We start from the raw sequence: 72,089 nt of genomic DNA on the forward strand, positions 1-72,089 counted from the left end.
TACGCATCCACGGCACCACAGCCTGCCGGCGCTCCATGGTTGCTCCCGACCGCAGGGCCTCGAGTCGACAAAACCGGACGGCAGGTGCATATGCTTAACAACAGGCCTGTATGCAATAATTTCAACCTCAGTGTTTGTACATTCCCAAATTGCCATTTCCTCCACGCCTGCAGTGCATGCGGAGAGGCGCATCCCAAGTCTGTTTGTCCCCGTATGCCATCCCGCCCTCGTCCGCCTCGGAAAAAGGACTAAGATGGTTCCAAGATCTGCTGCGGGTCCACCCCTCAACCCCAATAAAAGCGCGCTGGCCGGCAAACTGGCTGAGCATCAAGACCATGTTTTTGTTGATCATTTGATTTCTGATTTGTCTCGGGGCTTTAGAGTAGGCGTACTTTCAGACGTGAGTGAATCGTATGTTTGTAGTAACATGCAATCGGCCTTTAAAGAGCCCAAAATCGTTTCTCAACTGCTCGAGAAAGAGTTAAAAAAACGGGTATCTAATCTTTTCGCGATTCTCCTGTTTCTGTTTCACACTAGCCCCGTCGGCATCGCTACTAGAAAATACTCAGGAAAGAAAAGGCTGATTTTTCGATCTGTCGGCTCCCCGTTCAGGCCCAGTGGCAAGCATAAACAGTTTGATCCCACTAGAACCCTTTTCCTTGCACAATGCAACGGTGGATAATACCATCAGGCTAATAAAATCTTCCGGCCATGGCGCATGGCTTTCAAAAGCAGATATAACGGACACTTTTAAAATAGTGCCCATCCACCCTTCCCAGTGGCATCTTTTCGGCATCAAATGGGAGTCAAAATTCTACTTCACAGTAAGACTGACGTTCGGTTGCAGAAGTAGCCCAGCCTTATTTAACTTGGTCTCAGAAGCACTCTGCTGGATCATGGTGAATAGAATTCGCTATTGAAGCTAGGAGATAATAAGGCCTGTGGGCTGGATGAGATAACAGCTGAACATCTAAAACTAGCCAGTAAGAAACTGTGCCCTTTGGTTGCTATGTGTTTTACAGGTTTTTTTGTTCATGGGTTTTTACCTGTTTCCATGCTCTCTGTCGTATTAGTGCCGGTCATTAAAGACAAAGTGGGTAAACTAAACAGCTCTGATAACTATAGGCCAATAGCATTGGCCAGCGTTTTATCCAAAGTGCTAGAGACAATTCTACTGAGTAGACTTGAGAGGTTGATCCTGTCAGCGGATAACCAATTTGGATTCAAACGAAAACACGGCACTGATTTGTGTATTTTTGCACTCAAAGAGCTTTTAGATAAATATAGTAGGCAGAATTCTACTATGTTTGTTTCTTTTATTGATGCCTCTAGGGCCTTCGACCGCATTAATCATGAAAAGTTATTCTTAAAACTGACACAGAGAGGGGTCCCTAGTTTCCTAGTCAGAATCTTGGTGTTCTGGTATGCTCACCAGACAATGAGGGTAAAATGGGGGAAGTCAATATCTGCTCCTTTTCATGTGACCAATGGTGTCCGTCAAGGAGGAATAATTTCTCCATTCCTTTTTAATGTTTATATGAATGATTTATCATTGATGTTAAATGCATGTGGGACAGGGTGTAGAGTTGGTGACTCGTTAATTAATCACCTGATGTATGCAGATGATTTGGTCATCTTTAGTCCATATAGTGCTGGGCTACAACAGCTACTGAGGATATGCTCACAGTATGGCTTTGATTTTAATATAAAATACAACGCTAAAAAGAGTAAGGTCATGATTGTTCGAAGTAGGGAAGACAGACTATCTACCTTTCCTGACTTCTACCTGGCTGGCACTGCCCTTAGTGTGTGCAGTGAGATTACTTATTTGGGACATATTATCTCCAATGACCTAACAGATGACAAAGACATCTATAGGCAGCGGCGTAAGCTGTATGCCCAAGCAAACATGCTGTGCCGCAAATTTAGCATGTGCTCAGTACCTGTGAAGATCTCACTGTTTAGATCCTTCTGTACACCACTGTATACTGCCCACCTTTGGAGTCGCTTCAGGCAAGGCAGCTTCAGGCGCCTTACAGTGGCCTATAATGACTGCATGAGGCTGCTGCTGAGAGCTCCAAGAAGCTCCAGTGCAAGCCAGATGTTTGTTAGTGTTGGGGTACCCACCTGTGCTGCTGTGCTACGCAACCTTATGTATAGGTTTATGTGTAGAGCTTCGGAGTCAGTAAATGACATAATCGCTGTCATAACAGACCCCACACGAAGCTCTGTCAGGTTCACCTCTAGATTGTGGAACCATTGGCGCACATGTCTGTATGTCAGAAACTGAACAATGTGAGCTATTTGCATTATTTTTATTTATTTTATTTTATTTTCTGTTTTTATTGTGTGGTGTTGTTTTCTTGTGATATGGATCCTCCTGGGTCTGAAATAAAGATTGAATTGAATTGAATTAGGCAATCTGCTCGAGTCTGCTAGGTTCTACATGAGGAAAGGTTTAGCTGATAGCACGATCGCCTCCTATGATTTTGCCTGGAGAACTTTTTTCAACTGTTTGTACTTTCATTTGTTTCTGTAAGGATGTGAACAAATGAAGCCCTCCTTACATTCGTAGCTTGGTCGCTGGGGTTCAATTTAACGCTAGGCGCAATGATCCCTCCTTCCCTAGCTTGTTTGCACATCCTTCAATAAAGTCAATATTGACAGGCATTGCCAAATCGTCCCCTCCTGTCTCTGACAATAGACGCCCTATTACACTTTCCATTTTTCATGCTATGATAAATGCTTTAAGGTCCGGCATCTTTACTCCTTACTAGAGAGCGTCTTTCTCCTCGCCTTTCATGGGCTCTTAAGAAGCGGGGAATTTACCACTCAGAACCTTTCCTTTAATTCCGATAAAGACGTATCTCTTTCCGATTTAGTCTTTCATCTTGATTATTACATGCTAAGTCTTAACCATTCTAAGTCAAAAGGCGCTTGCTCTGTAATTATAGCTCGCCTCAACTCTCCATTCTGTCCACATGCTTCCATGCTTAAGTATCTTAATCTCAGGGTTCCATCCCTTCAGTCAGGCCCCCTCTTTCTAACGCCCGAGAATAAGCCCTTATCTAAAGCATGGTTTATTACCCATTTAAGGCTGGTGCTTCTCAAATGTAGGCTCTCTCCTCAGCTTTATTCAGGCCATTTGTTTAGAATAGGTGCTGCCACTTCTGCTACCAGTCAAGGGATCTCTACAGCTTCTCTCCAGCAACTGGGGCAATGGTCCTCATCTGCATATGCGTCTTATATCCGACCAGACGCTGCTGCCATTCTTTCTGCTCAAAAAGCATTCAAGCCTTGATCTCCATCGGTAAGTGCAATTTTTTACATATAGCTGGTGGTGGTTCATGTCATTGCTAATCACGCTGGTCGCGTGCCTTCTACTAGTTCCTCTTTTTATCTGTCTCTCTGCTGGCCCAGCTGGCCACTATACAAGCATTCCACGGCTCCCGCATCTAGCCTCCTATTGCAGGCTAAATTTCTGCTGACCTACACTGGTCATTCTATGCTATTTCTAGTAGCTTTGGCCTTCCATTGCTGGCTAAAGTTCTGCTGACCTACGCTGGTCATTCTATGCTATTTCTAGTAGCCTTAGCCTTCCATTGCTGGCTAAATTTCATCTGACTCAAAGGGTCAGTCTGTGAGCCTTCGATGGCCTCGCTCCACCTAGCCTGCCATTGCTGGCTAGGGCGTTCTATGCTATTTGTAGTAGCTTTAGCCTTCCATTGCTGGCTAAATTTCTACTGACTCAAAGGGTCATTCTACGAGCCTTCGATGGCCTTGCATCTCCTAGCCTTCCATTGCTGGCTAATTTTCTGCTGGCCGATGGCCATTCTACGCAATCCACTCCATTTCTCATTCATCACTAATTGCCATTTCTATGCTCTTGCATTTCTGTAGCCTTCCATTGCTGGCTACATTTCTACTGACTTAACTTGTCATTCTATGAGCCTTCGATGGCCTTGCCTCTCCTTAGCCTTCCATTGCTGGCTACATTTCCGCTGGCCTAATCGGCCATTCCATGCTATCTATCATATATCTCTTTCTCGCTAATTGTCATCTCATGTCTCGGGCTCCTCTAGCCCCATCATTCGCTTATACATTTTCTGGCTCCACAGTGTTTTCTCTTAACTGTCTTCATTTTGGGTCTCTCTCTCCTATTCCTAATCCTGCTCGATTAAATGCTAATGGAGTCTAATCGCCAAAACTTGTACACTTTTTGGGCGGTGTAACCGCCCCTATATGTGAGGTTTGGACATCGACATTCGCTGCACTGTGATTGGCCACCATTGTACCCCCCTAACCCTTCACCGTGATTGGCCACCCATTGTACACCCCTAACCCCTACACATTCAATGCAAATCTATCCACCTGTTTCCTAGGCTTTTCACTGTGATCCAATGAAATCCAATGAAACCGGTCAGATGACTAATGATATCCAATGAAATACGACAGGAAGTGGAAAACACACAGCCAAGAAACAGGTGGATACCTTTCTTTAAGTGAGCTTCCATCACTGTGATGACCACTAGCTGCAATGTGATTGGCTGACTCTATTGGCTGACTCTATAAGGATAATTCCTTTTAACAGGTCATTCATGAAAGTCCTTGCGGTCTTGTTTCCAATGAGAACCTGTGAGCAATTAGGGGTTAAGAGTCTTGCTCAGGGACAAATTTCATTTCATCGACGCATATGCTGGGATGGCCTGGAATCGAACCTGGGGCAACCAGGGCCTCTGGCTCCCTAGGCGGGCTCACTAACCACTCATTATACTATTCAGGACTGTGATTGGCTAGCGAAACACATGACACTTGTGCATAGCCCTATGAATAGGACTATGCACTTAAAAAAAAACACATTTTTTTTTTTTTAGTGAGTCACCCATTGTGGGTGGAAGGGGTATTAAAAAAACACATTATTTTTTTAAGTGAGCTTACATCACCGTGATGACCACTGTTAAATAACAACAGTGACATAGTGCTCCAATTCCACATGCTGTGATTGGCTAGTGAGACACATGATGAAATTAATCTAAAACCACTTTGATGACACTAGTATATTTAACTTAGATGCTGTCCATTTCGTGAGAGCGGTAAAAAAGAACCCAAAGATCACTATGGCTGAAATGAGAAAAGGAAAAACCAATATTGAGAAGAAAATAGAAAGTCTTCCTAGAACTGTCCCTTTGAGATCAAAGGATATGTCAGAAAAGCTTAAAGACAGAATTGTGACAAAGCACAGATCTGGCCAAGACAGACAATTATATATATGCCCAGTACTGTGATTAGCTAGCAAGACGCATGATGAAATTAATAACTATAGCACCACACACTTCAGAAATATTACTTTTCTTTAAGTGAACTTCCATCACTGTGATGACCACACACCACCCACTTCACACTGGGTGTGATTTTTATAATAAATGTTGCATTGTATCAAAGTAACGTGATCTCTCTCTAATTGAAATGTAGCTCTAAGTGCAAATTCAATAAAGAAGATCTAACGATCCACGTTCATAGCGCCTCCCATAATCTACGTCACTCCCGTTCCCACGCTGTCAAAAATCTTTCCATTCACAATTCTAAGTGAGCGCTAGCATCCAATAGGGTGCTACTTCCTATCTGCAGCCAGCCAATCGGCGATCGGGCTCCGATTATCAAATACCACTCTTCTTCGTCTCTTACATGTCACTCTCTTCCCAGTCAGCGACCAAGCAACCCACCTCCATCCCCAGCTCCACCCGTGCTGTGCTGTCCAAGAGCCGAAGGGAGGACGATTCTTCTGCACTGCCACCACCAGCGTCTAGACCCCATGGGGGCTTTCTCTCCTATTCCTAATCCTGCTTGATTAAATGCTAATGGAGTCTAATCGCCAAAACTTGTACACTTTTAATAATAAATGTTGCATTATATCAAAGTAGCGTGATCTCTCTCTTATTGAAATTATTACATAAATTATAATTAAGAGTGCTGGCAGCTTTATAAAGGGTGAGTTTTCAGAAGGGATTAAAAACGGGGCAGAGATTCAGTGAGCCTTATCCCCTCGGGCAAGGCATTTCAGAGTGGCGGGGCTCTGAACCAAGGGTACATTCACCTTTTGTTTTGTTGTGGCACTTTGGAACGTTAAGCAGTGCCTTGTCCGAAGATCTGAGTTTGCGGGGTGGAACATAAGGGTCGAGTAAGTGTTGTACAATCCACATGATGCCCTAGCCTGGAAACCAGACGAAACTGCCAATACAAAAGAAAATTGCCCTCGGCAGATTTGGTCTGGCCCCGCTCGGTTGAGATTGGATTTCCCTGCCCCCGACGTTGTGGGGCACCAATCAGGGCCCAGTATGCAAATATGGGGCGGGTTTATCACCTGAGGTATTTTTATTTCTTCGTCCCTTGGAAATGCAGGTTCTGCACAGAGATTCCGGACTAATATCTACACAGTGATATTAGGCTGGCCATGCCAGGGCTAAAACCATCTTATGGAGAAGCACGTGGGTGACCATTTCCATACCTCTCAGAAGACTGAGTTTCAAGAAAACACCCAGGATTTGGCATTGCGGCTGTACATACGACACCGAGTCAGGCTCTAAAGAACAAGGCCCCGCGAGGATGTATGGATCGTAGGACTATGATATACATCTGTTTACTACTTTCGGGAGATGTACACCCATGCACCGGCGCAGTTACCAGGAAAATCACCACTTTACCAACAGTGAGCCAGACCAGTCCACAGAGCATCCAAGCTAACGAGGCTATCACAAAAACTGTTATGCTACAAACACTAGCACCCCAGACAGCAGATACATACACCACTGCAAGTGAGAACAACAGTGCGTTAGTCAACAGCTCTCCATAATTTTATGTACCCGTAAAATTCCAGCCGGCTGAACAATCAGATTCAGACCACTGAAAAAGTACTGAAGTGCGGCCTTAAATCACGATCTGGAGGAGCTGGACAGGTCCAATGAACTAAGTTGTACATTGGTCAAGGAGAAATGGTCCCGCTTTAAAACTAAATTCCTGAAAGTGGTAGATAGTTTGGCACCCATGAAAACTGCCATGGTTAAAGCCCGCTCGAAGCCGTGGATGAACGTGGACATCCTGAATACTATAAGGGTCAGAGACAACAGTTACTCTGAGTATCTCAAAAACCGTACTGCTGAGCTTCGTGAAAAGAGCAACAAGCTACGTAATAAGGTAAAGAGCATGATTGACACTACCAGAGAAGATTTCCTCATTGACTAAATTGACGCACCACGAGAACTCTGGACGGTATTTACAGTTAGAAACCAAAATCCAGATCTACAAACATAAACATTAATTTGGATGGCACGCTCATTACAGAAAAGCTGGATGTGGCTAATCGTTTTAACGACTTCTTTACAACCGTAGCGTCCACACTGGTTAACATTCTGCCCTCTCATTCTGGGCTTTATGGTGCAAAGCACATCCAAGCATTCTGCGGAAATCTAGGTGTACGCAAAGATGATTTTAAACTCACCATGGCGACAACTGATGATTTAAAAATAACTGATGCCCTACAACCAAACAAGGCCACAGGCCACGACAATATCCCCTCCAAATTTCTCAGAGACACATGCCTCCATTGCTCCAGTCATTGCCCATAACAAACCTCTCCATCCAGCTCTGCGCTCTGTAAAATCTGCACATGGCTGTATTTTAAGGGCGGATTCACACTGCGGCCTTGGAACCAGCCTTGAGGCTGGTAGGAAGGAATACCTGGGAAGGAATTGGTAAAGCGTGTGCACTTTGTGAGAAGTTTTATAAGGTTTTCAATAGGGGGCGAGCCTAACTTGTTTGCAATGTTTTTTAAAAAGCTATACCCTTACCTAATACCATTCCAAAAATCTAAAACTTCTCACAAAGTACACTTATAATAGATGCTAGCTTTACCAATTCCTTCCCAGGTATTCCTTCCAACCAGCCTCAAGGCTGGTTCAAGGCCGCAGTGTGAATCCGCCCTTAGAGAACAATCTTTCCAATCAACCAGTCAACCAAAGAACAATATTTTTAGGCAGGATCTTGGTCAGTAGGAATGCACTGAGGACTATGCATGCACCTCATGGTACCTAAAAGCATTACAAGCTAGACTTCAGACCCCTCAAAACAAACTGATCAGGTTACTACTAAACCTCACACCTAGGACTCACCTAATCCCTGCTCAGTATGCTAAGGTGGGATGGCTCAGGGAAGAGGACAGAGTATTGCAACTTGCAATGGGCCCGCTCTTCAAGATACCCAAGGGACACAACACCAGAGGGAGCTCCACTGATCTCATTCCCCCAAGATTTGGCACAAACGTGGGGATGAATTCATTTTACGTATGCTAGTATGCCACCAAAATGTACCCTCCAAAACCGCCATAAACGAGCACCTGTCTGCAATTGCAACTGGACCTAGACAAAACGTATAGCTTACCAAAAGAAATAACCCCCCAATGTTTTTTTTTTCTTTCTGTATATATACTTTTACTGCCCCTAGTATTGATGAGCTCTTGTATAGTGTTGTATGTCTTTATGTCTTGATGAATTGAATACACATGACCGCAATGGAAACAAGCCCTCAGGGCTTTTTGTGTTGTCCTTTAAACATCATTGTATAATTGTACCTCTGTACCTTTTGCAAACTTAATGAAGCAATCAATCAATCAAGCAGCGTACAGGTCAGTGTGATCTTGTCAAATTTCAAACCTATAATAATGATATGACATTTATTTTGCCAGAAAGTGAAGATATAATTTAAATCCACACCACCCCAGCCTTAACCGTTTCCTGCAGAAATGTAAAAATATAATAATCTTATCTCAAAATAAAAAGAGAAAATCTAACAAGCAGTATTTGTTTTATTACAAATCTGAAACGGGGTCCCATACCTGCCAGCCTTGGGAAGACCACAGCCATTTCCCCACTCGGCTCCATATCAAGTTATTCAACATAAATCAGCTTTTTGTTTTGACTTACAGAAATACTGTGATTGATATCACTGTCAATCAGGCTTAAACATACCTATCCTGTACAACTTTACTACAGGTTGCATCCTTGCATCAAACAGTCCACGTCTCTCGTCCATCTCTCGCTGTTCCTCTGGGAATGTTGAATATCTTTCGGAAGCCATCCCTCTAAATACTGTAGACCTCTCCCTGTGGTGCTCTGTGGAAATCACCAGTAGAAATAACTTGTAGTTACCATTCAGCAACCTTACATATTGTGTACAGAAAACATTAACATTCGACCACCATTGGTGTTTAGATTTCCTCTTTGGCTGGGAAATAGGCTCTATGCACAGCAGCCATATTGTGAAGACATTCACAAGTGTTACCAATGATACTAACGAAGGCTCTGTTCCATTCTTGGTCAAACAGAGTCAGGGTGCTGATATTGTGCATATTGGCTCACTGGAAACACTGTGCTACACCAGTGGGTCTACAGTTGGGGTCCAGGGACCCTCATGGGCTTGAGGGTACAAATGGAACCAAATGGACCCGTAAGGGTCCATTTGGTTCCATTTGTACACTCTCAGAGTTATGGGGGTCGCGTAAACCACTGTGCCACTGTGTGGAACAGAGCCTTCATTAGTATCATTGGTAAAAACTGTTAAGGAAGTAAAAATATGGCTGCTTTCAGAGCCGTCTGGGAGAAATGCGGGGCCCGGTGCGGAGTTTTTTGCGTTTTTTTGCGGTTTCTGTCGGATATATCCGAGTTTTGAGTGGTTATTTGCGGTTATTTTTGCCCTCAAAACATTAAGTTGGGTGTCATGTTGGGTGTCATGTTAAAAAAAAAAAAATCCCGTTTTTTTGCGAGGCCCCCCCCAGCGCGGGGCCCGGTGCGACCGCACCGTTCGCACCACCCTTCCTGCGGCTCTGGCTGCTTTGAATAGAGCCTATTAGGGAGACTAAAGGCCTAAAAAACGTACCACTGCACAACTTTTTTTTTTCGTTCTCTTTCACAACGATGCCATGTACCATGCGATTAAAGGGGAATAACTCCTTGCCATTTTATTGTCGGAAAACTGGCCACACTACAAGATCAATCACCATTTGCCGTTCCCCATGGCGTCCAGCGAGATCGGAGAAGCGGTCAGAAATATTATACATCATAGTGCAAATGCATATCATTGAATCATTCAGAAGTGCACTGCCAGGGCCATTGGATGATTTATTTGGCAATTTTTTTCTACCCAATTGGGTTTCCATCGCTTTTATGCACCCTTTGGATTTAGCACATGTTTTGGAAACACTGGAAAAAGTTTTACGCTTTAAGGAGGTGGATTCTTGCTGCTGAAATAAACAACATTTGGATTGTTGGCAAGGGGGGGAAACAAGGACAAAGCAACAAAAGATATGTACATTTACACATAACATATCCATCCAGTACAGAACACGAGGTTAGACATAAGGTGCATCAACAAAGCAGGTCCATTTCACGCGCCCGCCCGCTCGCGCGCGCGCGCACACCCACAGTCAAATCTTTAATCTACTAGAATGGAGACATATAAACATGATGTGGTGTCAAATCTTCAGAGTAATATAAAAATTGGCCAATAGTCCAATATTTGACTAATTGAGGTTAATAGGAGACAAATCTTAACAAGAGCAAAACCATAATTTCAAACATTTTAAACATCACTTCAGGACAGTAGACCTTTCAGTGATTACACTGTGAGAGTTATTTTGGAGTTTATACATTATTTTTAATATAGTTTTGCCTTCTCTCCAAATATTGAATTTTGACTAAGGAATGTGACCTATTTTTGTTTTGGGTTGAACTGTTCCTTTAATCCACTATAATGGAGACGTATAAAGCATAGACATATAAAGGCAGACGCCTCCTTCGGCTCGGAGGCGTGCGTATCTCGGCCGTGCTTCCGCTTCAGCAGGGCAAGCTGGAAACTTCCGTGTGCGTCACAGAAGGGGACGTTCGGTAGGCCAATCAGAGGCAGGTGGGGTACGTCTTTTCTTAAGAGGCAGCCGCGCAGCAACTAGCCAGTTAGACGTGCTGTGATTGGCCAGTAGTCAACGCGCTGTGATTGGCCAGTAGTCAAGTAGCCCTGCGGAAGAGCCTTTTATTGCGATACTGGTCGCTCCAATGAACTGCAGAGGCCAATGAGGTATCTAGGTTTCTATATCTATGGTATAAAGCTCTAGTCTGCAGAATGAATGTACAGGAAGTTGAACATTCGAATATCATTCTAGAAAACACTCTCATCAAATCTAGTGTGTGACCTAGCAGCGTCTAGGGGCTTTTAGACTCTTAGTCTTGTTAGATTAGTACTAAATAATAATAATTATTATGTATTTGTTTTACCTGAGAGTGTGTCACACCTGGTCTTCGTACGTAATGTCAATGTTGACACATCAGCCTCCTCTTCCTGTTCCCCCTGTGTTCCCCCTAAGGCCGAGTAAGTAAATCCCCTGAACATTTTTTACATATTGTGAATATATTTTTATTTTTAGCGGTGCCAACCGCTCTACTCTTGACTTTGTCTTGGTGTCTGTTTGAGCGCGACCTCACCATGACCTCAACAGCTGCGCCTGATTGCACGCACACACACACACACACACACACACACACACACACACACACACACACACACACACACACACACACACACACACACACACACACAGCACGACCTCAGCATGACCTCAACAGCTGCGGCTGATTGCACACACACACACACACACACACACACACACACACACACACACACACACACACACACACACACACACACACACACACACACACACACACACACACAGTCACACTCATCAAACAGAGTAGGCACCGCTTACTCACACTGGGTGTGATTTTTATTTACCAGGGTAGATCATCAAGCCAAGATGCCCCAGAACCCCCAACAGGGGTTTCATTTCACAGCTTGTCACCTTTTTCAGCCCTCATGAGTTTGCAGATCTGCCTTCAGCACACTCAAAATTATTCATTATTTGTTTATGATCGTCACTGAGCTTGTAGATTGGCTGTTTTCTTATGTATAAAAGTGGTTAATGTATGTTTCGAATTAATTATCTAAATGACATAGTGACTACAATTACAATTTACAAATGAAGCTTTAGCAGACGTTCTAATCCAGAGTGATTATAATAAGGTAATCACATACAAAGAATGCAGAGAGACTGTGTAGTACAGTACCTCAGTAAACTAGGATCACAGGTAAACCAAGAACCAAGCATCTGTCTAAAACAATATACTATTAAAAGGGGGTGGGGGGGCTATTCGCCAAAAATGGTCAATCTACAGGCTCACAATGTGTCAAACAGCGACACATTGTGAGCTTGTAGATCGGCTATTTTCGGCGACGAGGTATGGTGTAGAGGGGGGAAAAGAGTGAGCCAATTACAGTATTGAGGGTTTAAGTGGTTAAATGTCTGAAAATACACATTAACATGAATCCATTTATGGACCACAATGGAAACAAGCCCCCCTTTTGTGCTATGCTTTTTGCATAACATGTTAAAAAAAAATAAAGTATTCAATCAATCAATCCAACATATAATAGAAAATATGAGTAAACAAACAAACACTGATGATAGTTGCCGTCAAATAACTCTATGACGCTATGCGATCTATGAACATTTTACACAATTGTACCAGCTAATGGAGGGTCCCTGCTTCATGTCTCTCTCAGCTTAGGGGTCCTTGGCCTTAAAAACGTTGAAGACCCCTGATCTAGCTGGTGAAAACGATGCCAAACCAGTGGAAAAGCAAGCATGCAGTGAAACACATGCACACACACGCAGTGGTACGCTACTGGTAAATGTAGGCGCTATACAGAGTGAGAGGTTCGTAATTGGCTACTAGTCTTATAACTCTATGCTACTGTTTAAGCTTACGTAACTGCTGCATGTAGCTTAGCTACATGTAGCTACGGTTAGTTAGGCTGGTGTTGACATGTGTTTACCAATCTGCAGTGTAAGGATGGATGTCCATATCAAAATCAATGTCCAGCAGTTTGTTTTGTTTCTCCAGCAGAGTTTCTAGAGTCTCTAGCTCTCTCTGGAAGAGGTTGTGTTGTATGTGTACAGTAGACTGCAGTGTGTAGTTCGGTGTTGTGTAGTGTCTCTACTCTCTCTGGAAGAGGTTGCACATGAACTCTGCAGCCGCACTGAGGCGATCCAACACACTCTGACATGAAGCTTCAGCTGCTGTTTCTCCAAAACACGCAACATCTCCTCTCCCACTGACGCCATGTGTTCATTTATCGACCGCCGTACAGACTCCATTTGACGACCTCGTTTTAGGAGACATTTTTCACCGCCACCTTTGCTCGACAATACCGTGAAAAAAAATCTGTGTTCCGTGAGCAGCTATAACAAGCTGTTTGCGTCAGCAACGATAAGGTGGCAACGATAAGACTTCCGGTGGACGATCTCTTCAGAATAAGAGTACCCTCTAGAGCAAAAAGGAGCCATTGAAAAACGGTTAATTTGCACATTAAAACTATAAATTAAGCATTTAAACGACATATTATGTTTCTATACAACACATATTATGTTTCTGTGTAACAAAAAGGGATTTAAAACATTAATAATTTATATAAATGGATAAATGCTGTTCAAAGGTATGCATAGCCTATACAAATTGGACACTGGACAGGAGACGGCTCCGCGAGGCAACACTTTGAACATATGCACGCGTTCAGGGAGACCTCCTCTACAACACCACGCTCTCCGCTAAGCCAGGCGGGGCTCAAACAAAAAGTGGCGGGCCGTCCAGTGAGGTCAGAGGTCAGAAAAGTGCCGCTTTCAGACAATAGTGGGCGCTGCACAGGAGACGGCTCTGCGAGGCAACACTTTGAACACATGCACGCGTTCAGGGAGACCTCCTCTACAACACCACACTCTCCGCTAAGCCAGGCGGGGCTCAAACAAAAAGTGGCGGGCCATCCAGCAAGGTAAAAAAAATAACGGAGCAGAAATAACACTTCCGGTCGACGATCTCTTCAGAATAAGAGTACCCGCTAGAGTAAAAAGAGGTCATTGAGAAACGAATCATTTGCACATTAAAACTATACATTAAGCATTTAAACGAAGCTAGACAACAGAGATTATGTTTATTTGTAATAAAAACAGTTTTTAACTGTTTTAATAACATTAAAAAAAATGTATCTAAATGGATAAATGCTGTCTGGAGTGCATTAGCCTGGGCAGCATTCCTTTTCGGGTATATGATCCGGTCGGGAGCGGAAGTAAAAAAAAGAAAAGTGGCCGGATGGGCAGAACCGGAAAGACGTCTCACCCCAAAATAGGTCCGTCCAATAAAATCCTTGATGCGGCATAGTTTAGCTTAATTTTTAAATGTAAATGTTCGTGCACTATCCGGAGACTATTTAACGTCGGTATTATCCCACGGGGAAATTCTATTCCATTTAAATAGGGATTGGGGAACCAAAACAAAGCGGCACCGCAAAACCGGATGGGCAGAATCCGGAAAGAGGATTCTTTTTTCTTTTTTTTTCAGTAGTCGTGGCCTAGACCGGATCATATGGGTCTTTAGTAACGCAGACCAGGCTTTCCTCCGAGGTGGAAAGAATGGTGATGCGAGGTTAGGAGTGCATAGACTAAACAAATGAATGTTTGTTTCCGTTTTCGGTTGGGGGTCAACGTGCTTCACGCATGCGCACTAAACCACCCAGGCACCGTTCCCTTAAAGGGATATAGCTCACCCCCAAAATGACTTTTTTTCTATCGATTAGTCAATCGAATTTCATGTATTTCATTGAATTCATGTATTTTTTTTTTTTTTTGTCGCATTTCGAAGCCAATAATTAGATGACCGGCAGCCAGTGGCGTAGCGGAGGGGTAGCAAGCGATGCGGTGCGGGGGGGCCACCAGCAGGGGGGGCCCCGCCTGCGCTGATACAAATATTTTTAGAGCAAAAAAAAAGAAAAAGTTGATTTATATTGGTCAAATAGAACCGAATTAGACCCGACTTTTTTTCAGGTTGTGCACGCGCTGCGCGTGCGTGCATGTGCGTGGGCCTCACGTGAAACTCCCGCGGGGAGGCCCCGCGATTTTGCGCTACGCCACTGCCGGCAGCGGCTCCGGTAGGAGACACAAAGAGTCTCCTTTGTCTCAAGTAAAAGTCTGTAATTCAAAATAATGTACGCCTAAAAAGTACAAAAGTAATGGTATCAAAATGTACTTAAAGTACTCATTATAAGAACGTCTCATTTCACAAGTTTTCAAAGGTATACACATTTTTGAAAATAGCAGATCTACAAGCTCACAGCGTGTCACAACGCATTGTGAGCTTGTAGATCGGCTATTTTCAAATGGCCGATATGCATATAGGGCTGAAGTGGTTAATGTATGTTTTGTAAAAATAATCAAAATCTACAAATTAACTAGTAACCAAAGTTTTCAAATAATTGCAGTGGAGTAAAAGTACAATATTTGCCTTCGAGATGTAGTGGAGTAGAAGTAAAAGTATTAGAAATTGTAAATGCAAAGTATAAATACCTCAACATTGTACTTAATAAGTACAGTACTTGAGTAAATGTACTTAGTTACTTTACAACACTGGACAGCAGTCGGTTCAATACAAAACCTTTCATATAGCTGGTTTTACATTACCTTCATTCAGAGTTGTAGGGAAAGGTGCTTCGGTTTCTTTTCTCTTGTTTTCTTTTGGATGTAGCCACAGTCTAAATGGTCACAACATACATGCATGCATATATACTGCTAGCTAAATACTTTGGACGTCCGTAGACAGCAGAAGCCAGTTTTGGAAGTCAAGAAAGTAATCCATGCAAGTTTAACGTCTGCAAACTATATTGCGGGTTTCTGTTACTACAGGATATTGCTCTTTTCTTTATCTCAGTATAAAAAAATAAAGGCAATGCGTGTCGTAGGCTACTCTTTCTCTGTTCTAGTTGAGCAAACAGAGATTGAACCCCTCAAGCCACTCAGTGCCATACTAAGATACAGCCTGAATTAATTAAAAATAAAAATAAAAAGTTTGAATTCCACCCAGTAGGCTTACATGCACTACAATAATTCACCATAATTGCAACAACCACCGATCTTGTGAAAAATGAAAACGGGACCACCAAATTTTTAAACTTTCCGCTATTCTGCCAATAATCATATTATTTGAGACACATCCGAGTTTTTGCCGGGTCAAACAAGGAATCACGTGACGTTGATCCCCTTCCCCTATTCGCTCAATCTAGGACCTGACGTATGTGTAGGCAGAAGAATAGTCCGGATGGGCCATAGTCCTATAGGTGCTTGGTTTCACGTGGGGGAGTAGGCTTGTCTCTGGAGTTTTTAATGTAAACGTTTGCTGTGCCTGCATGCTTAAAGGGTCTACACCATGAATTTTAACTTTTTCTTCATTTGTGTGTGTTTTTGGTCTCCCCCACCTCTCTTCTGTTCCAAAAAATACCCGACTTCGAGCATGCAGGCTTTCATAGGCTATCTGTGTTTTTTATGTAAATTGGTCTGAAAACAGTCCGTCAGATGTGTTCCCCCTGCCTACGTCACGTCAGGGAACAATTCCTCCCGTTTTTCAGTTCCAACCAAAAAAAAAAAAAAAAAAAATCTTAAAAAAAAGAAAAAGTTTTTCTTATTTTTTTTTTTTTACTTTTTCCACACAGAACCAGGAGATAACATGCATACAAACTGGCTCAATAGCGCCCCGTGCCAAACAGGACAATGTGGTATTGCAGGTGAAAGTGCTTTAATAAGCCAGAGAGAAGTTAGTTGGAATGAGTATATCTGAGACTTGATTTAGGCTCAAACCTTTAGAAAAACGTTTGAGGGACATAAACAATATGCTATTAAATATTGTTGTTTTTTTTAATTCATGGTGTAGACCAGCGGTGTCAAACTCGCGGCCCGCGGGCGTTTTGCGGCCCACGGAAAGGTTCCTGGCGGCCCAGGAAATACTTTTAAAAATAGTAAATTGATACTACATCTAACAGACATAGATTCGGAGTTTACATTGCCTTGCTCTCCCCCACTCGCTGCTGCAGCCAAGTAGCAGCGAGTGGGGGAGAGCTTTGATGGCCCGCTTTGTCTCTCCCCAGCTGTGGAATGTTGTGGCTGATTGGCTCGTTAAGAGTCTATTCAACTACTAGTCGAGTAGTAATGGCTATACTCTTTGATCCTCACACAGGAGTCAGACTCTCTCTCTCTCTCTCTCTCTCTCTCTCTCTCTCTCTCTCTCTCTCTCTCTCTCTCTCTCTCTCTCTCTCTCTCTCTCTCTCTCTCTCTCTGTCTGAAGCAGCAATTGACTTAGATGTGTTAAAAATAAATCTATCAAAGCTGCTTCTTTTATTTCTCAGGAGCTTGCCCAGTGAAATCCTCAGTGTTAATTGAACTCAGAGTGGATTTAACATTCTATCTGGGGAAAGCATCTGTGTCATTTTAAGATTTATTTGGCTATTCAAAAATAGCAGATCTACAAGCTCATAGTGCTGCACTGAGAGCTTGTAGATCTGCTATTTTTGAAAAATCATGGAAATCTTTACAAATGTCTCCTAAATGCTAACAGTTTTCTGAAACACTTATGTTGCTATAATGTGGTTCTCTAACTTTATATATATATATATATATATATATATATATATATATATATATATATATATATATATATATATAATAGGTAGTTCGAAGCATTAATCATATATGTGTTAAAAAATAAATGTATCAAAGCTGCTTCTTTTATTTCTCAGGAGCTTGCCCAGTGAAATCCTCAGTGTTATTTGAACTCAGAGTGTATTTAACATTCTATCTGGGGAAAGCATCTCTGTAATTTTAAGATTTATTTGGCTATTCAAAAATAGCAGATATAAAGTAGATCTGCTATTGTGGATCTGCTTGTAGATCTGCTATTTTTGAAAAATCATGGAAATCTTTACAAATGTCTCCTAAATGCTAACAGTTTTCTGAAACACTTATGTTGCTATAATGTGGTTCTCTAACTTTTTTATGTCTATATATTATATATATATATATATATATATATATATATATATATATATATATATATATATATATATATATATATATATATATATATATATATATATATATATATATGAGACATGAGAACGCTCCCCCCTCCCCACTTGCTGCAGTGAAACTCCTTCTGTAAAGAACAATAGGCAAGCAATTGAAGCCATAGTTCTATTTCAAATGGATGGGCTCCTTACAAATTGCATTGTTTGATTTTAATGTAAGTAATTAAAGTAGCTAATCTTCATAAAACATTTTTTAAATGATATACTGTAGTTATAGCAGTGACTGAGATGTAGTGGAGTAGAAGTAAAAGTTCTGGAAATTGGAAATACTCTAATAAAGTAAAACTACTTCAAATCTTTACTTAGGTACAGTACTTGAGTAAATGTAATTAGTTACTTTACACCACTGTTCTATAAATGTAATTATTTAACAACCCACACAAATTACCAGGTATTGTTTAACTTCAAATTGAATTATTCTACTTAAAATGGTTTATAATAATAATTATAATTATTATAATTATTATTATTGTTACAAATTGCATTGTTTGTTTTCTGAGACAAGTTCAGACAACAGATTGAAAAACAATGCTGCATAACTGAATGCGTGAGCGCGCATGTGTGTCCGCAACTGGTTCCTGCCCACCTCAAGTCACAATTTGACCAATCTTGCCCGGACACCAAATTGAGTTTGACACCCCTGGTGTAGACCCTTTAAGGCTGTTGGAGTGAATAATATGGTCTTGTGTGCATTTTAACAGTTACAGTGTGTTGTGCTAGAGTGTGTGTGTGCACTCTTTTGGTGGCAGTGAAACCCTTTTAGATTTCCCCTCACATCCCGCACTGTAATTAGAACGATAACTATAACTATATCTTCACTATTGTATTTTTTTATAGTTATTGTGATCTCTGCCATCCACTTGCCTAAGAACGAATTTTAAAACTCATTCTTATAGCTATAGTGCTCAGTGGGAACGGCCCACAACATGGGTCGCTGACCAGCTTTTCCTGATCTTTTTGACTGAGTTAAAGGCCAACTTGCAGGTTGTATTTTTGTTCAATGCACAATGTTGACTAGGACAAAGGTGACTTTTAAGAAGAGGAAAAAAAAATAGCGAAATTGACCCAGTTTTAGCGTTTTTATCGAACATTTTGTCCGCCAAACCACAACCCTCATGCACGCGCATGTTTTGGTCCACGTTTCATAGCGTGCGTGTGTCAGCGTAATGATGACGTCACAGCCGGTATCAGGGCCGCAGGGGGCGCTGAGATTCACACGCAGGTAGTGGCGGAAACAAAGAGCCCTCTTCTTTCTAAAACATCCGGTTGGTTGCACTTGTTGACTAACGAGGCAACACGTTGTGAGCTGGTAGATCTGCTATTTTTCTTCTGTAGCCTGACTTTAGTTGCAAAAAGAATGGTAAATATTTGTGCGTGTGGTGGGTGTACCAATTCCACCCTTCCTGGACATAAAGTGCACACTTTTCCAAAGAAAGGCACACCAGCCTTTAGATCATGGGTGAGGTTCGTGCAGGTGAAGAGGGCTGATTTTACTGCGTCGTCGTGAAAGACCGACACTCAGTCATCTGTGGGGCCCATTTTAGAGAGGAGGATTACATTCAAGGGGATCTCATCTCTCATAGACTGGGATTCCGGACTTTGGACCGGGTGAGACTTATGGAAGGTGCTGTACCTTCTATACAGTCGCCTGGACAAGCTTCTGTGGGTGCAAGATCCGCTGCTGCAGTTCACAAACTTGGTTTGTCTCGGGTAAGTGGATCTAACTATCTTTTTGACGCTAACATGTGTTAGGATTTGCAGGACTATCAAAAGTAGCAGTGGTGGAAAAAGTACTCAAATGTAAAAGTAAAAGTACTCTTGTTACAAATAAAAGTCCGGAATTAAAAATGTACTTGAGTACAAGTACAAAAGCATTGGTATCAAAATGAACCTCTAGATTTAGACACCTACGTGCCACTGCCGAAGTGGGGTTCGGGGGACTACCGGGGAGGCCGGGCGAAGGGCTCATTACGGGGACAGAGCTCTGCTCTGTACACGTATTGTTATTGGCAGTATTCTGTCACTTCTTCTTCTTCTTCTTCTTCTTCTTCTTCTTCTGCCACTTTTCGCAGTTCTGGCTGAACCGCGCTGTCGCTTTTTACGAAACTCGGCCATATGGTAGATGGTCATGAAAAACGATAAAAAAATAATTCTCACAATCTTTCGTCCAAAGGTGGCGCTATAGCACTCAATTGAAAATGCCAACTTTGAACAGGTACAACTCATGCCCTGTTTGACCTACAACCATGAAACTTCGATACACACATGCGTCTCTTCATGCCCGACAACTTTCGTGGTCTGACTTTTGACCTCTGACCTTTAGATCTCCCACCATTTTCAATTATATGAAAAACAGTCATTGGCTCCTAACTTCTGCATTTTTTCACTTATGGAAAATCCGTTGGAAATTTTTGTAGGCAGTGGTCCAAGGTTCAAGTGCTAAACGTTTCGTGCAGATTGCTCAAAAATCCCAGGAGGAGATAGATTTTAACTATTACAGTTTAAAGAAAATTATTCATCTGTGCCTAAAACATACATGCAGACTCACATTTCTTTGAAACTTTGCAGAAATGTACAGGGTCATTCCAAATATCACTGAAACCAATCTTACTCCAATTGGCCAAAAGGGGGCGCTATAGCAATTTTTTGAAAAGGCAGACTTTAAAAGGGCATAAGTCATGCCTCGTTTGGCCGAAAGTCGTGAAACTTGCTTACACATGTGCCTTGACTCATGAGGAACACACGTATCGATTTGACTATTAAGCTCCGCCCTTAGATTTTCCGCAATTTTGAGCAGTTTGAAAAATACTTGTTTTTGCCAGTTCTGGCGTAACCGTGCATACGCTTTTTCCAAACCTCGGCCATATGGTAGATGCTCATGAAAAACTACCAAGAAATAATTCTCACACTCATTCGTCAAAGGGTGGCGCTATAGCACTCAATTGAAAGTGCCAACTTTGAACAGGTACAACTCATGCCCTGTTTGACCTACAACCATGAAACTTCGATACACACATGCGTCTCTTCATGCCCGACAACTTTCGTGGTCTGACTTTTGACCTCTGACCTTTAGATCTCCCACCATTTTGAATTATATGAAAAACAGTCATTGGCTCCTAACTTCTGCATTTTTTCACTTATGGAAAATCCGTTGGAAATTTTTGTAGGCAGAGGTCCAAAGTTCAAGTGGTAAACGTTTCGTGCAGATTGCTCAAAAATCCCAGGAGGAGATAGATTTTAACTATTACAGTTTTATGAAAATTATTCATCTGTGCCTAAAACATACATGCAGACTCACATTTCTTTGAAACTTTGCAGAAATGTACAGGGTCATTCCAAATATCACTGAAACCAATCTTACTCCAATTGGCCAAAAGGGGGCGCTATAGCAATTTTTTGAAAATGCAGACTTTAAACAGGCATAAGTCATGCCTCGTTTGGCCGAAAGTCGTGAAACTTGCTTACACATGTGCCTTGACTCATGAGGAACACACGTATCGATTTGACCATTAAGCTCCGCCCTTAGATTGTCCGCAATTTTGAGCAGTTTGAAAAACACTTAAACCCAGGATTTTTCAGCTATTTGCGTGAAACTGTATCATCTGTGTGATCTCCTTTTTCACAGTTACTTGTCTGTTGGGCCAATGGCGTCTCCCTTAAATGAATGCCTCACAATCTCAAGGTCGCCAGTTCAAGCCTCACTTGATGTAGATTTAATTTAAGTTGAATTGCGAACAACATGACTGTATCAATGAATACATGTGCAAATGGTAAAGATAACCTGAAATGCTTATTTGAGAGTATGTTTTTTACGTATGACATACTTCATTCTGAAAATAGCTGATCTACAATCTCACAACTTTTCATGGTTTGTGAGCTTGTAGATCGGCTACTTTCATTAGTTTTGGTTCTGAGGAGATGTACAATTTCTTCATTGGTAAATGGCTTGTGAACGAGTGATCTTAGTGTTAGTGAAACAGGGGCTTGGTTCATGAAAGAAGGCAAGAGTTTATGATCTTCAACAGACAATATCAGCCTGGACAAAGCTATAGCACTATAGGTAGTGTTGCAGCCTATTAGTCTGAAGGTTGAGAGTTCGAATCCTGTTAATGGCAGTAGGTTGAGATGTCCAATCAAACCATTATGTTTCCATCTCTCTCTCTCATCAATCTATTGTTTCCATGTCACTCTCTCTCTCTTCAATCTATTCCGTTTCCATGTCTCTCTCTCTCTCTATTCACTGGCCCCGTATTATCGCTGCTTGCAGCTATAATTTTGTGCTTGTTTTCATAAACCTGGTTGCTTTTTTTTCTCTCGCCAAACTTGGCAACACAGACCGCATGGGGCCGCACGCAGAACTGTTGTTTATGACCTTGTTTGTAATGTTTTCGCGGGGTTCCCGGGACCCCCTGGTGGTGCCCGGACCCCCTGGTGGTCCCAGGACCCCCGCGATGTGTGTGTCCCCGTCCTGCTCGTGTTTTGGACCCGATAATGGTTAGTTGTTTTGCTCGATGTGGTAACACCAGCGCTTGTTTCACGCACATGACAGGCAACATGGGAGATGGCAACACGAGAGAGCCGTACGCACATGTTTGAAAATAGCCGATCTACAAGCTCACAACGCGTACAGTACTTGAGTAAATGTACTTAGTTACTTTACACCACTGGTAAGCAGTCTGTAGCGATGCCAAAACAGAAGGGGAGGGGGTAGCCTTGTATACAAGCGTCATGGTTCCGAGTCCCTTTGTAGCGGTGTTCGATTTTTCTCTCACATGTACATACACGCTCAGATTTCAAATATAAAGTGCTTACCCCCGAGCCACGGATGTTACAAGGCGACCCGGACCGCGATAAGTACCCGTATCTCCCGTATTGTTCAATTAAAAGCATTTTAATCCGATCGCCGGCCATTTTCTCCAAATTGTCTCCGATACTTTCAACCATGCGGCACTAATGGTTGGGAGGTGTATTGCACTCTGATACATTACCAAAAAAATAAAATAATGACCGGCGATGGGATTAAAACGCTTTTTATTGAACAATACGGGAGATACAGGTACTTATCGCGGTCCGGATCGCCTTGTAACATCCGTGGCTCGGGGGTAAGCACTTTATATTTGAAATCTGAACGTTTATGTTTGTGAGTTGGCAATGTAAAAAAAAAGAACACCGCTACAAACCGGGGGGACTCGGCACCATGACTGTCATGGTATGACACTGTCATGGTATGACAGTGACAGTGTCATGGTATGATAGTGACAGTGTCATGGTATGACAGTCATGTTTCAGGGCTAGGGAGGATAGAAGCTACCAGCATTTCCGTGAACACTATAAGTATAAATGTTGGTGATGTGAGCCCTCAGCTAGGCGAAACTGAGCAGTTATAATGCTATTCAATAGTGGTGGGAAAAGTACTCAAGTTTTGTACCTAAGTAAAAGTATCAATACTGCAATGTAGAATGTGTGTGTGTGTGTGTGTATATATATATATATATATATATATATATATAGAAAATAGCAGATCTAATCAATCAACCTTTGATTGATTGATTGAATACTTTGTTACAGTTTGCAAAGACAAGCACAGGGAAGTACAGTTCAATACAAGGTCACAAGTTGTGAGCTTGTAGATCGGCTATTTTCAGATAATCAAAGTTTAAATAGGGGTGAAGTGGCGTATGTTTCGTAATAATAATAATCTAAATCTATGAAGGAAGTAAAGTTTTCAAATAATTGTAGTGGAGTAAAAGTACAATATTTGCCTCTGAGGTGTAGTGGAGTTGAAGTAAAAATACCTTGTACAGTACTTTAGTAAATGTACTGAGTTACTTTACACCACTGCTATTCAATGTCTGATATCCTATGTACATTTAGTATCATGTGTAGTATGTGATCTATTTGCAGGCTCATGTGCAAATTAAAATGTTACAAATTGTTATCCACATGCAAATGATTGAGGTACAAGAATATCATTGTCTAATGCAAGCTGTTTCCTAAGTCAGTGGCTCTCATTGTAATGTCAATGACACGTTGGGCTGCAGACCCCATTTGAAAATATTTTGTACTGTAGACTATCTTGTCATGTACAATCAGGGTTCCTACACAAGTATGGAAAGGATATATATGGATATACAATTATTTCCAATATTTGAAAAGGTTGAGAACCACTGAGCTAGGTCCACAGTCCGTGCCCTGCCTGCGGTCTAGGTGTTGGAAGTGTAATTAATAATAATGGTGAAATTAAACTTTTTCTCATTTTAATGGGTTGCTCCTGGAACCCACTATGAGAACCACGAGTGACACACTGTAAACACGGAATTCTCCTTTTTTTAACAACAGACGCTTCAAAGCCACTCTGCGACTCCTGATGTGACAGAGGAGCCTATGATGGTGGAGGAGGAGGAAGCTGGTCCATCCTCTGAACCCTCTCTTCCACCCTCTGAGCCACACAGGGAACACAAGGCAACTCAGTATAGCTACCGGAGACCACCACACCGTTCTTTGGGTAGGTTTGCTTTGCACGTTTTAGCCAACAGTCTTTTTATAGAGAACGGTTACCCTTAAATTATATCAATTGTTGTTTTTTACAGGCATCCAGGTTATCCCCCAGATGTTGTCCTTAGGGACACAGGCAGTCCCCCAAATGGTGTCTGTGGAAACACAGACAGACATTTCAAGCTTTGAGGCCAGTCCGATGCAAAGCCAATGCACCATCTCTCAGAGTGATAGCGAGCAGTCAGGTGAGGGGCCGTGCAACCAATTATAATCGTTATTGATTTGATTAAGCTATCATTTTTTCCCCTACCGAATGAATGATATTAATTGCTTCTAAAATCAGAATGTGTTAATTATGTTGATGAACTAATCGATGTACCGGCTAATCATTTCAGCACCAAAGAAAGGTGATGACAATTGGGTTCCAGAGGCTGATGATGAGCTCTTCTCTGAGAACTCTGACGACTCGCCACACCTTGAAGCATCCTCTGCCCCTTGGTAAGACACACTACACAGTTACACTAATCTGTTCATGTCACGATACTGACTGTTCAGTCTTAATCAAACTTTTGTTTTTTTTCCTTTATTTTTCTCAGCTACATCGATAAGTAGTGTGTCACAGCCAACTCATGGAGCTGTTTGCCACTTGCCCGAGCTGCTGTGAGGCCACGCAAGCCAGCATACTGAGACAGGAGGGGACATTTGTGAAAATCCAACAGGTAAGATTTTATCTTGCACCTGTAGAAAGCTCTGGTGGCGTTTACCCTCTTGGAATGCGTCTATATCATGCATTCACTTTGCATAGTGGACTTCATGTGTTTTGTCTGATCTTAGTGCAGTTTGAAGCGGGTTATTATCACTTTGCATTATGCTAATGCTTTCAATCTGATTTCAGCATTCAGTGTCTTATGCTGAATGTTTTTTTCTTCTTCAAAAACGTTCTCACTTTATTTCTCAGCCATAAGAAAGTACACACAGACAGTACACCACTGATCATTTGAATATATTTCATAGGTCTGTTCAGCATGTGGATTCAAGAGGGTTTGGCGAAACCAGTCAATGCTGCACAGAAACATGCCTGAGTGCAACCTGCAGCTGAGTGGAGCTGTACACTTTTCAGGGTGTATGCCCCAGCTGACATTCAGAATGCTCCAGCTATTTGGCCTACAGTGTCAGCGTGAACACCTACTTCCGCCATCAGCGCTACTACACCATTCCCACCATCATCCAGGCCTGGCAGAGCCAACAAGCCAGTATCCTCAGTGAGCTGAAAGAGATGGAAGGAGGATTGATTCTGTCTGGAGACTGCAGGTTGGTTACCATGCTCATTGTTATATTCATCATTAGAAAATACACAAGTACAACATTAATAATTTGTATTAAGACATTTGACATCTATCCATAATTTTGCTCTTGCCTTGTGCTTTTTACAGATCGGACAGTCCAGGGCACTGTGCCAAATACGGGACATACTCCCTTATTGAGGACCGGCTGAATAAAGTCATTGACCTTCAGCTTGTACAGGTCTGTTATTCATGCCTCATGTACCTTCTGCCATATCTATGCGGCTACATTCTACTTTGTTTGTGTTTGGGATTCCCATTTGTTTAGGTTTGTTTTTTGTTTGTCTGATTGTTTGCTCCAGAGTTCAGAAGTTGCTAACAGCAACTGGTGTGAGATAGAGGGCCTGCAACGCAGCATCAAGTTACTAAAGGAGCAGGACTTGAAAGTCGCAGTCCTTGTCACCGACAGAAACCGCCAGGTACAAGTGACAGACACACACACACACACACACACACACACACACACACACACACACACACACACACACACACACACACACACACACACACACACACACACACACACACACACACACACACTTTCTCTGGTGATAGTTGAATTGGCAGAAAAATCATGGGGGATATTGGTGTAAACTAAGGGAGGCCACATCAAGGGTAACCAAATAAATGTTGGCAGTTGAATTGGGGATATTTACCTCTGAAAGCTGTTGAATAAAGTCTCCTGTGTTTATAAGATGGCAATTTGGTTACAATGGGTCTCTTGTGGCGATCAACTTGTGGCGATCAAGAAACTGAGAGGGGCTCTGTGTGATAGTTAAATTACTTTTTGTATTTTTTTCACTTTAGAAATAGAAATATTTGAATGTTAATGCATTTCAAGTTTACTTGAAGGGTTAGGTTAGTTAACTCATAAATTCTGACATATGTCTGTACAATTCAACCAATTCTGCAGGTAGCAAAATGGGTGCGAGATGTGCTGTGCGCTGAAGGAACACAACACTTCTTTGATATCTGGCATATTGCCAAATGTAAGTATTTGTCCTTGAAAATGCATGGCTACATGGAAGGCAAGACCAATCACAGTAGTTCAATTTTGTCAGTGCGATTTTAAAGTGTGTGTTTGTGTGTGTGTGTGTGTGTGTGTGTGTGTGTGTGTGTGTGTGTGTGTGTGTGTGTGTGTGTGTGTGTGTGTGTGTGTGTGTGTGTGTGTGTGTGTGTTTGTGTGTGTGTGTGTGTGTGTGCGCGTGTGTGTGCGTGCAATAACAGCCGTAGGCAAGAAGTTGGATGCCCTTTCAAGAGAACGTGACTGTGAGGTTATAAAGCTCTGGAAGCAGTCTTTTGTGAACCACCTCTACTGGACTGCCGGTTCTACTCCCAGTGGCAATGCAGACATGATGGAGGCAAAGTGGAGAAGCCTGGTCAATCATGCTCAAGACATACATGAGCATGACACTCCTGCATTCCCTGCCTGTCAGCATGAGCCATTGGAAGGCGAGGACAGAAACAAGGAGTGGCTTGAACCAGGTATCTATCGCTCAGGAATGTGCACAAGTTCACTTTTACATGATCTGTTAGTTTGTTGATGGTCTGAATGAATATCCATGTGAATAACCTTTCACAAATATGTACAAAAAAGCATATGATCAGGGAGAGATTGAAAAATCAGTTGATGCTGATATTGTATGTGTGCAGGTTCATCAGCAGCTGTTCAACTGGAGGCTCTTGTGAGTCAAAAGCTGTTCATCAAAGATGTACGGCAGCTATCTCCCCAGAACCAAACCTACTCACTCGAGGCGTTCCACTCCCTGATGATCCGCTTTGCCCCAAAGCACACAGGGTTCTCCTTCCTTGGAATGCATAGCAGGTACAGTCAGACTATCAAGGATCAGTGTTGTAAGATAATTTGGTTTTGGCAGTAAAAATGTAAAATTAGAAATTTCAATACATTGAAATTTCAGAATGATTAAGTAAATGTATTCTGAATGAAAAGATCTTATCCTCATTACAGTAGAATAAAGAGTCACCACCGCACACTCCTCTGTGTACACAATACGTTTTTGCAATCGACAGCTACGAGGGTGTGGCGACTCTTATCCCACAGTGTTTATTTCGTTGGCTGGCACCTTGCAAGGACTGGTGTGCACTTGCACCCTTGGTAACTGTGCCTTCATCCTCATCTCTAAATGGAGGAGAGACATGCGCAATCCCCAACCAAACTTGGGCAGGTGCTAAGCAAAAAAATATATAAAAAAATATATAAACTGAAAGAGAACGCTTGCACACTGCAGGCTCCAGTTGTAGGATTTATTTTATTACACCTGAGTGCTGCTGTGATGTTTTGGGCTCTCGAAACATCACAGCAGCACTGTTCTTACAATTGGAGCCCACAGTGTGCGAGCGTTTCAGTTTTCATCCTCATCTCTGACATTAATTATCATAAAATTAATTATCATAAAATGTTTTTCCTTTCCATAGGCTCCTTTTAGCAGCTATGCATTACAACCACAATGGGAACAGAACAGTGGCCACTACTAGTGCTGGAGAACCACGCTGCGCAGTGTCCTACCCTAGGTTCCGTAAAGGACAACATGTTGTGCATCCCATCAAAGACAAACCATCGTACGGTGTGTGTTCAATAACTATTTGGAATTATTAACAATTTGCATATTTGGAAATACTACTATACTTTTATAACGTGTGTGTTTCAATATAATATTCTCTTCTCTTCAGACTATGCATTTGATTTGATGGGCTCTTTGAATGACCAATATGCCAGAAGTCCATCAGCCCTGAGAGCCGTCAGTGAAGGTTTGGCTGCTGCTGCTCCTGCCCCCATTGCAAGCACCTTCCAACAGGTCGACAAGGCTGAAGCTGTCACTCAGTACCTGACACAGCAGTCTCGCTTTTCTTCTGGCCACCAGGATCGCTAGCTCTGCTCTGTCCTCTTTGTGTGTGTGTGTGTGTGACTGACAAAACTGTGCACCTAGTGAGACAATGGACTGGTCTTAACACACACACAACACGTGACATTATATTTCACAGTAAACGTGAGGGTGGTATGGGTGTTCACAATTTTGAATGGACATATGAAGTGGGTAGGGTCTAACTCTGAGGCGTTGGCTGTCTCGGAGGACTTTATATCTGACCCCAGTATCTCTGTCTGTGTCTCTGTCTGTGCATCTATGACTGTGTGTGGAACAGAACACCAACTCCCACTGATTAATTAAATGTTCAAAAATGTTGCTTTAGATGAATGCATTGTTGTCTTTACTCTGAAAGCGAGGTTGCAGGTTTTACCATCTAAACTTAACCTCTCCATCTGGTTTCCAGGCAACCATGCTCCTCACTGTATACATCATGGTCATGAATAGCTGAAACCATGTCCCACATCCTAAACGGGTGCCATGTATACAGGGGACTCTACATAAGTAGGCATGACAGAATAGTGGATCTGATATCAAAAGATATCTCTTCTATTTTCAGGTCCTCCATTATGCTATGTAAGCATTCTACTGTGAATCCGAGCACGTTTAACCTGTGTAATGATGATTCTGTGTTCTCTAACATTTCTGCTAACACCCCTGATGTCATTGTTGTTAATGAAAACCATAGAGAGGTGTTCATTCTCGAGGTTGGCTGTACTTTTGATTACAGCTTAGAGTAAGCCTTCCTAACCAAAGTGCTAAAATATCATCAGCTAGAGCAGACCATCTCTCAGCTAGGCTACAGATGTAAACTTTTAGTTTTTATCTTTGGAAGCCTAGGGCACGTGCACAAGTTGGTTGTGAGGGGTCTTAAAATGGCCGGCCTCTCCAAAAGGAGGGCTAAACAATTAGGGTGTTTTCTGTCTTTGAACTCAGGTGTCTGTGTGGAGAATATCAACCTATGACCACTGGTATAGAGAGCGTGTGTTGCAGAGAGACAGCCCTATTGGAAGCTAGTGGAGGATTTAGCACCCAGACCTGAGAACATCCGTTGTCTAACACAACATCCTGGATTTGAAGGTTCCTGTCTGAATCCTTTCGTGCTGCAGATAGCATATCTCGCCTTCCGCCAGCAGCACGAAGCACTCACCCTCAGCTATTATAGGAAGCCGCTCAATTTGGAGGAGGCGTTTCCTTTACCCATGATTGTTGTTCGCTGTGTTCACATTAACATATGATATACTTGTGTTGTGTAAGCAACTGCTCTTTAGGTAAGCACTTTGACATAAATGCTACTTCTTGATATCTGTTGTATTTACATTTTGACAACCTGGTCTGTAAGTAGAAGAAAAGATTGAATGTTGACTACTACACATGACCATTTACTGTGTAAGAAGCAAATGATGAGAAATGTATTTTGTGTTTTTAATCAAAACCCTGCATGGTTATTTATGACTTGAGCAAGTCCAATTGTATTGCCTTAATCCATATGGTCAATCTGTAATAAATGATAACACAGATGGCATATAGTATATCATATCTTTGACAATAGTGACCAAATGTTTTTGGCATCTAAAGAAGAAAAACATGAATACTGTCAATTCAGTTCAATAACTTTATTGGCTCAAGTCTGGCCATGAGAAGCCTCTGTAGTTTCCACCTTCCTCTGGAAAAGTCTGTCTGATGGCGTGGACTACACAGGCAGGTACGACCCTCCTACTGTGGCGACCAAGTGTACCATAAGCCCACCGAACGAAAATATGTCTGTATGCTGTGTAGCGGTATTGGCTGGAAGAGAGAGATAGATTGTGCTTTATTAATCCTGCAAGGGAAATTCAGGTGTCAGGCACTGCAGTAGGCATGAAATACAGGTCATGTTCATTTCAGGTGCGTCATAAAACTTCATAAAATATTGTACAACTTACTCAAAAGTCCTGAGGGTGAGAAAAAAGAAAAGGTCACCGAACAAGTTTGAACTTTAGGCTACTGCTGACATGCAGTAGTAACCCTACCAATGAAACCAACTGGACTTTTGCGGGTCTGTTTCCATTTGTACAATGTCAGAGTGATTTTAAATAGCAGATTGGAGACCTAGATAGAACATTATATCAATGGGGTCTGTGGCCTGATGCATATCAAACTGGGGGTCCTTGAAATTAAAAAAATACTGATAATGAGTTATTTAGGCTATATAACAACCTGGGCTGTTCTATTAGCAACAGCATTCAAGTAACAATCAACATATTTGTAGCCTACTTTATCTTTTTGAAAATGGAGGTCAGAGGCATGATTCTCATACTTTTAATAAGGTTGACAGTGGTGTAAAGTAACTAAGTACATTTACTCAAGTACTGTACTTAAGTAGGCTACAATGTTGAGGTATTTTTACTTTACTGGAGTATTTCCAATTTTCAGTACTTTTACTTTTACTCCACTACATTTCAGAGGTAAATATTGTACTATTTTTTTAAAACTTTAGTTACTAGTTACTTTTTAGATTTCGATTATTATTACAAAACATAACTAACCACTTCAGCCCTACAAGCACTTGTGAGCTTGTAGATCTGCTATTTTCAAACGATTTTCAAAAACATTTTGTACTTGTGAAATGGGACATTCTGCACCATGAGTACTTTTACTTTTGGTACTTTTAAGTACATTTTGACAGTACTTTTGTACTTTTACTCAAATACATTTGACTTGTAATAGAGTATTTCTGCATTGCAGTATTGATACTTTTACCTAATTAATACATGTGAGTACATTTTCCAGCACGTTATTGATACAATGGCGCTTACCATGACGTCTGGCCGATCCTCCACCTGTTGTTGTTGCCCCATGTCTCCATCTCCTGGCGATATCGAGGTCTGACGAGACCAGCATCTGCTGCTGGTCTCTGTTGGCTAACAGGCTCGAAATTGTATGGAGCGGGTCGATCAAACTCTCTCCGACGATTAAACCCATTTTCGTCTTGTAAGGCGTCCATTTTGGATCAGGAAAATGGCTTTCCGCGCTAGACAAACTCCATTGTAGTGGATGAGAGGTAGGGAAAAGTAACCTGCTTGTGACGTCACGGCGCTGATAGCGTCTGATAAGCTTTTTGAAAGGCTCCGTACATGTTTTTCGTGCGTGGACATTTTTAACCCTTTCTGAGCGGTATTTCCGGCGTAAAATGGAAAAAAATAAGTAATGAAATTAGATACCAATGATGTAAACTACACATAATTGAAGAATAGGGTTTAACTTGCAAGTTGGCCTTTAAAGCAGCATCAACTTTATATGAGCTCCCACTGTTATCATAGCTGTGCTTAGCTACACTGTTCTTCTCAATACTTTAATTTGACCAGCTGATCCAAGCACATTTTAGTCCTCAGTACTCAGATTTCCTTCTTTGCTTTTTCTTTCTTTATTTTAACTCAAAGGATGACGTTGTGGGGCACCCGCTGGCCTAGCGGTCCAAGCACTTACCACATATAGGCTCTAATGCAGCCTGGTTCGAATCCCGATCCCGACGACCATTGCTGCGTGTTACTCCCTGTCTCTCTGTCCCTGTTTCCTGTCTATCTCCACTGTATCAATAAAGGGATAAAAGCCCCAAAAATATCTTAAAAAATAAAAAGTTCATACAATTGGACCTCATTAATGCTCATGAAAATATGGAACCATTTTTGTCTACTTGGTCTGTGTCTCAGAGGAGGGCTGTGGGCAGTTAAAGGTAGGGTAAGTGATTTTCTTTGGTTAAAATAAGTGTTAAATAGCTCTATATTCTGATAGTACTCATTGCTATAGCGTGTTTATTCAGTAAAAGGAGTCTCCTTGTCTCTCCAGCTCTTTATAAAACAGAAAATGCATTTTCGTTTCAGTTTCAGTTTAATTTCCAATTTTATCCAATCAGGATAGAGAACTCAATCAGGATATAGATTAAACAAGTGAAATTGGAAGTGATGACACTAAGAAATGAGCAGGCAAACTTGGAACTGGAACACTATAAAAAATGAAGCTTAAAAATGGGCACTTTCTCCTGATTGGCTGAGATTTTTACACCTACCGGAAAATGTATTTTCTGTTTATTAAAGAGCTGAGGAGACGGGGAGACTCCGGTTACTGAACAAATACTTTATAGCAATACTATCAGAATAGAGTGCTTTAACCTATTAACTAAATACTTTTTATTTTAACCCAAAAATATCACTTACCCTACCTTTAAGAACTTGCCTACCAGTGACATCATCAATGGGGAATACAAGCTAATAGGACTTTCTATTCCTGGATAATATAATGGAAGCCAGTGTTCTGGCATTTAAAAACTAATCTTGATTGAAAAATAAAAACATGCTTAACAATGATGTCACTGGTAGGCAGGTTTCTGAACTGTCCAAAGATTAATTCCGAGCTGCCTATGTCTGTCAAATACTCCTAAATTAAGTAAAGAAATACATTTTGGTCTGGGGGTCTGTAGATGGCACCAATTATCAGAGGTTTAGCTTTGGGATAAATTACCTTTATCCAAATAGATTCAGTGGAGTTGTTTTCTATGTAAACTATGTCTGAGAGTACATGACAGTTAATGTTGGATCTCACATCGATACACACCCCTCTTCCATACCTATCTCATATCTTTCTTGATGACTGAATATCCAACCATATCAATTTCAGAGTCATTAACAGAGTCATCTAGTTTATTTCAGAATGGTTAAATACTAAATTCAGCCCTTGTGCAGGAAACCAGGTTCAACTCCGGGGTAGAAGATGACAGTTACATAGTGCAGCGTTAATCAGCAAATATATTTAGTAAATTACAGTTATCATTAATTTGCTAGTTTTAACTACACCTTTACAGGGACAATACATTGTCCCTGTATGAGTCCTCATCTGCACCTTCAACGCACCCCTGTGAATACGGCCTTTTCTCCCGTATGGATAGTCATGTGTGATTTTAGACAACTCTTTGCATCAAAGACTTTTCCGCAAACTGCACAAGTGAATTATTTTCCTTCTTTGTGAGTCCTCAAGTGTACTTTTAAATCCCTATTGTACCTAAAGCCTGTACCACAAACGGAACAAAGATATGGTTTTTCACCTGTATGAGTCCTCATGTGTACGTTCAATGCATTCTTTTGAATAAAGCCCTTTTCACAAATTGTACAAGTAAAGGGCTTTTCCCCTGTGTGAGTCCTCATGTGTACTTTCAACGCACTGCTGTCAAATATGCCTTTTCCACAAACTTTACAAGTAAAAGGCTTTTCCCCTGTATGAGTCCTCATGTGTGTTTTCAACGCACAGCTGTGAACAAAGCTTTTTCCACAAACTTTACAAGTAAAAGGCTTCTCCCCTGTATGAGTCCTCATGTGTATGTTCAAGTCACCGTTCTGAATAAAGGCTTTGCCACAAACTTTACAAGTATAGGGCTTTTCCCCTGTATGAGTCCTCATGTGTATGTTCAAGTCACCGTTCTGAATAAAGCCTTTGCCACAAACTTTACAAGTAAAGGGCTTTTCCCCTGTATGAGTCATCATGTGTAGGTTCAACGCACCCCTGCGACTAAAGCCTTTGCCACAAACTTCACAAGTAAAGGGCTTTTCCCCTGTATGAGTCCTCATGTGTACTTTCAACGTACCCTTTCGAATAAAGCCCTTTTCACAAACTCTACAGGTAAAGGGCTTTTCCCCTGTATGAGTCCTCATGTGTTGTTTCAATGCACCCCTTTGAATAAAGCCCCTTTCACAAACTCCACAAGTAAAGGGCTTTTCCCCTGTGTGAGTTGTTTTGTGCCTCTCCAGATTTTGCTTTTCAGTAAACATTTTGCCACACTCTGTACAACTAAACATTTTCTTCACTGTCTGTTTCTTTATGGAGTGAGCTTGTTTTGATGATTTCAGGTCCTGGGACAGCTTCTTGCTCAAAGACAATTTGTGTCCATCCACATTTTGTGTCTTGTGTGATTTCAGGGTGTTTAAAGCCAACTGGCCTTCCCTGGTCTCCTCCCAGTCATGACAGTCTTCAGTGTCAGATTCAGAACAGTGTGAAGAGAGGAGCTGGTCATCACTAGTTGGTTGTGATGCTGCACAGTTCTCTACATCAGCTTGTGTTTTCATGTGTGCAGTTGAGGTGCTGGCTACAGGCTCTGTCACTCTGATTTCATCATCTTCACTTGTCACTGCTAGTAACGTCAATGTTGACCCATCAGCCTCTTCTGGTCTTTGAAATTGCTGATCCTGTTCCACTCTAATCTGTGGAGGTTCTGGTCCCTCCTGGGCCAGACTGGAGCTCCCCTCCTCCTGTTCCTCTTTAATTTGTGGAGGTTGTGGTTCCTCCTGGACCAGATTGCAGCTACTCTCCTGTTGATAGGCGGAAACCTCCTCTTTATACACAGGGAGGTGCAGGAAGTCTGGGGAAAAGATAAAACAAGAGAAAAACAATGTTTGAACGTAAGATTTTTTCATGCAATGTTTGCTGTTTTATAGCTTCGGTAGTTGCAGGAACTTCAGTTGTAAATAAATTCTCCATTTTTAAACCATGAGTCTATCCTCATTATCAAAGACATTTGTCGGGGCTGGACATCAATTTTTTTAAGGCACTCGTCAAGGACATGTACTATGTGCACTCCTGTATCTTCTTCTTCTTTGTCTTTCGGCTGCTCCCGTCAGGGGTTGCCACAGCGGATCATTCGCTTCCATCTGGCTCGGTCCTCTGCATCCTCCTCCGTCACGCCCACTGCCTTCATGTCCTCCTTCACCGCGTCCATGTACCTTCTCTTCGGCCTTCCCTTCCTCCTCTTTCCTGGCAGCTCCATCTCCAGCATCCTCCTCCTAATGTACTCCCCTTCCCTTCTCCGCATATGTCCATACCACCTCAGTCTTGCCTCTCTCACTTTCTGTCCCTGCGGCTCCACGTGAGTGCTTCCCCTTATGTACTCATTCCTGATCTTGTCCACCCTCGTCACTCCCAGAGAGAAGCGCAGCATTTTCATCTCTGCCACCTCCAGCTCCGTCACCTGCCTGCTGGTCAGTGCCACAGTCTCTAGTCCATACAGCATGGCTGGTCTCACGACACTGCTATAGACCCTTCCCTTCACTCTCGCTGGTACCATTCTGTCACAGAACACCCCAGTCATCCTTCTCCACCCGCACCACCCCGCCTGCACTCTCTTCTTCATCTCCCTGCCACAATCTCCAGTCTCCACTACTCTGCACCGTTGACCCCAAGTATTTAAACTCGTGCACTTTCGGTACCTCCACTCCCTGCATCTTCACCCCCCCTCCTTCCTCCCTACCATTTACACACATGTACTCTGTCTTGCTCCTTGCTCAGTCTCATCCCTCTTCTCTCCAGCTTATGTCTCCACTTCTCTAGATTTTCTTCTACCTGCTCCCTGCTCTCACTACAGATTGCGATGTCGTCTGCAAACATCATGGTCCACGGGGCCTCCTGCCTGACCTCATCTGTCAGCCTGTCCATCACCATGGCGAATAGGAATGGGCTGAGGGCCGACCCTTGATGCAATCCCACCCCGACCTTGAAACCCTCTGTCACTCCCACTGCACACTTCACCACCATCTCACTACCCTCATACATGTCCTGTACTACTCTCACATACTTTTCTGCCACTCCTGACTTCCTCATACAGTGCCACAGCTCCTCTCTTGGTACCCTATCGTATGCCTTTTCTAGGTCTACAAATACACAGTGTAGCTCCTTTTGTCATTCTCTATACTTCTCCATCGACATTCTCAGGGCGAACAATGCATCTGTTGTGCTTTTCCCTGGCATGAACCCATACTGCTGCTCGCTGATGTCCACCTCTGCTCTCAATCTGGCCTCTACTACTCTTTCCCAGAGCTTCATGCTATGGCTGATCAGCTTAATACCCCTGTAATTGCTGCAGCTCTGTGCATCTCCCTTGTTCTTAAAAATGGGCACTAGGACGCTTTGCCTCCACTCCTCTGGCATTTTCTCAGTGGCCAAGATGTTGTTGAACAATCTTGCTAAAAAGTCCACTGCTAGCTCTCCTAGGGAACTCCAGGCATCCGCTGGTATATCGTCTGGTCCTACCGCCTTCCCTCTCTTCATTCCCCTCATAGCTGCCCTCACTTCCTCCTTGCTAATCTGTAGCACTTCCTGGTTCACTGCCTCCGCACTGTCTGTCCTCCTCTCTCTCTCATTTTCTTCATTCATCAACTCTTCAAAATACTCCTTCCACCTTCCCATCACACTGTCCTCACTGGTAAGCACCTTGTCCTCCTTATCCTTTATCACTCTAACCTGTTGTATATCCTTCCCTGCCTGGTCCCTCTGTCTAGCTAATCTATATAAATCCTTTTCTCCTTCCTTGGTGTCCAGCCTCTCATACAACTCACTAAATGCACTTTCCTTTGCCACCTCTCTCTTCACCTCCTGCCGTGTCGCCTTGTATGCCTGTCTACTCTCTTCATCTCCCATCTTATCCCACTTCTTCTTCGCCAACTTCTTCCTCTGTACACTTTCCTGCACTTCCTCATTCCACCACCAGGTCTCCTTTTCATGCTTCCTTTTTCCTGTAGACATGCCAAGTACATTTCTTGCTGCCTCCCTCATAACTTCTGCTGTGGCTGGCCAACCTACCGGCAACTCTTTTCTCCCACCTAACGCCTGTTTGACCTCCTCCCTGAACTCCCCACAACATTCCTCTCTCTTTAGCTTCCACCATTTGATCCGTCGCTCTCTCTTCCCTCCCTGGACTTTCTTCCTCTTGACCTCCACTGTCATCCTACAGACCACCATCCGGTGCTGTCTAGCTACACTCTCTCCTGCAATCACCTTGCAATCCCTAGCCTCTTTCAGACTACCCCTTCTACATAGGATATAGTCCACCTGTGTGCTCCTTCCCCCACTCTTTTATGTTATCCTGTGCTCCTCCCTCTTCGTGAAGTATGTATTCACTACTGCCATCCTCATCCTTTTTGCAAAGTCTACCACCATCTGCCCTTCTACATTTCTCTCCTTGGCACCATACTTTCCTATCACCTCCTCATCCCCCTTGTTGCCTTCTCCTACATGCCCATTGAAGTCTGCTCCAATCACAACTCTCTCCCCTGCGGGTATGCTCTCTACCACTTCATCTACCATGCTCCAGAATTATTCTTTCTCTTCCATCCCACATCCCACCTGGGGGGCATATGCGCTAATGATATTAAGTATTAGCCCTTCCCTCACAAGTTTCACAGCTATCACTCTGTCTGATATTCTCCTCACTTCTACCACTCCACTAGCATACTCCTCCTTTAGGATTACTCCTACCCCATTTATTTTCCAGTCCACCCCATAGTAGAGGAGTTTGTACCCTCTCCCCATACTCCTGGCCTTACTCCCCTTCCACTTGGTCTCCTGCACGCACAATATGTCTACCTTTCTTATATGTCTACCAGACATGGTGCCAACGTTCAGGGTTCCTACCCTCACCTCCTCACTCCTCCCCGCTCTCCTCTCCCTCCTCCTCTGGACATGCTCCCCTCCTCTTCTTTTCTTTCTACCACCAGTAGCCCAATTTCCACCGGCGCCCTGCTGGTCCGCGACGCCGGAGGCGGTCGTTGTTAACCCGGGCCTCGACCGATCCGGTATAGAAGCCTGTATCCTGATCCGCATAGTCTATTTGGCCTAGGTTTTACGCCGGATGCCCTTCCTGACGCAACCCTCCCCATTTTTCCGGGCTTGGGACCGGCACTCTAGAGTGGCTGTATACTCCTGTATACACCTGGATAAGACCCATTGGTTTGGCAGCTAAAAGTGGATACAGCATAGGTGGGCACTAGGGACATCTGGGCACCTCGATGTAAAATTGGCAATTTTGTCCAAAATGGTAATATATATATATATATATATATATATATATATATATATATATATATATATATATATATATATATATATACAGAGAGAGAGAGAGAGAGAGAGAGAGAGGAAAATGGTCTTAACACATTGAGTGCCAAACACGAGAACCTTCGGGTTTGCAAATACACCCGTTGAGTGCCATAAACGAGAATCTTAGTTTTTTTTCAATATATATTTTTTTCCAGACCCAAGGGGACGGCCTACATGAGGCCTTGTACCTGTTTTCTCCATACATGGGCATGCCCCCTTTGCCCTTAGGCCCCAGCCATAAAACTCTGTCCCCCTTTCGTCCATACATGGGCATATTTGTACCTGTTTTCTCCATACATGGGCATGGCCCCTTTGCCCTTAGGCCCCAGCCAAAAAAGTCTGTCCCCCTTTCGTCCATATATGGGCATACACAGGCTGACACGTCATGTGAAGTCCGGCTTATAAAAGGCTGTCCCCCTTTCATCCATACATGGGCATAGACATAGGGGGCATGCCCCCTTTGCCCTTAGGCCCCAGCCATAAAAGTCTGTCCCCCTTTCGTCAATACATGGGCATATTTGTACCTGTTTTCTCCATACATGGGCATGCCCCCTTTGCCCTTAGGCCCCAGCCATAAAAGTCTGTCCCCCTTTCGTCCATATATGGGCATACTCAGGCTGACACGTCATGTGAAGTCCGGCTTATAAGAGTCTGTCCCCCTTTCGTCCATACATGGGCATAGACACAGGCTGACACGTCATGTGAAGTCCGGCTTAGCCGTGACGTGGTGCTCTGATCTTAGTACTTATTCAACGTTCTGATTGGTCAGACTCGTCAATGCCTAAAGGTCTATACCTAAAGGTATAGAGCAGATCCTGCTCTATACTTGACTTTGTCCGTGTTCACCGTCAACGTTCTGATTGGTCAGACCCGTCAACGTTCTGATTGGTCAGACCCGTCAACAAAGTGATTGGTCAAGCTTCACGTGACACATGGCTATAAACACATTATAAACACATATCGATAACATAATGTATCAAAGGCGCCGTTACCTTCACACAGGGTGTGATTTTTTTTTCACAAGGGCCGCTCTAACGCAACTTAGGAATGTTCTAGGACCATTTAAAATGGAACGGGCGGATGTGACGTCAGCCCAATGATAGGATCTTGAGAAAAAGGTCCATATCTCCATACTTTTTTACAGTGGTCAAAACAAGCCACTTTCGACGGGCGATCAATCTGCAATGGCGTATCGCGGTAGAAATGTTATTGTTCCAGTCGTTAGGCGGGACCCTCGGCCATCGCCCAGAAACCCTTTGTTTACCTCCGGGTCCTCGTGGTGGCTTCTGCAGCTCTAAAACGATCGCCGTAAACGGTAAGAAACGCTGGCAAAACGCTGCCCTGTTTTAAAAAATCTCTGGCACTAAAGTATACATGATTCAACGGTGAACATTCACGGTGTATCATAATCAGACTTAATTTTATCCTTCAACTTATTGTTTATGCCCCAAAATTACTGTTTTGTAGCAATTGTAAAAATATTAGACCTTATTGTCGAATGTTTAACCATGAACCAACTGTCCTACACACTCTGTGTGTAGGACAGTTGTGTGTGTGTGTGTGTGTGTGTGTGTGTGTGTGTGTGTGTGTGTGTGTGTGTGTGTGTGTGTGTGTGTGTGTGTGTGTGTAAGCACAACAGCATCCAATTCAATTTACTTCTGAACAGTCAAAAATGTTTCACTTGAATGTTTCACCAAAATATCACTTGAAACTGTTGCCTGGGGGTGAGAGACATGCGAGGCGGGCGGGGCTATTAGCCTGTGGAACACACACTGACTGCAACAGTGTATTAAGGCTGCAACTAACGATTAATTCCATAATCGATTAATTGGGCGATTATCTAAATGATTAATCGATTAATCAGATTATTGCACTTATTTAGCAATTACCTTATCATTTAGATTTTAGGTTGTTTTAGGCATGTTCTATCTAACGATAAAGACACTACAGACGAATAATTAATAAAAAAGTACATGTTATACAATTTTGCTCAATTGCTGATTAGGCTACTACACATAAAATACATAAATACATATCAAAATAAATAAAAGCCACCTATGGCACCTTTTCTCTCCTTCTGACTGCTTGATTTGATTAAAAAAACAACTACATAGTTTAGGCTAAAGGGTAACAGTACTCTTTTAAATTCAAAAATAAAATAAAAATAAAAAATAAAAAACATTCAAGAAATATTTTTAGTTGGTCATATATTCTGCATGAGATAGAGGATAGGTGGGCACTAGGGACATATGGGCACTTCAATGTAAAATTGGCTATTTTGTCCAAAATGTAAAAAATATACATCTATATTAGAAAGACGGTCTAAGTAATGTTAAGTATAGTTGATGTGAACACCGGTAACTGATGTGGTACATCATTATCAGACTTAATTTTATCCTTCAACTTCTTGTTTATGCCCCAAAACGACTGGATGAACAGGTTTTGTAGCAATTTGGAGTAATTGTAGAAATATTTTTTACATCAAGGTGGACACCAGATTTCCCTAGTGAGCACCTATTGGGTGTCTATATACCGACGTCAGTGCGGTGGGGAGCTTGGATCCGGTGTACCGGTGGATCACGTTTCCGCTTCCGTTCTGACCGCTAGGGAGCTACCAAGCAAACGAGGCCACAACGAGGTGATCTACTGCATAATGCAACGTGCCTGCTCTTGAAATGCTCCCGCAATACCTTGTTGACTTAATCTCATGCCAAGCAAGTGCACAGTAATTCCCACAAGTATAAACCTCTGTTGGTCTCTGCTGAAAGCACAATGACACTTAATATAATTTCACTGCAAGTTGTATGTTGTTTTACTTTTTTCTCAGTTGACTGCTATAAGAGAAATTACCTTGCTTTCTGATTGCATTGTTAAGTGTGATGCTGCATAAGATGGTACATAGAACTGGACTTTGCTTAACTGCACTGATTGAATTTAGTTTGTGCATGTTACAGTTCTACTTGTACAGTTCTACTAAATTGCTACTGATACATGTAATAAACCTGCATTAATATTCAATGTATAAGCAAAGTGGCATTTCATATAATGTGTTCACTTCAAGTGTGTTTTCATTTTGTTTGTTTTACTATGAACAAAATAATATCCTTATTGAAAATAGGTCACGTACCCTTATTTTTTGCGTTGGATATTTATGATGCAAAACATGGTCTGTGTCATAAGCTAGTTACAGTGTTTTCTTGGTTGCACACATTTCAAAGTTTCACCAAAGCAATTAATATAAATCAATTACAATTAGCTTAAATAAAAGGCCTCAGGTTGGAAGTTCAATCTGGGCTGTCTTTCTCCCTCATTCCTTCAATAGTTAGGATCCTGCCTTTCACCAAGGTTGAGGTCTCGGATCTAAATAATAAAGAGTAAGTGTTCACTTGCTTTCAGCGTGCTGAATTACTAGCTAGTGTTTTATTGTTATAGGGGGAAACCCGGGGAAACAATGTAACGTGATCTACTTTGTTTAATGTTTTACCTGAGAGAGTGTTGTTGCACCTCATATTCTTATGCATTGATGTCCATGTTGACACACCAGCCTCTTCCTCCTGTTCCTCTTTAATCTGTGGAGGTTGTGGTTCCTCCTGGACCAGACTGGGGCTCCTCTCCTCCTCATGTTCAGGGGAAAACTCTTTGAGGAAAAAGTGAAGAGGTAGCATCAGCAACTCATAATAAAGTCTTCAATTACAACACATACACTGGCAGTGGTAGCATTTTAGTCCCACATGCACCAGACGTGCAAGCGTAAGCGCACGTACGTCGCTTCACTTTCACGCTCATTAGTGAATGCAGTAGTGATGGTCCACTCATGCATGTGAAACACATTTTTAAAAAAATGCAGTCTCTGCACACGTGTTTTCTTTGAAATACATTATGCAAAATATCTGCATCATACCACCCAATCTAAGTCATTTTTTTTTAAATGAAAAGAATGCTTAATTATGATTAACGTATTTGTATCACTGTATCCTGGTAGCCTTTAAGATCTGGCAAGTGTGCATTTGAGTGGGCCGCATCATGACATGATATCTCTTTTAGAACCTGGACCTTTAGTAAGTAATTTACATAATTGACGGCATACAACCCTACTGTAACACAAATGTGCCAGGTTTGAATCCCGGACAGCTGTTCGAGGTGAGAGCTCTTCTGCAAATTACATTTACCAAATATTTTGTGCAACCTGGCCAAGCAGATGATATGGTTGTTTGAAGAATGGGTTACCTCTCTTTTTTAAGATACGCTTTTATTTTGTTACAAAGCTAAATAGCCAAACAGAAGTCAAGAGGCATAATTCAAATCAGTGGTTCTGAAATGTTCAAGGACCCTTGAGAGTGGGGTCCATTTGGTTCCATTTGTATACTCTCAGAATTACAGACCTTTAAAGGGTCCATTTGGAACCCCCTCAAGGAACCCTGAGGGTCCCTGGATCCCACTTTTAGTCGTCTGGCATCTGATTTAAAAACAACACCTGTACTGATGAGGAAGCGTGTGGGACTGGTAAGTCTAAAAGCGCTAGTGATTACTAGTAGGCCTGTCACAATTATTACATAATCGCCTAATCGCTATTATTTGAGATAATTGCAATTATGTTTGCATAATCGTTTCCATGTTGAAACATTTTCATATATTTTCAAAAATAGTGGAAATAGCTGTTTTGTGTCATTGCTCTCTCGTTGTTCACATATGGGAAACAGCACCCTCTGGCGATGATACAGAAGCTTCACATTCACTCCCTCAGGGCCAAAACCCTTTTTTGCCCCAAGGGTCTTCCGTCGCTTTCCGGTAGTCATTTCCCCGAAGGCATAAAAGGACCTGGAATGCGGAAGTTCGTTCTCTTGGCTTCCTTCTGCCTAGGATGAAGGAGCTTCACGCAAAAATGTTCTAAATCTACAAACATTCCACAAACAAGAAGAGTTTCTGCGGGTCTTCAAACTCTACAGCGACGGGTTGGATTCTCGTCCACAGAGTTCCCCAGATCTCCCTCTTTTCCCTGTCTCTGCTGTGTTTTTCCGGAGAAAAGCACAGCCCTCCAAGAAGAAGAACAACTTAGCAGCTAGCAGCTAACGGCCTAGCTCGCCATGGCTCGACGCCGTCCTGCAGTAGCCGACCGCCGGGAGTATCCACTGCGGCGGTGCGGCTCCCGTTCCTGCCCCCACCTGCTCGACGAGTGGGATACACACAGCCATTGCGTCGCCTGCCTGGGCCTCGCCCACGCTGAGGACGCCGCTTACGAGTTGTATCCGAGATGCCTCGAGTGTGCTTCTTTCAACTCCGCCGAGCGGAGAAACCGCTTCCACGAGGCTCGAAGCCTTTTCCAGCCTCCCTCCACGAGGACCAGGAGGAGCAGCACGGCGGCGACCACCACTACTTCTCCTCCCGGCGATCCGCTAGCCCAGCTGCCGGCTGGGACTCCTCTCGTCGACATCATGCCTCAGCAGCAGCCAGCGGCTCTAGGGCTCGGGAGCCACCGAGGCCTAACCAGTCTCCACACTCTCGTTCCCCACCGAGGGGCGGCTACGGGGGTACCGAGCCCCGCGTGGAACCCCCCCCCCCCCCACCCCACCCCACCCGGTGGCCGCACCGAGCTCCGTGCGGCTTCCCACTACTCCTCGGCGCCCGGGAGCGTAGTTTCGGCCGGCGAGGATGAGACTGATGACGACGCGCTCACCCCCTACCAGCCCAAAGCAGCACGGAGGCAAACGGGACTACCGGGTTATCGACGAGGTTGAGGAGGACGGGGAGGTTGTCCGGGATGACACCCACGCGGCGGACCGCGGCCCCCCCACCCTCACCCTAGCCATCACTCCAACCCAAGTGGGGACCCCCCACACTACAGCTGCTCACACCGAGGCGCTCACTGCCCCCCCACGGGCCGAAAGAGCCGAGATCTCCCTCCTGGAGCTTTATAAAACAGCCACCGTCAGGTGTGGCCTCAAGTGGCCAGGCGATGAGATCAGCGAAACCCCCTTAACACCTCAGGTTTCCAGGGACTCGACTCAGTGGAAGAAAAAGTCGCCAAGAAGAGCAAACTTCCCCTGGCGAAGGGTTTCGGTGCGGCTCTCTCTTCGTCGTGGGACGCTCTTACGGCCCCCGATGCTGATCCCAGAAGGCTACGGTTCGATATCGACTGTGCGGGTGCGGGCGAACTGGGCCTCGCTCCCCCCCCCCACCCATGGATTGCACACTAGCCCTCTCTCTTTTACATAGTCAGCCTCGTGGCCAGAAGGCACTTTTCTCCACGGCAAAAGATCCTCCTGTCTTCACCAACGAAAAGGACATCGCTGGCTGGGGTTCTGAACAGAGGAGCCGATCTTCTGTCCAGAGGCAAGGCTCATTTTCCAGAATGGTCTCTGCACCCCGTGGTCGCGAACCAGATCTGGGCCAGGTTCGGGTGGCCCGGTTCAGGTTCCCCGGGTGGACCTGTTTGCATCGGAGGAGAACGCAAAGTGCTCGCTGTTTTTCTTAGTGAAAGGCCAGGCTCCGCTGGGTGTGGACGCCCTGGTGCCCGAGGGGCGCGCTGCGTGAACATCCTGTCTCCAGGTCTTTGTTTCCCACGTGGGACTTGGTCCTGGTGCTCGACTCACTCTCTCGTCCTCCTTTTGAACCATTGGAGACGGTGGAACCAAAGTTCCTCACGCTCAAGACGGTGCTTTTGGTTGCGCTGACAACGGCGAAACGGGTGAGCGACATACATGCCCTGTCGGTAGTTCCGGAGTGCATGAGGTTCGCTGGTGATAACAGTAGGGTGGTCCTTAAACCAAACCCGGCGTTCATCCCCAAAAACCATCTGGCGGTTGTGACACCGACCGAGCTGGTGGCTTTTCACCCGCCTCCGTTTGCCCCAGAGGAGGATCGGAGGCTGCACTGTCTCTGTCCAGTGAGAGCCCTGCGGCTGTATGTCCGGCGGACTGCGGCCCAGGACCGACCTAGCCAGCTGTTCGTTTCCTTGGGCCCCGGGCCTGGGGGAAAGGCGGTGACTAAGTCTACGCTTTCCCGTTGGATTGTGGAGGCTATTCGCTTGGCGTACACTAGTAGGGGAGCTCCAGTGCCTGAGGGCCTGAGAGTGCACTCTACTAGGGGTGTATCGACGTCCTGGGCCCTCTTCAGAGGGGTGTCCATTCAGGACGTCTGCGCGGCAGCGAGTTGGGCTTCTCCGTCAACTTTCGCTGTTTTCTACAGCCTGGACGTGGCGGCGTCTTCCATGGCGCACGCGGTCCTGGGTGTGGCTTCCGCCTAAAGGTGGTTAGGTATATGGAACGGCTGTAGGATCTGTTCATGCCCCTGTTCTTTAGTGTATGATAGGCCGACGTCTGGGCCTTAGATTAATAAGGCGGACTTCGGTCTGTCAGGGCCCTTCCCCTCACTAGAATAGACAGGCTATGCCTGCTTTTTAGTTAGGTCTGATCTGTCTTAGGTCTGTCAGGGCCCCACTTTTTCCTGTTCCGTACCCCAGACCCGGTGGGTCTGGGGGCGTGCCCCGGACCCAGCGGGTCTGGAGGCGCGGGGGTGCCAGGGGGCCACGTCCCGGGGAGACGTGGCCCTGGCGCCCAGGTGTTGGGGCAGGTGTTGTGGTATCTCGTTTGTAGATACATTCCGGGTGTTTATATCTCCCATATGTGAACAACGAGAGAGCAATGACACAAAACTATGGGTTACTTCTGTAACCCCGGTTTTGTAAATTGCGAACGAGTTGTTCACAGAAACACCCTTCTTTTTGATAGGCAGGAGGAAGCTGGTGTGCAAGAGAACTTCCGCATTCCAGGTCCTTTTATGCCTTCGGGGAAAGGACTACCAGAAAGCGACGGAAGACCCTTGGGGCCAAAAAGGGTTTTGGCCCTGAGGGAGTGAATGTGAAGCTTCTGTATCATCGTCAGAGGGCGCTGTTTCCCATATGTGAACAACTCGTTTGCAATTTACAAAACCGGGGTTACGGAAGTAACCCATAGATCTACAAGCTCACAACGCGCCACGATGTGACTCGTTGTAAGCTTGTAGATTGACTATTTCCACAGTTAATGTTTTATTAAAAGTATAAAGTTAATAAATATGTCAGACATTTCTTTGTATATGGGTTATTTTCCATATCTGCCCTGTGCAACTTCAAGATTACAAGTCGGGTCCATTTGGTTCCATTTGCACACTCACCGAGTTACAGACACATACGGTCAATTTGCTTCCTAACTATTTGGGGGACCACCTGGAACCCCCTCAAGGACCCCTGGGGGTCCCTGGACGGACCCCACTATGAGAACCACTGGTGCATACCATATATTTAAATACTAATTAAGCTTAGCCACGTACCATGTCTAATAGTATCTGTAAGTAGCTAAGCCACTAAATAGTCTAGTAACTTAGCTAGATGTATACTAGATAAGCTACTAGGCTAAGTAACTTAGCTACTTTTATCTAACTGGTATTAAAGGTAGTTTAAACCAACCTGCTCTGTGTAGTGTGATGTGTGGCTGTAGCATCATGTTAAACCAACCTGCTCTGTGTAGTGTGATGTGTGGCTGTAGCATCATGTTAAACCAACCTGCTCTGTGTAGTGTGATGTGTGGCTGTAGCATCACGTCCAGCAGTTTGTTTTGTTTCTCCAGCAGAGTTTCTAGTGTCTCTATCTCTCTCTGGAAGAGGTTGAACATGAACTCTGCAGCCGCACTGAGGCGCTCCAACACACACACTCTCACACTAACGTGTGGTGTTGTTGTTGTTGTTGTTGTTGTTGTTGTGTGTTTCTCCAGAACACACACTATCTCCTCTCCCACAGACGTCATGTGTTCATTTATCTTCAGCCGTACAGACTCCATCTGACGCATTTTACCTCCTTTACTTCCTAAAGTTATTGAGACGTTTATTTTTCACCACGATGTTACTCACCGCGTGTTATTATTCTATTGTGTGTGAAAGCTGTGTTACGGAACGGAGCTGTGTGTGAAACAACCAAGCTGTGTTCCGTCAGCAGAAATAACGGAGCAGAAATAAGACTTCCGGTTGACGATCTCTTCAGAATAAGAGTACCCTCTAGAGTAAAAAGAAACCATTGAAAACCATTGAAAAACGGTTCATTTGCACATTAAAACTATAAATTAAGCATTTAAACGAAGCTAGAAAACACATATTATGTATATTTGTAATAAAAAAAGTGTTTAACTGTTTTAATAACATAAAAAATGTATCTAAATGGATAAATGCTGTTCACTGGAGTGCATAGACTTCACAAATTGGGCGCTGGACACGAGACAGGAATTTGTGGCGGCACTTGTGACATACGCACGCGTTCAGGGAGACCCCCTCTACAACGCCACACTCTCCGCTAAGCCAGACAGGTGTATTTGGAAAAGTGGCGGGCCGTCCAGTGAGGTCAGGGGTCAGAAAACAGCCATTTTTAGTGCATAGACTTCACAAATTGGGCGCTGGACACGAGACAGGAATTTGTGGCGGCACTTGTGACATACGCACGCGTTCAGGGAGACCCCCTCTACAACGCCACACTCTCCGCTAAGCCAGACAGGTGTATTTGGAAAAGTGGCGGGCCGTCCAGTGAGGTCAGGGGTCAGAAAACAGCCATTTTTAGTGCATAGACTTCACAAATTGGGCGCTGGACACAAGACAGGTATTTGTGGCGGCACTTGTGACATACGCACACGTTCAGGGAGACCCCCTCTACAACGCCACACTCTCCGCTAAGCCAGACAGGTGTATTTGGAAAAGTGGCGGGCCGTCCAGTGAGGTCAGGGGTCAGAAAACAGCCATTTTCAGACCCCCTCTAAAAAAAATTCCAAATACACCTGTCTGGCTTAGCGGAGAGTGTGGCGTTGTAGAGGGGGTCTCCCTGAACGCGTGCGTATGTCACAAGTGCCGCCACAAATAGCTGTCTCGTGTCCAGCGCCCAATTTGTGAAGTATATGCACTAAAAATGGCTGTTTTCTGCCCCCTGACCTCACTGGACGGCCCGCCACTTTTCCAAATACACCTGTCTGGCTTAGCGGAGAGTGTGGCGTTGTAGAGGGGGTCTCCCTGAACGCGTGCGTATGTCACAAGTGCCGCCACAAATAGCTGTCTCGTGTCCAGCGCCCAATTTGTGAAGTATATGCACTAAAAATGGCTGTTTTCTGCCCCCTGACCTCACTGGACGGCCCGCCACTTTTCCAAATACACCTGTCTGGCTTAGCGGAGAGTGTGGCGTTGTAGAGGGGGTCTCCCTGAACGCGTGCGTATGTCACAAGTGCCGCCACAAATAGCTGTCTCGTGTCCAGCGCCCAATTTGTGAAGTCTATGCACTAAAAATGGCTGTTTTCTGACCCCTGACCTCACTGGACGGCCCGCCATTTTTCCAAATACACCTGTCTGGCTTAGCGGAGAGTGTGGCGTTGTAGAGGGGGTCTCCCTGAACGCGTGCGTATGTCACAAGTGCCGCCACAAATAGCTGTCTCGTGTCCAGCGCCCAATTTGTGAAGTCTATGCACTAAAAATGGCTGTTTTCTGACCCCTGACCTCACTGGACGGCCCGCCATTTTTCCAAATACACCTGTCTGGCTTAGCGGAGAGTGTGGCGTTGTAGAGGGGGTCTCCCTGAACGCGTGCGTATGTCACAAGTGCCGCCACAAATAGCTGTCTCGTGTCCAGCGCCCAATTTGTGAAGTATATGCACTAAAAATGGCTGTTTTCTGCCCCCTGACCTCACTGGACGGCCCGCCACTTTTCCAAATACACCTGTCTGGCTTAGCGGAGAGTGTGGCGTTGTAGAGGGGGTCTCCCTGAACGCGTGCGTATGTCACAAGTGCCGCCACAAATAGCTGTCTCGTGTCCAGCGCCCAATTTGTGAAGTATATGCACTAAAAATGGCTGTTTTCTGCCCCCTGACCTCACTGGACGGCCCGCCACTTTTCCAAATACACCTGTCTGGCTTAGCGGAGAGTGTGGCGTTGTAGAGGGGGTCTCCCTGAACGCGTGCGTATGTCACAAGTGCCGCCACAAATAGCTGTCTCGTGTCCAGCGCCCAATTTGTGAAGTCTATGCACTAAAAATGGCTGTTTTCTGACCCCTGACCTCACTGGACGGCCCGCCATTTTTCCAAATACACCTGTCTGGCTTAGCGGAGAGTGTGGCGTTGTAGAGGGGGTCTCCCTGAACGCGTGCGTATGTCACAAGTGCCGCCACAAATAGCTGTCTCGTGTCCAGCGCCCAATTTGTGAAGTCTATGCACTAAAAATGGCTGTTTTCTGCCCCCTGACCTCACTGGACGGCCCGCCACTTTTCCAAATACACCTGTCTGGCTTAGCGGAGAGTGTGGCGTTGTAGAGGGGGTCTCCCTGAACGCGTGCGTATGTCACAAGTGCCGCCACAAATAGCTGTCTCGTGTCCAGCGCCCAATTTGTGAAGTCTATGCACTAAAAATGGCTGTTTTCTGCCCCCTGACCTCACTGGACGGCCCGCCACTTTTCCAAATACACCTGTCTGGCTTAGCGGAGAGTGTGGCGTTGTAGAGGGGGTCTCCCTGAACGCGTGCGTATGTCACAAGTGCTGCCACAAATAGCTGTCTCGTGTCCAGCGCCCAATTTGTGAAGTCTATGCACTAAAAATGGCTGTTTTCTGACCCCTGACCTCACTGGACGGCCCGCCATTTTTCCAAATACACCTGTCTGGCTTAGCGGAGAGTGTGGCGTTGTAGAGGGGGTCTCCCTGAACGCGTGCGTATGTCACAAGTGCCGCCACAAATAGCTGTCTCGTGTCCAGCGCCCAATTTGTGAAGTCTATGCACTAAAAATGGCTGTTTTCTGCCCCCTGACCTCACTGGACGGCCCGCCACTTTTCCAAATACACCTGTCTGGCTTAGCGGAGAGTGTGGCGTTGTAGAGGGGGTCTCCCTGAACGCGTGCGTATGTCACAAGTGCCGCCACAAATAGCTGTCTCGTGTCCAGCGCCCAATTTGTGAAGTCTATGCACTAAAAATGGCTGTTTTCTGCCCCCTGACCTCACTGGACGGCCCGCCACTTTTCCAAATACACCTGTCTGGCTTAGCGGAGAGTGTGGCGTTGTAGAGGGGGTCTCCCTGAACGCGTGCGTATGTCACAAGTGCCGCCACAAATAGCTGTCTCGTGTCCAGCGCCCAATTTGTGAAGTCTATGCACTAAAAATGGCTGTTTTCTGCCCCCTGACCTCACTGGACGGCCCGCCACTTTTCCAAATACACCTGTCTGGCTTAGCGGAGAGTGTGGCGTTGTAGAGGGGGTCTCCCTGAACGCGTGCGTATGTCACAAGTGCTGCCACAAATAGCTGTCTCGTGTCCAGCGCCCAATTTGTGAAGTCTATGCACTAAAAATGGCTGTTTTCTGACCCCTGACCTCACTGGACGGCCCGCCATTTTTCCAAATACACCTGTCTGGCTTAGCGGAGAGTGTGGCGTTGTAGAGGGGGTCTCCCTGAACGCGTGCGTATGTCACAAGTGCCGCCACAAATAGCTGTCTCGTGTCCAGCGCCCAATTTGTGAAGTCTATGCACTAAAAATGGCTGTTTTCTGCCCCCTGACCTCACTGGACGGCCCGCCACTTTTCCAAATACACCTGTCTGGCTTAGCGGAGAGTGTGGCGTTGTAGAGGGGGTCTCCCTGAACGCGTGCGTATGTCACAAGTGCCGCCACAAATAGCTGTCTCGTGTCCAGCGCCCAATTTGTGAAGTCTATGCACTAAAAATGGCTGTTTTCTGCCCCCTGACCTCACTGGACGGCCCGCCACTTTTCCAAATACACCTGTCTGGCTTAGCGGAGAGTGTGGCGTTGTAGAGGGGGTCTCCCTGAACGCGTGCGTATGTCACAAGTGCCGCCACAAATAGCTGTCTCGTGTCCAGCGCCCAATTTGTGAAGTCTATGCACTAAAAATGGCTGTTTTCTGCCCCCTGACCTCACTGGACGGCCCGCCACTTTTCCAAATACACCTGTCTGGCTTAGCGGAGAGTGTGGCGTTGTAGAGGGGGTCTCCCTGAACGCGTGCGTATGTCACAAGTGCTGCCACAAATAGCTGTCTCGTGTCCAGCGCCCAATTTGTGAAGTCTATGCACTAAAAATGGCTGTTTTCTGACCCCTGACCTCACTGGACGGCCCGCCATTTTTCCAAATACACCTGTCTGGCTTAGCGGAGAGTGTGGCGTTGTAGAGGGGGTCTCCCTGAACGTGTGCGTATGTCAAAAGTGCTGGCGCCAACAGCCGTCTCCTGTCCAGTGTCCAGTATTGTCTGAAATTGGCACTTTTCTTACGTCAGGCCGCACTGGGCGGCCTGCCACTTTCTTTTTTTTTTACAAATTATCTCTCAAATGTTCACCAATATTCTCTACTGGTCTGTATCCATTTTCTATCAAGTTTAGGGGCGCTCAGTTATGGAGAAGTACACACACACACACACACACACACACACACACACTAAAAATGTACTAATATTTCTCTATCTTTTTTTATGCTGTGTTTCCATGTTGTATATATGTTGTTAAATAATATAAATTTGTAATATTTTTTTTCTGATTACTTTTGTATTTGTATTGTATTTTAGTTTTTAAATACGTGAGATCAACTTTATAAACCCCAAATTCTTCTCTTTTTTTTTATCTCGCTTGCACTATCTACTATTATTATTTGTAGCATATTTTGTGGTCTCTTTTATCATTGTTTATTTGCTTCTGCAATAAACAATATTATATCATCATCATTTTCCAAGAGTGACCTGGCCTAGAGTCATCATTATTACAACAATGGACAAACAATACAAAAACAATACATATATGTAACACACACAAATCAATATCCAGTTAAAGTGCAAAACAGTGCTAAGTGCACATTTAATGGGGGTCAATAGCCAATTTCAAACTGGAACAACCTGGCACTTAGAAGTGATCTAGTATAAGCCATTTAAAAAGACATAATGTACATCATAAATGTATTTTTTAAATACAATTGTGTCTTTCTTTTTTAAACTTGCAACTTAGAAGTGTTTTAGTATGAGCCATTTAAAAGGCATACATCATAAATGTATTTTTAAATTAGATTTGTGTCTTTTAAAAAACATAAAAAATTCACGCTCTTATTTTGAAGGCAACCGGAACCCTTATTTCTGCTAGCTCGAAAACCGGAAGTCCAATTTCTGCTGACGGAACGGAGCTAAACAACCACACGACCTGCTTCCGTTTCCTGTAGGGGTCAACGTGCTTGACGCATGCGCACTAAACGACCCAGGCACCGTTCCCTTAAAGGGATAGTTCACCCCCAAAATGAATTTTTTTCTATCGATTTATAGTCACCCCATGGAGACTTGAATTCAGACACAAAGAGTCTCCTTTGTCTCAAGTAAAAGTCTGTAATTCAAAATAAACGCGTAAAAAGTACAAAAGTAATGGTATCAAAATGTACTTGAAATACCAGAAGTTAAAGTACTCATTATAAGAATGTCCCATTTCACAAGTTTTCAAATGTATGCACATTTTTGAAAATAGCAGATCTACAAGCTCACAGTGTGTCACAACGCATTGTGAGCTTGTAGATCGGCTATTTTCAAATGGCCGAAATGCATAAACAGGGTTGGGAGGGTTACTTTTAAAAAGGAATCCCCTACAGTTACAATTTACTTGCTAAAAAATGTAGTCAGTAACGTAATCCCGTTACTCCATTTAAAAAGTAACTACTAGTTACTTTCAGTTACTTTTGGATTACTTTTAAGCAAAACTCTATTTAATTAGATAAAACACGTTTTACCATTGAAAGCAGGCCTGGAATTTCATGTCAATTATCCGAGGGCACAACGGCCAAATGCCAGGGCAAGAAGGCCATCAAATAAAACGATGATTCCACGGAAATAATGAATTTAACTTGAAGGTTAAGGATGATTTAATTTTAATATAGTACAAGACAAGTGTAACTATCTGTGAAATATAACTCATTCATTTCATAAAATTATGTAGGCCTATTGGGAAATTACCAATATTTGTACAAAGTCATAGCCTATTGGTCTCAATATTTGTCACATTCAGCCCTGGACTTCACTGACTGTAGGGGTCACATTAATCACATTAGAATCACAGATTAGAGATTTTATGTATTTTCCCCACAAGTTATTTTCATTCAAATTAAATGTGATTGAACTTGCACTATTAATGACTTTAGTTGGTTTTTCACAATTTAAAATGTAGTATTTCTTAATTATTAATAATTATAGCTTGTAGGTTGGCTTTTTTCACCATTTTAAATTGTTTTAAACTATATATGTTTTTAAAGGAACAGTTTTTCCAACTAACAGTGACAACAGTTAGCCTATATGGTTCTGTATCAGTGTATGAGTCAGTTTGAGCAGATTTCATTCTAATTGGCTACTATGACTGCCTATGAATTTCATAGGCCTGGGTAGGTCACCCTGGCCTGGCGGAGATCTACCCTGTTGTGCGCAGCAGGTGAAGGCAATTAACTTAAAGAGGAGCTGCGCACCAAAAACAGCTCAAACGATGTGAAACTGTCACATTCTATCTGCTGAAATAAACTTCCCACTTGGATTATTGTTAACACACAAAGAGAACATGGATATTGTTTGCAAAAGGATTATATTTATTGTCCACCAGAACGGTGATATCACAGCTTCTTTCTAAATTTTACATGCATACTGTTATTTCGACTTATTATTATTTTATTGTTTGGTGACGGTGTTATAACAATGTATAACTTGTTTTTAAAATTGATGAGGGGAAGGGAAGAATGTAATCTGCCTGTGACCCTGTAAACATTGACTAGACAGTAAAGACTCATTTTATTTATATAGTCTACAAAGAACTCAGGCCTATAAAATTATATTTATACCCCATAGGCTACTCTTTAAATAAAAAGCCTCATTTTATTTGACCTAAAAGAAGACTGCGCTACCGATTATTTATCCCCAATCCAATACTGTATGTTCTCCTATCTATCCCCCTGTCTGCAGTGTTGCCTGGTCTGATTATTATAAGCCACATTGGGCTTACTTTTCTGAAGTTGCTTGTAAATAATGGTAGAACGGTTGTGAGCTTGTAGATCGTCTATTTTCAAATAGCCAACATATATAAATATGTACATTGTTTAATGGACGACATAATATATCTTTGAAGTGCTCATGTGGCCTTTTATAGTCGCTTCTTTTGGGTTTGTTTTCATAGACTTATTTTCTTATTTCTCTCGCAAAGTCTGGCAACACTGCTCTTTACGCAGCTGTCTCCAGTCTCACTGTGAGGATTTTACACAGAGAGCTGCGCGCTGCTCAACTCCAATCCATTGCGGTCTGTGCGGACTAGTGTGCGCTCTTGCAGGTGGTTGGTTGTTTCGTTTGGTGTTATAATAATTTATAACTTGTTTGTAAAATTAATGAGGGGAAGGGGAGAATGTAACCCTCCTGTAACGCCCGTTACAACACCCCCGTTACTGTAATCCAGATTACACATTTTAAAATGTACTCTAAAGCGTTACCGTTACGTTTTTTTTTTACTCTGTTACGTAACGGCGTTACATGTAATCCGTTACTTCCCAACCCTGTATATAGACCAATTATTTGTTTACTAACATTGAGACTGGACGCACAGGTGATTGTTTCACACAATCAATTCCCAACCTGTTGTTTCGTTGTTTCACTGGTTTCAGCACACCCCAACCCCCCTCATGTGTTGGCTAGTGAGGCGCGTCCTAGCGAGACCTGATAGAATGGGTTGGGGTAATGTCTGCATTCCGACATCTCACTACTCCGACTAGTGGCTTCCGCGTGCGGTTAGGGTTAGGTATAGGGTTAGTTAACGTCGGAAAGGCGACATGTCGGAATGGCGACATGTAACCTAATGGGTTTCATTGCGCGCATACTGGTTGCACGCATACTGGTTCTTATCAGTGTGACGTCGTCTGTTAAGGGGTCTATAGGGCTGAAGTGGTTAATGTATGTTTTGTAATAATAATCAAAATCTACAAATTAACTAGTAACTAAAGTTTTCAAATAATTGCAGTGGAGTAAAAGTACAATATTTGCCTTCGAGATGTAGTGGAGTAGAAGTAAAAGTATTAGAAATTGTAAATGCAAAGTATAAATACCTCAACATTGTACAGTACAGTACTTGAGTAAATGTACTTAGTTACTTTACAACACTGGACAGCAGTCGGTTCAATACTAAACATTTCATGGCTGGTTTTACATTACCTTCATTCGGAGTTTTAGGGAAAGGTGCTTCGGTTTCTTTTCTCTTGTTTTCTTTTGGATGTAGTCACAGTCTAAATGGTTACAACATACATGTTTGTCTGCTAAATACTTTGGACGTCCGTAGACAGCAGAAGCCAGTTTTAGAAGTCAAGAAAGTATTCCATGCAAGTTTAACATCAGCGAACTAGATTGCGGGTTTCTGTTACTACAGCATATTGCTCTTTTCTTTATCTCAGTATAAAAAAATAACTGTCGTAGGCTACTCTTTCTCTGTTCTAGTTGAGCAAACAGAGATTGAACCCCTCAAGCCACTCAGTGCCATACTACGATACAGCCTGAATTAAAAATAAAAACGTTTGATTTCCCACTAGGCTTACCTGCACTACTTCACCATAATTGCAACAACCACCGATCTTGTGAAAAATGAAAACGGGACCACCAAATATTTTAAGCTTTCTGCGATTCTGCCAATAATCATATTATTTGAGACACATCCAAGTTTTTGCCCGGTCAAACAAGGAATCACGTGACGTTGATCCCCTTCCCCTATTCGCTCAAACTAGGACATGACGTATGTGTAGGCAGAAAAATTGTCCAGATGGACCTGCTCTACCTCCTGAGCCACAGCCGCCCTAACGGTGCGTTGTAACAGCAGGTGATTCAGGATAAGATTCTCCGGAAGTGCATTATATGTCTATGAGAGCCGGCAAATACTGCCAATGAGGCGAAGTGGGCGGGGGGACGATGTTGATCTGAAAAGATGGATTTTATTTATCTTTTGGACGATTTCGCCCGGCGATCGTCCGGAGACTCGCTCGCTGTTAAAACGCACCGCAAGTATTCCTAAGAATTCCGATCCTGACGACCATTACTGTGTGTTACTCCCCGTCTCTCTGTCCCTGTTTCCTGTCTATCTCCACTGTATCAATAAAGGGATACAAGCCCCAAAAATATCTTTAAAAAATAAAAAAGTTCAAACGATTGGCCCTCATTAATCCTCATGATAATATGGAACCATTTTTGAACTGTCCAAAGAGTCCTGAATGAGAGGAAGTTTGTCATAGACTCCAAACCAAAATTCAGAGCTACCTATGTCTGTCACATACTCCTAAATTAAGTAAAGAAATACATTTTGGTCTGGGGGTCTGTAGATGGCACCAATTATCGGAGGTTTAGCTTTGGAATAAATTACCTTTATACCTTTGTTATCCAAATAGATTCAGTGGAGTTGTTGCCTATGTCTGAGAGTACATGAACGTTTATATTGGATCTCACATAGATACACACCCCTCTTCCGTACCTATCTCATATCTTTCTTGATGACTGAATATTGTCCAACCATATCAATTTCAGAGTCATCTAGTTTACTTTCAGAAAGGTAAAATACTAAATTCAGCACTTGTGCAGGAAACCAGGTTCAACTCGGGCGTAGAAGAGGACAGTTACATAGTACAGCTTTAATCAGCAAATATATTTAGTAAATTATAGTTTATTAATTTTCTTGTTTTAACTTAACCTGCACAGGGACTATGACACAGGTGATCACATGACTGACTATAGGCAGTGATGGAAGACTTACTCAGCTTTCTTGCTTAACTTTATTTAACAATAATAAAGGTAATAACAATAACATCAATAATATGGTCACCACTCCTTTGCAGAATTTTTGTCACAATGCATTTTCACAAACACGAAATATGTCCTCTTACCCATGCAAACATTAGTAGCATGAGGGTGCCATTAATACATACTGTACACATCCTAACTATTAGGTACTGCAGGTTTCATTAATACATTGATACATACACTGCTCTTAATTGTTATGATGAGCCCTACAGTGGGTGCCATTAACACATTAGACTGAAAGAACGAGCCCAATCGATGGTCTTGAAGGGCGGATCCAAACCCAGCCGCCCGGATTCGTGCGGCGCTTCCTATTGCTTCACCAATCTATGCCGCCTCCGGCCTGTGCACGGAGCACGCTGGCGTCACCAAATTTAGAGCGACGCCCCTCTGCACTCTGATTGGTTAGGAGATAACAAGGTCCTAAGACCATCGTTCCTGCATCGTTCGCCCAGGCTTTTTTCTTTTGTAACAAAAAAAAAGCATGGGTTTCCGAGGCTATTAACACATTGATTGCCTAGATCGAATTAACTCGTTTTTTGTTGTTGTTTTTTTGACCCAAAGATCAAGGAGATATGATTTTTCGAAGATCTAGACTCCTATCCACTTCCTTGTTAACTTAAAACTTAAAAATTATGTATCTCGGCTCCTGAGTACTTTTTTTTTGTCAATGAAAAATCTCTGGCATAAAACAGCAAAAAATCTGAAATAATTCAGGCAGTTAATGTGGCCATTAATACAGAGCCCCAGGGATCAGTGTGAGGTTAAATATCTTTCTCAGAGACACTTCAACACGTAAGTTTCCTCTGCTTTAGTATCAAGGACTTGTCATTGTCATCCTGGATTAGATTGAATCATCATAAATGTAGCCTACCTGTCTGTGATATTTAACTCAAATGGCTTCTTTGAAAAAAAAAGAAAAAAAAGAGTTGTTCATCTATCAGCTTCTACCGTTAACACATGCCAGTATGGGGTAAGCCTAACTGTTAAGCCTGATTTATATAAACCTGAAACTAAAGATTGCTTCACCCTCTATGAGTCCTCATGTGTCTATTTAGACTATACTTAACAACCTTTGCCAGAAACAACCTCCTGTATATTTAGATTACCCTTTTCACCAAAGCTTTTGCCACAAACTGTACATTTGAAGTGTTTTTCTCCTGTATGTTTCCTCATGTGTTTATTAAAGGCACTACTATAAATAAAGCCTGTACAACAAACTGTACAAACTAAGGGGTTTTACACTGGGTGCGTTCGGAAATTGCGCACATGAGCGCACTCGCCTATTAGTTTGTATTGGCCAGTGCGCTCAGTGCTGTATTTTCGAACGCACCCCCTGTATGAGTCATCATGTGTGTTTTGAGATTCCAACAAATCCTTTGCCACAGACAATAGAAGTAAAGTTATTAACACATTGATCGCCAAGATCGCATTGATGCGTTCTTTCAAATGCATCACTTGATGGCTAAGATCACATTGATGCATTCTTTCCAAAAAAACATATATATTTTTTGAAAATTCCACAAGGGTCGACCTAACACAGCTTTGGAATGATCGATCGTCACTCAGAAAAGAAGCAGTCGGAGGTGGCGTCCTTCCAAAAAACAAGGAAGCCATCCGCTTCCTGTTTGGGATTTTCAGGAAAACAGCTGTAACTCAGTTTCTTTAATTTTGCATTTAAAACCACCCGTTTTCAGCGGACCAAAGCCCGAAAATGGCGGATCGCAGTTGGAACGTTATTGTCCCTTACTACATGTAAAGGGCTTTTCCCCTGTATGAGTCCTCATGTGTATGTTGAACACACTACTTTGAATAAAGCCCTTTTCACAAACTCCAAAAGTAAAGGGCTTTTCCCCTGTATGAGTCCTCATGTGCACGTTCAACACACCCCTGTGAATACGGCCTTTTCTCCCGTATGGGTAGTCATGTGTGATTTTAGACAACTCTTTGCATCAAAGACTTTTCCGCAAACTGCACAAGTGAATGATTTTCCTTCTTTATGAGTCCTCAAGTGTACTTTTAAATCCCTATTGTACCTAAAGCCTGTACCACAAACGGAACAAAGACATGGCTTTTCACCTGTATGAGTCCTTATATGTACGTTCAATGGACCTCTTTGAATAAAGCCTTTGCCACAAATGTTACAAGTAAAGGGCTTTTCAAACCCTGTATGAGTCCTCATGTGTTCTTTCAACGCAACCTTTTGAATAAAGCCCTTTTCACAAACTCTACAAGTAAAGGGATTTTCCCCTGTATGAGTCCTCATGTGTACGTTCAATGCATCCTTTTGAATAAAGGCCTTTTCACAAACTCTACAAGTAAAGGGCTTTTCCCCTGTGTGAGTCCTCATGTGTACTTTCAACGCACCACTGTCAATAAAGCCTTTTCCACAAACTTTACAAGTAAAAGGCTTTTCCCCTGTATGAGTCCTCATGTGTAGGTTCAACGCACCCCTGTGAATAAAGCCTTTGCCACAAACTTCACAAGTAAAGGGCTTTTCCCCTGTATGAGTCCTCATGTGTACTTTCAACGCACCTTGATAAATAAAGCCCTTTTCACAAACTCCGCAAGTAAAGGGCTTTTCCCCTGTATGAGTCATCATGTGTAGTTTCAACGCACACCTGTGAGTAAGGCCTTTGCCACACACTTTACAAGTAAAGGGCTTTTCCCCTGTATGAGTCCTCATGTGTCTGTTCATGTCACCGCTGTGAGCAAAGCCTTTGCCACAAACTTTACAAGTAAAGGGTTTTTCCCCTGTATGAGTCCTCATGTGTACTTTCAACGTACCGTTTTGAATAAAGCCCTTTTCACAAACTCTACAAGTAAAGGGCTTTTCCCCTGTATGAGTCCTCATGTGTTGTTTCAATGCACCCCTTTGAATAAAGCCCTTTTCACAAACTCCACAAGTAAAGGGCCTTTCCCCTGTATGAGTTGTTTTGTGCCTCTCCAGATTTCGCTTTTCAGTAAACATTTTGCCACACTCTGTACAACTAAACATTTTCTTCACTGTCTGTCTCTTTATGGAGTGAGCTTGTTTTGATGATTTCAGGTCCTGGGACAGCTTCTTGCTCAAAGACAATTTGTGTCCACCCACATTGTGTGTCTTGCGTGATTTCAGGGTGTTTAAAGCCAACTGGCCTTCCCTGGTCTCCTCCCAGTCATCACAGGCTTCAGTGTCAGATTCAGAACAGTGTGAAGAGTCACTGTCTTCAATGTCAGATTCAGAACAGTGTGAAGAGGGAAGCTGGTCATCACTAGTTGGTTGTGATGCTGCACAGTTCTCTACATCAGCTTGTGTTTTCACGTGTGCAGTTGAGGTGCTGGCTACAGGCTCTGTCACTCTGATTTCATCATCTTCACTTGTCACTGCTAGTAACGTCAACGTTGACCCATCAGCCTCTTCTGGTCTTTGAAATGGCTGATCCTGTTCCACTCTAATCTGTGGAGGTTCTGGTCCCTCCTGGGCCAGGCTGGAGCTCCCCTCCTCCTGTTCCTCTTTAATTTGTGGAGGTTGTGGTTCCTCCTGGACCAGATTGCAGCTACTCTCCTGTTGATAGGCGGAAACCTCCTCTTTATACACAGGGAGGTGCAGGAAGTCTGGGGAAAAGATAAAACAAGAGAAAAACATAATGTTTGAACGTAAGATTTTTTCATGCAGTCTTTGCCGTTTTATAGCTTCGGTAGTTGCAGGAACTTCAGTTGTAAATAAATTCTCCATTTCCAAACCATGAGTCTATCCTCATTATCAAAGACATTTGTCGGGACTTGACATCAACTTTTTAAGGCAGTCGTCAAGGACATGTACCATGTACACTCCTGTATACTCCTGGATAAGACCCATTGGTTTGGCAGCTAAATTGGATACAGAATAGGTGGGCACTAGGGACATCTGGGCACCTCGATGTAAAATTGGCAATTGTGTCCAGAATGGTAATATATATATATATATATATATATATATATATATATATATATATATATATATATATATATATATATATATAAATGGTCTTAACTCTTTGACTGCCAGAGTTTTTCAGTATAGGGTCAGCCCACTGCCAGAGATATTGAGCATTTTTACCTATCTTTGAAGGCCCACAGAATATGTTGTGTTTTGACCAAAATTACACGAAATATCTCAAAAGAGAGGTGTGGCTGTCTACTTTACCCAGGAAAAGTGAGTTGCTAGCGGTTCCTTACTTATCGGCAGTTGAGTATAGCTTGGGTTCAGCAAAATCACCCCTTTTGAAATGGAAACCTGAGAAAACAGCCTTTTAGTGAAAGATGCTCTCTGGAGCAGAAATCTCTGTAGCCTTTTATTTTTCTCCTCTGTGGTATCAGATATGTGAACCATAGTTGTTCTCAAACTAATTACAAAAGAAACACACACAAAAAAACACCTCAGAAAGTAAGTTAGTTGCTAGCATGTGCTGTTCTTTACTTATCGGCAGTTGAATATAGCTTGGTTTCAGAGTTTTACATCCAAGTGCATCTTTCAGTGCACTAAATCTATTGCATATCTGTTTGTGTCACAAATACCACACACACACACACACACACACACACACACACACACACACACACACACACACACACACACACACACACACACACACATCAATGGCATGAAACAATATAAACAATATAGTCCACAAAATAGTGTCCACAAAACCCAGAGGTAAAAAACTATGCATCACCATTTAGTTAGAAAAATGATAATTAGCTTGCTTCCAGTATACATATAAAAAACAAAATACTATTCGAGGTTCAAGGTTTTACTCAATTGTTACATCTTTTGTACAGGTAATGCGTACAACTTTTTTACTTCACAGAAGTATTGTAAATTGGAAATACTCCAAACTCCACTACATCTCAGAGACAAACATTGTACTTCTACTCCACTACATCTCAGAGTCAAACATTGTACTTTTACTTCTACTCCACTACATCTCAGAGACAAACATTGTACTTTTACTTCTACTCCACTACATCTCAGAGACAAACATTGTACTTTTACTCCACAACAATCATTTGAAAACTTTAGTTACTATTACTCAACCCTATATACACTTGGCTATTTGAAAATAGCCGATCTACAAGCTCACAACGCATCGCCTTTGACCTTGTAGATCTGCTATCTTCAAAAGATTTGTATACATGACAGTTCTATTCAGTAGTGTACATGAGTAGTGTTCTATTCAGTGAGCTAAATAGTGTGGATCCGAGTGGTACTGTTACGGTTACTTCTACTCCACTACATCTCAGAGACAAACACTGTACTTCTACTCCACTACATCTCAGAGACAAACATTGTACTTTTACTCCACAACAATCATTTGAAAACTTTAGTTACTATTACTCAACCCTATATACACTTGGCTATTTGAAAATAGCCAATCTACAAGCTCACAACGCATCGCCTTGAACTTGTAGATCTGCCATCTTCAAAAGATTTGTATACATGACAGTTCTATTCAGTAGTGTACATGAGTAGTGTTCTCTATTCAGTGAGCTGAGTAGTGTGGATCCGAGTGGTACTGTGCGTAACACTCCCCCGGGTGCATGGACACTTTGCAGCGTTTACAGTACCACCTTGTCTCGCTCCGCTGGTCACTGGATTTAGTGCAAACCCTGCATCGCCTGCATGGTCCCTTGCATCCGGGGGTGGGAGGGAGCTGTTCCAGTACATGGCCTGACAGGTTGGCCTCCAGCCTGCAATGAGGGTGATGGAAGGGTGCCCTTGGTGCCCTAGGAGCCTCTGCATGTGGAGGAGGGGCCCTCCTTTCTTCCTCACCAGCTTCTCTCGGCCTGGTCCATGACTTCACACTTTGCATGAACGAGAGAAGACATTTGAACTCGCCCTGTGGATGTTTGGCCCTATAGATGACAAACGCATTGAACATGGCAATCTCATACAAATAGGCTACAAATTCGTTTGTCCACTTTTGGGACTTTCTGACAAACGGGTAGTAGGTAATGTTCTGGTCCATTCTATCAACCCCGTTCATGGACTTATTGTATGACAAAATACAAGAGGGCTTCGATTTATCCACTTTCACACTCGGATCACCCTTCTTCTTGCCTCTCTGCCACACTGAGACTTTTATTCTCCTGCTCGTTTTGATGGAAAGTGGAGACCATTCTCACAATGCTCTTGTCCCGCCACGCCAAGACCATCACCTTGTCGTTGTGCCTTGCAACGACATCCCCAACTCCCAGGTCAGCATTAGTGAGCTGTCGGATGAATGGTGGTTCGCCTCGGTTCAGTCTCAGTGTACCACAGACATGGGTCTGGAGACTTAGCAGTTTGTCACACATGCCTACAGAGTTATAAAAGTTGTCCATAAACAATCTGTGGCCAGAACCGGCTAAGCCATCTAAAAGGAAGACCACTGTGTCAACCAAGGGAATATATTCTCCACAGTATGGCCTCATATTGAAGCAATATCCATTCTCAGAATCGCACAGGATATATGATTTTATGCCATATTTCACAGGTTTCTGGGGATTGTACAGCCGCCCACGAAACAGCAGTGTACCTTCGTCAATAGAAATATTTTGGTGTGGTTGCTACATGTCTCGAAATTTGGAGACAATGAAATCCAAAACTGGGCGGATTTTGAACATCTTGTCTTTTTCACCATTTTCTGGTACTACAATAGGAATGGCATTGTCAATGAAATGCAGTAATCTCCAAATAAGATGAAACCTGTTTCGACTCATGGTTTTGCTGAAAAAGGGGGTCGCTACAATCTCCAGCTCCGGCTTATGGACAACAGCAGTGAGAAAATGTAGACCTAAGAATGTTTTCAGTTCGAACAGGTGAATAGGTTTCCATGCGTGATGTCTTCCATGAGGGAGTTTTGGGTTTTGATGGCTGCTATGCACTGTTCTGCATAAAGGTTTGTCTGAGTGACAATATGCTCCAGGATCTCCTCATTCAGGAAAAGCTCCAGGAAGTCCACTGGCTCCTCAGAGTCAAGAGCAGCAGCAGCACCGTGAGGTCCAGGGTCTGCAGTGAAGGGAATGTCTCTTGGAAAGAAGTCGTTGTTTTCCTTCCATGGATCTGCAGCTGGAACTCCACTGTTTCCGCCACGTCCTGCACCTCTACCACGACCGGCCCTGCCACGAGCTGCACCTCTGCTCTGTTTGCGACCTGTAAATTATAGGAATACATAATTACTATTCAGCACAAAAACGTTTTTCTTACCTCTCTTTACACTGCCAACAGGTGGTATGGTAGACGACTCCTCCTCCTCCCCCTCACCTCTGCTCTGTTTGCGACCTGTTAATTATAGGAATACAAAATTACTATTTACAATACATCTTTTTTTCATTTGTGTGGTAAGTGATGGATAATTAGCTTGCTTCCAGTATAAATATAAATACTATTGTCTGTCAGTGTCACAGTTTGAACTATTCAGCACAAAAACGTTTTTCTTACCTTTCTTGCCCCTGCCAAGAGATGGTACGGTACACGACTCCTCCTCCCCCCCTCCATCTCCCCTTCTGAAATCACAGTAGTAAAATATAAAATAATTTGGTAAATATGATCAAAATCATCATTATTTACACTCCCAGCATGTCTCAGGCTGGTCCATGACTTATGATGTAAATGCTAAAAGGTAAAATGATAATACCTCCGCCAACTGCAGCACAAGCCCTGGCAGTAGCCCTGCCACTAGTCTCGCGTAGCCAGACCCAACTGAAAATGAAAAACAGCGACCTCTGCTGTTTGTTATATGTTTGTTGGGTCTGGCAGGAAGCAAACGAAACACCAGTGCGCAAGGAAACCGGGGTTTGTGTCTGCCTTCAGCGCATCACCTCCGGTTGGTGCAACTATGTTTTCATTCCCACTAACAATATTTCTACACGGAACACTAACACCACTTCTCCCAGAGAACATGGATGGTTTTGGTTATAAGCCCACTTGTTTCTATGATGAAAGAGTAAGTTAAAATGTGAATATCTTTCCGTGGTTTTGTCTGCTCCGAGGACGCTATTGTTAAATTAGTTTGGGTTAGTTTCAATGCACACGGGTTGTCAACACGGCTACCGACAGATTCCAACGCAGAGCAGAATCTGTTCTTGAGAGATTACCCTGCCACGAGCCCTGGCAGTCGCCCTGGCACCAGCCAACTCCTCCTCCTCATCATCATCTAAAACCACAGTGACATTTTGGTAGTTATAAATATGATCAAAATCATCATATGATTTACACTCCCAGCATGTCTCAGGCTGGTCCATGACTTATGATGTAAATGCTAAAAGGTCAAATGATAATAACTCCACTACTGCCAACTGCAACACCAGCCCAGGCACCAGCTCTGGCAGTAGCCCTGGAACTACCACTAGCCCTGGCACTAGCCCGGGCACCAGCCAACTCCTCCTCCTCCTCATCTAACATCTCCTGACATTTTTGTAGTTATAAATACAGTGTTGGGAAAGTTCAATTAAAATAGGAACTAGTTCAAAGTTCAGTTCACACATTTTAAAATGAACTAGTTCAAAGTTCAGTTCATAATTCAAAATTTTGAACTAAAGTTCATGGTTCAAAAAATGAATATACTATATATATAATATATATATATATAATTAATAAGGGTCTTTCTCTCAGCTAAGGGTTCCTTGACTTGAAAAACGTTCAATACCCAGGCCTGTTATTATATTATATGAATATAATCCAGGATTATGCCATTTGTAGCCATAATGTTTTAATAGCAGACCTAAAAGCTCACAATGAGTTGCATCCACGACGCATTGTGAGATTGTATATCTGCTATTTTAGGCACGGGACACTGTCGTGCTGCTAAGTGTAAATTAGGCTTTATCCCAGAGAGAACAGCAACAGCAGCAGCAGAGAGAGAAAGAAAAGGCATCAATAGCAAAAAGTTGTGAAAAATACTTTGTTTTAAACACAAGCAGTACTCCCGCGGCCCAAGCAACGTTGTTGTTGTTCATATATGTGTGTGTGTGTGTGTGTGTGTGTGTGTGTGTGTGTGTGTGTGTGTGTGTGTGTGTGTGTGTGTGTGTGTGTGTGTGTGTGTGTGTAGCTAATACAGCGCAGAAGCTTTCTTTAATTACAAAATGATCTTGTGTCGGAGACTCTGCTAGAAGAACAAACAGCTGTGGGTCATTATCACTCAGCATGCCACAGTGACACAACAACTTATAAACGGACATTTATTTTATAAAGCTAAGTGTTGCTTCTCTTGCATTTTTAACCCGAGGGGCTATCTGTAATCAAGGAGCTGCATATACTGTCTGTAGTCAGCACGTAGACTGAGTTCACTTCACGCTGCGCACTGTGCACAGAGGAATTGTTTTCTTTGTTTTGGCTGATGGTGCGTTCAAGACGCCTCGGAAACACAGAATAGGATTAAATACAACATGACAAACCGATGTAACCATGGAAATTTGGGACACTCTTGAACAAAGTTAAACTGTGGGAGAACGCCGTTCACAAACGCCAGAATGAACGCGTTCACAATAACGTTCATCTAGCGGATATACAGTACGTTCAGTTCACGTTCGCCCAAAATATGAACGAGTTCATTGAACGCGTTCAGGCACAACACTGTATAAATATGATTTACACAAAATCAAATCAATTTACAATTTCGACATTTAGCAGATGCTCTTATTCCATAGCTACTTACAATAAGCACACATCAAAATATACAATAGCCTACATAGGTTACCATGCATTGGTCACCACCCTTTGATGCACATCAAAGGTAAGTGAACATACTTGTTGACAGAACCTCATGAAGATCTAAACATTGTTGTTGTTGTTGTTTTCATGACATGACCTTTTTGTCAGGTCAGGTCTTTGATCTACTTTGTTATGACAGTAGTTCAAGCACATGCAGGGAGGGGGGCCCATGGCACCTGGTCTATTCCCCCTCCAAAAAAGCATTTTTCCCCCACCTTATTTTTATGGCCTGCTCAACAAACATGGCCCTATTAATTTTTTCATGGTAATGAAAACGTATTGCTTATTTTACTGTCCAATGACATGGGCCAAGCTATTGTGGAACATTTTGCTTTAGTATAGGACATCCAATGTACTATATTTCTGGTGTGAAACGGCATGAGGGACCCCCACAAAAAGACCATGCACCAAAAAAAAATCGGTTTGTGACCCAGATCCATAAACGAAATTTTAGCAGATGCTGATGAACAATATATAAGAGATAAATGAATAAATAAACGCTTGCACAGAGGGCTCCAACTTCGAGGTGTAATAAAAAATAGCAGATCTACACGTCACGTGTGAGCTTGTAGATCTGCTCACAAGGCGTCGCAAGCGACGCGTTGTAAGCTTGTAGATCTGCTATTTTCAAATTTTATGCATTTTTTTCAAGCCCAACACACACAGGGTCGTTTTCTCTGGAGACCAGGCTACAGCGCCTGTGTGTGTTGGGTTTGAACATGAACAATATAAAGCAGATGAATGAATAGTAGGCCTATGAATGAATAAAGTTCTTACCACTGTCAAGGAAAGAACCTTTCCTCCCTGGATCTGGTTCCTCTCTCATCGGACACCATTCATACTCAGAATCCACGTCTGTGGCCAGTGTGGAGGTCTGGAAAGAATTGTACGGCGATTCAACGGCCTCTCTGCGGCAATCGGGGGGTACAATGGTGGTTCTGCTACTCCGACGTGGAGGTGTGTTGGTCCCAACACACACCGGTCCACTCTCGACACGAACGTCATCCTCGCCAGAGAGGTCGGAATCGGTCTCCGGTATTAGACGTTTTCTGTCGCAGCAATTCATGGTTTCCTCCAGGGTGCACTGCCGCATGGAGCCCATAGCCGTAGCGGCGGCCGACGAGCTACTGCTACCACCGGGGAGAGGACGTTTGAGCTGCTTCTTAGCCCTTGGCATGGCTCTATCAAACAAAACTACAAATAAACTATAAAAATACACTAAAGGCTACAATACAAAATACAATTACATAAAACTAACTCACTCTGAGCTCCCCCTCGCACCGCTCTCTCGCAAACTCCCTTCTCAGATCTCAAGCTATAAAATACATACACTAAACTAACTAAACAAATACTTTTTGTCTCCGCCAGAGGTGGAGAGTATGTTTTCGTCTCCGTCCTTCCGTGTGTCCGCCAAGCTAACATTGGTCAAGCTTCACGTGACAAGTGAAAATATGTTGAAAGGGTGTGCTTTGATTGGCTAGCGAGACGCATGACGAAATAGAAATCTATAAATAGTTGTATCACTTCAAAAAATCTTTTATATTTTTTGAAGTGAGCTTCCATCAGCAAAGCTAACATTGGTCAAGTGACACGTGACAATATGTAATATAAATAGGTAAGACAGGATTAATCAGGAACAGTACTGGCGGAGACCTGTGCTCCGAGGGGCACATTTTCTAGTTTTTTTTTTTTTTTTACAAACACAACAAACACAATTTGCTCTTCCCCTCCTCTTTCTGTCAACTCCCTTCACTATCAACTCCAATAAACTCACCAATAATCTCACCAAACTGTCTGATCTCTCTCAAATTCTCTCTCTGTCTCTCAACTCTCTCTGTCTCTGCTCACGTCTCTCTGCTCAAAACAAATACCTATACACCAATACACCCACAGAAAACCCTGTTCCTGGGAGGCTTTTATGTACTTTTGTTTTGATCACGTGATTTCTGGTTAACCGTTTGTGACCCAGACGAGTCAAAGACACCAAAAGATGCGGAAAGGTGCCAGCTATTGGAAGACCACGGAACCTCCACAACGCGTGGGTGGATTAAGTAGCAATTGACGCGTTTTCGAGTCAATGGCGTTCAAAGAGTTAATTGTTGAATGTTTAAGCATGTTCTAATCATGTATACTTTACTTAAAAACATTAACATTTTGGAAAGAATTGCCAATTTTACATGAAGGTGGACACCAGATTTCCCTAGTGAGCACCTATCCTGTTACCTTGCAACCTTGCAGACTCTACACTAGTTTAATGGGTGTCTATTTACCGACGTCAGTGCGGTGGGGAGCTTGGATCCGGTGTACCGGCGGATCACGTTTCCGCTTCCGTTCTGACCGCTAGGGAGCTACCAAGCTAACGAGGCCACAACGAGACGATCTACTGCATAATGCAATGTGCCTGCTCTTGAAATACTCCCGCATTACATTGTGGACTTAATCTCATGCCAAGCAAGTGCACAGTAATTCCCACAAGTATAAACCTCTGTTGGTCTCTGCTGAAAGCACAATGACACTAATATAATTTCACTGCAAAACAAGTATGTCGATTTCGTTTTTTTCTCAGTTGACTGCTATAAGCAAAATAACCTTGCTTTCTGATGGCATTGTTAAGTGTGATGCTGCATAAGATGGTACATAGAACTGGACTTTGCTTAACTGCACTGACTGAGTATTTGGTTTGCACATATTACAGTTCTACTAAATTGCTACTGATACAAGTAGCAAACCTGCATTAACAATATTATTCAATAAATAAGCAAAGTGGAATTTAATATATTGTGTTCACTTCAAGTGTGTTTTCATTGTCTTTGTTTTACTATAAACACGATAATATCCTTATTGAAAATAGGTCACATACCCTTATTTTTTGTGTTGGACATTTATGATGCAAAACAGCTATGGATCTGTGTCATAAGCTAGTTAGTGTTTTCTAGATTGCACACATTTTAAAGTTTCACCAAAGCAATGAATATAATTCAAATACAATTAGCTTAAATAAAAGGCCTCAGGTTGGAAGTTCAATCTGGACTGTCTTTCTCACTCATTCCTTCAATAGTTCAATAGATCTTGCCTTTCAACAAGGTTGAGGTCTCGGATCACCTGCTTTCAGCCTGCTGAATGCAGTAGTGATGGTCCACTCATGCATGTGAAACACATTAAAAAAAAATACATACAGTCTCCGCACACACATTTTCTTCAAAATACATTATGTACAATATCTGCATCATACCACCCAAATTAAGTCATTTTTTAAAAATTAAAAGAATGCTTAATTATGATTAATGTATTTGTATCACTGTATCCTGGTAGCCTTTAAGATCTGGCAAGTGGGCATTTGAGTGGGCCGCATGACATGATATCTCTTTTAGAACCTGGACCTTTAGTAAGTCATTTACATAATTGACGGCATACATCCCTACTATAACACAAATTTGCCAGGTTTGAATCCCGGGCGTTACACGTGCACGTACATGTGGGGTCTCAGCTTTGTCAGTAAGGGGGGATCCAAGGAAAGCAGGTTGTGAACCACTGGTATACAACACACGAATGCACCGCCAACGCAAATGCCGTGTCACCAAAATGCAGAAAAAGTAATTAAGTATCAGTGTTTTCGTCTTGGTCGTGAGTCGTGACCAATGAGAAACAGAGTGTATTGTCTGCAAAGCTGGCACTTATGTGTTAAGGTTCTTACCTTTAGACCTGCAAGCCCACATCAACACTGCAAAGTACAAGACAGCTGTTCGAGGTGAGAGCTCTTCTGCACATTAAATTGACCAAATATTTTGTACAACCTGGCCAAGCAGAAGATATGGTTGTTTGAAGAATGGGCTACCTCTCTTTTTCTAAGATAAGCTTTTATTTTGTTACAAAGCTAAATAGTCAAACAGAAGTCAAGAGGCATACTTTAAAATCAGTGGTTCTCAAATGTTCACCCCCATAACTCTTGAGAGTGGGGTCCATTTGGTTCCATTTGTACACTCTCAGAGTTACAGACCTTTAAAGGGTCCATTTGGAGCCCCCTCAAGGAACCCTGAGGGTCCCTGGATCCCACTTTTAGTCGTCTGGCGTCTGACATTTTGTTTTAAAATACAAAATGACATCCTTTTAGGTCATGGGTGGTGTGGCCGACTTGGATTGCAATGATCTTCTCAATCATGAACAACACCTGGACTGATGAGAGGAACCGCGTGGGACTGGTACGTCTAAAAGCGCTAGTGATTACTAGTAGGCCTGTCACAAGTATTACATAAACGCCTAATCGCTATTATTTGAGATAATTGCAATTATGTTTGCATAATCGTTTCCATGTTGAAACATTTTCATATATTTTCAAAAATAGTGGAAATAGCAGATCTACAAGCTCACAACTTACCACAATGTGACTCGTTGTGAGCTTGTAGATCGGCTATTTCCACAATAGGTGTTTTATAAAACGTATGAAGTTATTAAATATGTTTAAAAATAATATATGTTATTTTCCATATCTGCCCTGTGCAACTTCAAAGCCTAACAGCCATATAGAAATGTACTTTTTATTAATATGCGCTGGTGTTCAACGATAAAAACACAATTAAATCATTAATCACAATTTATGTGACAATTAATACCCCAATCTAAAAAGATATGCCAGGGACCCTCACACAATAGCAGTGATTCTCAATAATTTTAATTTCAAGGACCCCCAGCTTGATATGCATTAGGGCCACGGACCCCCATTTGATTGACTGTCGTATCATCAGTGTTAATTTAACTCTGAGAGATTACAAATCGGGTCCATTTGGTTCCATTTGCACGCTCTCCGAGTTACAGACACATAAGGTCAATTTGGTTCCTAACTATTTGGCTGGGGACCCCCTGGAACCCTCTCAAGGACTCC

At 43.1% G+C, this 72,089-nt stretch overlaps 3 protein-coding genes across 3 annotated transcripts; 1 reads left to right on the plus strand and 2 right to left on the minus strand.

The window, feature by feature from the left end:
- Positions 1 to 24,995: 24,995 nt before the first annotated feature.
- On the plus strand, positions 24,996 to 34,780 carry LOC311053392 (uncharacterized protein; the record flags this gene model as incomplete). Its single annotated transcript, XM_084068896.1, has 10 exons — positions 24,996 to 25,056; positions 25,704 to 25,869; positions 25,992 to 26,082; positions 26,204 to 26,320; positions 26,815 to 26,890; positions 27,129 to 27,386; positions 27,555 to 27,726; positions 28,338 to 28,486; positions 28,593 to 28,743; positions 34,735 to 34,780. 10 exons carry the CDS (start codon positions 24,996 to 24,998, stop codon positions 34,778 to 34,780), a joined length of 1,287 nt encoding a protein of 428 aa, XP_083925022.1.
- A 6,098-nt stretch (positions 34,781 to 40,878) lies between these two features.
- On the minus strand, positions 40,879 to 47,505 carry LOC311053402 (uncharacterized protein; the record flags this gene model as incomplete). Its single annotated transcript, XM_084068908.1, has 3 exons — positions 40,879 to 40,895; positions 42,225 to 42,320; positions 47,223 to 47,505. 3 exons carry the CDS (start codon positions 47,503 to 47,505, stop codon positions 40,879 to 40,881), a joined length of 396 nt encoding a protein of 131 aa, XP_083925034.1.
- A 16,557-nt stretch (positions 47,506 to 64,062) lies between these two features.
- Positions 64,063 to 69,199, minus strand: LOC311058796 (uncharacterized protein). The gene is made up of 8 exons (XM_084076299.1): positions 68,882 to 69,199; positions 67,988 to 68,561; positions 65,782 to 65,895; positions 65,596 to 65,651; positions 65,136 to 65,181; positions 64,940 to 65,004; positions 64,706 to 64,780; positions 64,063 to 64,651 (listed from the first exon to the last, which is right to left on the minus strand). Exons 2-7 carry the CDS (start codon positions 68,385 to 68,387, stop codon positions 64,712 to 64,714), a joined length of 750 nt encoding a protein of 249 aa, XP_083932425.1. The 5' UTR covers positions 68,388 to 68,561; positions 68,882 to 69,199; the 3' UTR covers positions 64,063 to 64,651; positions 64,706 to 64,711.
- Positions 69,200 to 72,089: the final 2,890 nt, after the last annotated feature.

This window comes from Gymnoscopelus microlampas, assembly GCF_963454915.1.
Source record: "Gymnoscopelus microlampas genome assembly, chromosome: 2".
Taxonomy (NCBI): domain Eukaryota; kingdom Metazoa; phylum Chordata; class Actinopteri; order Myctophiformes; family Myctophidae; genus Gymnoscopelus; species Gymnoscopelus microlampas.

Excerpts from the sequence above, each read along its gene's own strand:
- LOC311058796 (XM_084076299.1), bottom strand. The coding sequence starts at position 68,387 with ATGCCAAGGGCTAAGAAGCAGCTCAAACGTCCTCTCCCCGGTGGTAGC. Across the intron at positions 65,896-67,987 it reads AGGTTCTTTCCTTGACAGTG|ATGAGGAGGAGGAGGAGTTG; the intron begins GTAAGAACTTTA and ends AGGAGATGTTAG. Across the intron at positions 65,182-65,595 it reads CTGCCAGGGCTCGTGGCAGG|ACTAGTGGCAGGGCTACTGC; the intron begins GTAATCTCTCAA and ends TGGCTACGCGAG.